This window comes from Lampris incognitus, chromosome 3 (assembly GCF_029633865.1).
Source record: "Lampris incognitus isolate fLamInc1 chromosome 3, fLamInc1.hap2, whole genome shotgun sequence".
Lineage (NCBI taxonomy): Eukaryota > Metazoa > Chordata > Actinopteri > Lampriformes > Lampridae > Lampris > Lampris incognitus.
This window is the reverse complement of record NC_079213.1, coordinates 45,925,464-45,997,552: the sequence shown is the minus strand read 5'-3', so window position 1 is coordinate 45,997,552 and position 72,089 is coordinate 45,925,464. Positions and strand designations below refer to the sequence as shown.

Genomic DNA, 72,089 nt, shown 5'->3' with positions numbered 1-72,089 from the left:
TCCATTTGACACCACACACTCTTCCCTTTGACAGCACACACTATTCCCTTTGACAACACACTCTTGCCTTTGACAACACACACTCTTGCCTTTGACAACGCACACTCTTCCCTTTGACACCACACACTCTTCCCTGAAACAACACACACTCTTCCATTTGACAACGCACACTCTTCCCTTTGACAACACACACTCTTCCCTTTGATAACGCACACTCTTCCCCTTGACAAGGCACACTCTTACGTTTTACAACACACACTATTTCATTTGACAACGCACACTCTTCCCTTTGACAACATACACTCTTCCCTTTGACAACACACACTCTTGCCTTTGACAACACGCCCTCTTCCCTTTGAAAACACACACTCTTGCCTTTGACAACACACACTCTTCCCTTTGACAAGACGCCCTCTTCCCTTTGATAATGCACACTTCCCTTTGGAAATGCACACTCTTCCCTTTGATAACACACACTCTTCCATTTGCCACCACACAATCTTCGCTTTTACAACACCCACTCTTGCCTTTGACAACACACACTCTTCCCTTTGACAACATACACTCTTCCCTTTGACAACACACACTCTTGCCTTTGACAACACGCCCTCTTCCCTTTGAAAACACACACTCTTGCCTTTGACAACACACACTCTTCCCTTTGACAGCACACACTCTTCCCTTTGACAACACACACTCTTGCCTTTGACAACACGCCCTCTTCCCTTTGAAAACACACACTCTTGCCTTTGACAACACACACTCTTCCCTTTGACAGCACACACTATTCCCTTTGATAAAGCACACTGTTCAATTTGACAACGCACACTCTTCCCTTTGACGGCACAGTCTTCCCTTTGACAACAAACACTCTTGCCTTTGACAACACACTCTTCCCTTTGACAACACACACTCTTGCCTTTGTCAACACTCACTCTTTCCTTTGACAACACACACTTCCATTTGAAACCACACATTATTCCCTTGTACAAAACCAACTCTTGCCTTTGACAACATACCCTCTTCCCTTTTACAGCACACACTCTTCCAATTGACACCACAAACTCTTCCCTTATACAACACACACTCTTGCCTTTGACAACACACACTCTTCCCTTTGACAGCACACACTATTCCCTTTGACAACGCACACATTTTTCCTTTGGACAACACACTCTTCCCATTCACAGCACACATTCTTCCCTTTGACAACACTCATGCTTTTTGTTGACAACACTCACTTTTCCCTTTGACAACACACTCTTCCCTTTGACAGCACACACTCTTCACTTCAACAACACACTCTCTTCGCTTTGACAACACACACTATTTCGTTTGACAGCACACAGTCTTTCCTTTGACAGCACACTCTTTGCTTTGACAACACACCCTCTTCCCTTATACAACACACACTCTTGCCTTTGACAACACACACTCTTCCCTTTGACAGCACACACTATTCCCTTTGACAACACACTCTTCCCTTTGACAACACACTCTTGACTTTGACAATGCACACTCTTCCCTTTGACAACGCATACCCTTCCCTTTTAAAACACACACTCTTCCCTTTGACTGAACAAACTCATCCCTTTGACAGCACACTCTTCCCTTTAACAACGCACACATTTTTCCTTTGGACAACACATTCTTCCCATTCACACCACACACTCTTCCCTTTTACAACACTCATGCTTTTCTTTGACAACACTCACTCTTCCCTTTGTCAACACAAACTCTTGCTTTTGACAACACACTCTTGCCTTTGACAGCACACACTCTTCCCTTTGACAACACACACTCTTGCCTTTGACAACGCACACTCTTCCCTTTGACAACACACACTCTTCCCTTTGATAACACACTCTTGCCTTTGACAAGGCACACTCTTTCGTTTTACAACACACACTATTTCATTTGACAACGCACACTCTTCCCTTTGACAACATACACTCTTCCCTTTGACAACACACACTCTTGCCTTTGACAACACGCCCTCTTCCCTTTGAAAACAAACACTCTTGCCTTTGACAACACACACTATTCCCTTTGACAAAACGCCCTCTTCCCTTTGATAATGCACACTTCCCTTTGACAACGCATACTCTTCCCTTTTAAAACACACACTCTTCCCTTTGACTGAACAAACTTTCCCTTTGACAGCACACTCTTCCCTTTGACAACGCACACATTTTTCCTTTGGACAACACACTCTTCCCATTCACACCACACACTCTTCCCTTTTACAACACTCATGCTTTTCTTTGACAACACTCACTCTTCCCTTTGTCAACACACACTCTTCCATTTGACAGCACACGCTCTTCAATTCAAAAACACACACTCTTCCCTTTGACAACACAAACTCTTGCTTTTGACAACACACTCTTGCCTTTGACAGCACACACTCTTCCCTTTGACAACGCACACTCTTCCTTTTAACAACACCGTCTTCCCTTTGACAGCACGCACTCTTAGCTACGACAACCCACACTCTTCCCTTTGTAAACACACACGCTTCCCTTTGACAACCCACAATCTTCCCTTTGACAACACACACTCTTGCCTTTGATAACACACACTCTTTCCTTTGACAGCACACACACTTCCATTTGAAACCGCACATTATTCCCTTGTACAAAACCAACTCTTGCCTTTGACAACATACCCTCTTCCCTTTTACAGCACACACTCTTCCAATTGACACCACAAACTCTTCCCTTATACAACACACACTCTTGCCTTTGACAACACACACTCTTCCCTTTGACAGCACACACTATTCCCTTTGACAACGCACACATTTTTCCTTTGGACAACACACTCTTCCCATTCACAGCACACATTCTTCCCTTTGACAACACTCATGCTTTTCGTTGACAACACTCACTTTTCCCTTTGACAACACACTCTTGCCTTTGACAGCCCACACTCTTCACTTCAACAACACACACTCTTCCCTTTGACAATGCACACTCTTCCCTTTAACAACACCGTCTTCCCACTGACAGCACGCACGCTTCCTTTCGACAACACATTCTCTTCGCTTTGACAACACATACTATTTCGTTTGACAGCACACAGTCTTTCCTTTGACAGCACACTCTTTGCTTTGAGAACACACCCTCTTCCCTTATACAACACACACTCTTGCCTTTGACAACACACACTCTTCCCTTTGACAGCACACACTATTCCCTTTGACAACACACTCTTCCCTTTGACAACACACTCTTGACTTTGACAATGCACACTCTTCCCTTTGACAACGCATACTCTTCCCTTTTAAAACACACACTCTTCCCTTTGACTGAACAAACTCTTCCCTTGACAGCACACTCTTCCCTTTGACAACGCACACATTTTTCCTTTGGACAACACACTCTTCCCATTCACACCACACACTCTTCCCTTTTAAAACACTCATGCTTTTCTTTGACAACACTCACTCTTCCCTTTGACAGCACACGCTCTTCAATTCAAAAACACACACTCTTCCCTTTGACAACAGAAACTCTTGCTTTTCACAACACACTCTTGCCTTTGACAGCACACACTCTTCCCTTTGACAACGCACACTCTTCCCTTTAACAACACCGTCTTCCCATTGACAGCACGCACTCTTAGCTACGACAACCCACACTCTTCCCTTTGTAAACACACACGCTTCCCTTTGACAACCCACAATCTTCCCTTTGACAACACACACTCTTGCCTTTGATAACACACACTCTTTCCTTTGACAGCACACACTCTTCCCTTTGAAAATGCACACTCTTCCCTTTGACAAGGCACACTCTTACGTTTTACAACACACACTATTCCATTTGACAAAGCACACTCTTCCCTTTGACAACACACACTCTTGCCTTTGACAACACACACTCTTCCGTTTGACAGCACACACTCTTCCCTTTGACAACACACACTTCCGTTTGAAACCACACATTCTTCCCTTTTACAAAACCAACTCTTGCCTTTGACAATGCACACTCTTCCCTTTAACAACACCGTCTCCCCATTGACAGCACGCACGCTTCCTTTCGACAACACACTCTCTTCGCTTTGACAACACACAGTATTTCGTTTGACAGCACACAGTCTTTCCTTTGACAGCACAATCTTTGCTTTGACAACACACCCTCTTCCGTTTTACAACACCCACTCTTCCATTTGACACCACACACTCTTCCCTTTGACAGCACACACTATTCCCTTTGACAACACACTCTTGCCTTTGACAACACACACTCTTGCCTTTGACAACGCACACTCTTCCCTTTGACACCACACACTCTTCCCTGAAACAACACACACTCTTCCATTTGACAACGCACACTCTTCCCTTTGACAACACACACTCCTCCCTTTGATAACGCACACTCTTCCCCTTAACAAGGCACACTCTTACGTTTTACAACACACACTATTTCATTTGACAACGCACACTCTTCCCTTTGACAACATACACTCTTCCCTTTGACAACACACACTCTTGCCTTCGACAACACGCCCTCTTCCCTTTGAAAACACACACTCTTGCCTTTGACAACACACACTCTTCCCTTTGACAGCACACACTCTTCCCTTTGATAAAGCACACTGTTCAATTTGACAACGCACACTCTTCCCTTTGACGGCACAGTCTTCCCTTTGACAACAAACACTCTTGCCTTTGACAACACACTCTTCCCTTTGACAACACACACTCTTGCCTTTGTCAACACTCACTCTTTCCTTTGACAACACACACTTCCATTTGAAACCACACATTATTCCCTTGTACAAAACCAACTCTTGCCTTTGACAACATACCCTCTTCCCTTTTACAGCACACACTCTTCCAATTGACACCACAAACTCTTCCCTTATACAACACACACTCTTGCCTTTGACAACACACACTCTTCCCTTTGACAGCACACACTCTTCACTTCAACAACACACACTCTTCCCTTTGACAATGCACACTCTTCCCTTTAACAACACCGTCTTCCCACTGACAGCACGCACGCTTCCTTTCGACAACACACTCTCTTCGCTTTGACAACACACACTATTTCGTTTGACAGCACACAGTCTTTCCTTTGACAGCACACTCTTTGCTTTGACAACACACCCTCTTCCCTTATACAACACACACTCTTGCCTTTGACAACACACACTCTTCCCTTTGACAGCACACACTATTCCCTTTGACAACACACTCTTCCCTTTGACAACACACTCTTGACTTTGACAATGCACACTCTTCCCTTTGACAACGCATACCCTTCCCTTTTAAAACACACACTCTTCCCTTTGACTGAACAAACTTTTCCATTTGACAGCACACTCTTCCCTTTAACAACGCACACATTTTTCCTTTGGACAACACACTCTTCCCATTCACACCACACACTCTTCCCTTTTACAACACTCATGCTTTTCTTTGACAACACTCACTCTTCCCTTTGTCAACACAAACTCTTGCTTTTGACAACACACTCTTGCCTTTGACAGCACACACTCTTCCCTTTGACAACACACACTCTTGCCTTTGACAACGCACACTCTTCCCTTTGACAACACACACTCTTCCCTTTGATAACACACTCTTGCCTTTGACAAGGCACACTCTTTCGTTTTACAACACACACTATTTCATTTGACAACGCACACTCTTCCCTTTGACAACATACACTCTTCCCTTTGACAACACACACTCTTGCCTTTGACAACACGCCCGCTTCCCTTTGAAAACACACACTCTTGCCTTTGACAACACACACTATTCCCTTTGACAAAACGCCCTCTTCCCTTTGATAATGCACACTTCCCTTTGACAACGCATACTCTTCCCTTTTAAAACACACACTCTTCCCTTTGACTGAACAAACTCTTCCCTTTGACAGCACACTCTTCCCTTTGACAACGCACACATTTTTCCTTTGGACAACACACTTTATCCCATTCACACCACACACTCTTCCCTTTTACAACACTCATGCTTTTCTTTGACAACACTCACTCTTCCCTTTGTCAACACACACTCTTCCCTTTGACAGCACACGCTCTTCAATTCAAAAACACACACTCTTCCCTTTGACAACACAAACTCTTGCTTTTGACAACACACTCTTGCCTTTGACAGCACACACTCTTCCCTTTGACAACGCACACTCTTCCCTTTAACAACACCGTCTTCCCATTGACAGCACGCACTCCTAGCTACGACAACCCACACTCTTCCCTTTGTAAACACACACGCTTCCCTTTGACAACCCACAATCTTCCCTTTGACAACACACACTCTTGCCTTTGATAACACACACTCTTTCCTTTGACAGCACACACTCTTCCCTTTGAAAATGCACACTCTTCCCTTTGACAAGGCACACTCTTACGTTTTACAACACACACTATTCCATTTGACAAAGCACACTCTTCCCTTTGACAACACACACTCTTGCCTTTGACAACACACACTCTTCCGTTTGACAGCACACACTCTTCCCTTTGACAACACACACTTCCGTTTGAAACCACACATTCTTCCCTTTTACAAAACCAACTCTTGCCTTTGACAACACACCCTCTTCCCTTTTACAACACCCACTCTTCCAATTGACACCACACACTCTTCCCTTATACAACACACACTCTTCCCTTTGACAATGCACACTCTTCCCTTTAACAACACCGTCTCCCCATTGACAGCACGCACGCTTCCTTTCGACAACACACTCTCTTCGCTTTGACAACACACAGTATTTCGTTTGACAGCACACAGTCTTTCCTTTGACAGCACACTCTTTGCTTTGACAACACACCCTCTTCCGTTTTACAACACCCACTCTTCCATTTGACACCACACACTCTTCCCTTTGACAGCGCACACTATTCCCTTTGACAACACACTCTTGCCTTTGACAACACACACTCTTGCCTTTGACAACGCACACTCTTCCCTTTGACACCACACACTCTTCCCTGAAACAACACACACTCTTCCATTTGACAACGCACACTCTTCCCTTTGACAACACACACTCCTCCCTTTGATAACGCACACTCTTCCCCTTAACAAGGCACACTCTTACGTTTTACAACACACACTATTTCATTTGACAACGCTCACTCTTCCCTTTGACAACATACACTCTTCCCTTTGACAACACACACTCTTGCCTTCGACAACACGCCCTCTTCCCTTTGAAAACACACACTCTTGCCTTTGACAACACACACTCTTCCCTTTGACAGCACACACTCTTCCCTTTGATAAAGCACACTGTTCAATTTGACAACGCACACTCTTCCCTTTGACGGCACAGTCTTCCCTTTGACAACAAACACTCTTGCCTTTGACAACACACTCTTCCCTTTGACAACACACACTCTTGCCTTTGTCAACACTCACTCTTTCCTTTGACAACACACACTTCCATTTGAAACCACACATTATTCCCTTGTACAAAACCAACTCTTGCCTTTGACAACATACCCTCTTCCCTTTTACAGCACACACTCTTCCAATTGACACCACAAACTCTTCCCTTATACAACACACACTCTTGCCTTTGACAACACACACTCTTCAATTTGACAGCACACACTATTCCCTTTGACAACGCACACATTTTTCCTTTGGACAACACACTCTTCCCATTCACAGCACACATTCTTCCCTTTGACAACACTCATGCTTTTTGTTGACAACACTCACTTTTCCCTTTGACAACACACTCTTCCCTTTGACAGCACACACTCTTCACTTCAACAACACACACTCTTCCCTTTGACAATGCACACTCTTCCCTTTAACAACACCGTCTTCCCACTGACAGCACGCACGCTTCCTTTCGACAACACACTCTCTTCGCTTTGACAACACACACTATTTCGTTTGACAGCACACAGTCTTTCCTTTGACAGCACACTCTTTGCTTTGACAACACACCCTCTTCCCTTATACAACACACACTCTTGCCTTTGACAACACACACTCTTCCCTTTGACAGCACACACTATTCCCTTTGACAACACACTCTTCCCTTTGACAACACACTCTTGACTTTGACAATGCACACTCTTCCCTTTGACAACGCATACCCTTCCCTTTTAAAACACACACTCTTCCCTTTGACTGAACAAACTCTTACCTTTGACAGCACACTCTTCCCTTTAACAACGCACACATTTTTCCTTTGGACAACACACTCTTCCCATTCACACCACACACTCTTCCCTTTTACAACACTCATGCTTTTCTTTGACAACACTCACTCTTCCCTTTGTCAACACAAACTCTTGCTTTTGACAACACACTCTTGCCTTTGACAGCACACACTCTTCCCTTTGACAACACACACTCTTGCCTTTGACAACGCACACTCTTCCCTTTGACAACACACACTCTTCCCTTTGATAACACACTCTTGCCTTTGACAAGGCACACTCTTTCGTTTTACAACACACACTATTTCATTTGACAACGCACACTCTTCCCTTTGACAACATACACTCTTCCCTTTGACAACACACACTCTTGCCTTTGACAACACGCCCGCTTCCCTTTGAAAACACACACTCTTGCCTTTGACAACACACACTATTCCCTTTGACAAAACGCCCTCTTCCCTTTGATAATGCACACTTCCCTTTGACAACGCATACTCTTCCCTTTTAAAACACACACTCTTCCCTTTGACTGAACAAACTCTTCCCTTTGACAGCACACTCTTCCCTTTGACAACGCACACATTTTTCCTTTGGACAACACACTCTTCCCATTCACACCACACACTCTTCCCTTTTACAACACTCATGCTTTTCTTTGACAACACTCACTCTTCCCTTTGTCAACACACACTCTTCCCTTTGACAGCACACGCTCTTCAATTCAAAAACACACACTCTTCCCTTTGACAACACAAACTCTTGCTTTTGACAACACACTCTTGCCTTTGACAGCACACACTCTTCCCTTTGACAACGCACACTCTTCCCTTTAACAACACCGTCTTCCCATTGACAGCACGCACTCTTAGCTACGACAACCCACACTCTTCCCTTTGTAAACACACACGCTTCCCTTTGACAACCCACAATCTTCCCTTTGACAACACACACTCTTGCCTTTGATAACACACACTCTTTCCTTTGACAGCACACACACTTCCATTTGAAACCACACATTATTCCCTTGTACAAAACCAACTCTTGCCTTTGACAACATACCCTCTTCCCTTTTACAGCACACACTCTTCCAATTGACACCACAAACTGTTCCCTTATGCAACACACACTCTTGCCTTTGACAACACACACTCTTCCCTTTGACAGCACACACTATTCCCTTTGACAACGCACACATTTTTCCTTTGGACAACACACTCTTCCCATTCACAGCACACATTCTTCCCTTTGACAACACTCATGCTTTTCGTTGACAACACTCACTTTTCCCTTTGACAACACACTCTTCCCTTTGACAGTCCACACTCTTCACTTCAACAACACACACTCTTCCCTTTGACAATGCACACTCTTCCCTTTAACAACACCGTCTTCCCACTGACAGCACGCACGCTTCCTTTCGACAACACACTCTCTTCGCTTTGACAACACATACTATTTCGTTTGACAGCACACAGTCTTTCCTTTGACAGCACACTCTTTGCTTTGACAACACACCCTCTTCCCTTATACAACACACACTCTTGCCTTTGACAACACACACTCTTCCCTTTGACAGCACACACTATTCCCTTTGACAACACAAACTTCCCTTTGACAACACACTCTTGACTTTGACAATGCACACTCTTCCCTTTGACAACGCATACTCTTCCCTTTTAAAACACACACTCTTCCCTTTGACTGAACAAACTCTTCCCTTTGACAGCACACTCTTCCCTTTGACAACGCACACATTTTTCCTTTGGACAACACACTCTTCCCATTCACACCACACACTCTTCCCTTTTAAAACACTCATGCTTTTCTTTGACAACACTCACTCTTCCCTTTGACAGCACACGCTCTTCAATTCAAAAACACACACTCTTCCCTTTGACAACACAAATTCTTGCTTTTGACAACACACTCTTGCCTTTGACAGCACACACTCTTCCCTTTGACAACGCACACTCTTCCCTTTAACAACACCGTCTTCCCATTGACAGCACGCACTCTTAGCTACGACAACCCACACTCTTCCCTTTGTAAACACACACGCTTCCCTTTGACAACCCACAATCTTCCCTTTGACAACACACACTCTTGCCTTTGATAACACACACTCTTTCCTTTGACAGCACACACTCTTCCCTTTGAAAATGCACACTCTGCCCTTTGACAAGGCACACTCTTACGTTTTACAACACACAGTATTCCATTTGACAAAGCACACTCTTCCCTTTGACAACACACACTCTTGCCTTTGACAACACACACTCTTCCGTTTGACAGCACACACTCTTCCCTTTGACAACACACACTTCCGTTTGAAACCACACATTCTTCCCTTTTACAAAACCAACTCTTGCCTTTGACAACACACCCTCTTCCCTTTTACAACACCCACTCTTCCAATTGACACCACACACTCTTCCCTTATACAACACACACTCTTCCCTTTGACAATGCACACTCTTCCCTTTAACAACACCGTCTCCCCATTGACAGCACGCACGCTCCTTTCGACAACACACTCTCTTCGCTTTGACAACACACAGTATTTCGTTTGACAGCACACAGTCTTTCCTTTGACAGCACACTCTTTGCTTTGACAACACACCCTCTTCCGTTTTACAACACCCACTCTTCCGTTTGACACCACACACTCATCCCTTTGACAGCACACACTATTCCCTTTGACAACACACTCTTGCCTTTGACAACACACACTCCTCCCTTTGATAACGCACACTCTTCCCCGTAACAAGGCACACTCTTACGTTTTACAACACACACTATTTCATTTGACAACGCACACTCTTCCCTTTGACAACATACACTCTTCCCTTTGACAACACACACTCTTGCCTTCGACAACACGCCCTCTTCCCTTTGAAAACACACACTCTTGCCTTTGACAACACACACTCTTCCCTTTGACAGCACACACTCTTCCCTTTGATAAAGCACACTGTTCAATTTGACAACGCACACTCTTCCCTTTGACGGCACAGTCTTCCCTTTGACAACAAACACTCTTGCCTTTGACAACACACTCTTCCCTTTGTCAACACACACTCTTGCCCTTGTCAACACTCACTCTTTCCTTTGACAACACACACTTCCATTTGAAACCACACATTATTCCCTTGTAAAAAACCAACTCTTGCCTTTGACAACATACCCTCTTCCCTTTTACAGCACACACTCTTCCAATTGACACCACAAACTCTTCCCTTATACAACACACACTCTTGCCTTTGACAACACACACTCTTCCCTTTGACAGCACACACTATTCCCTTTGACAACGCACACATTTTTCCTTTGGACAACACACTCTTCCCATTCACAGCACACATTCTTCCCTTTGACAACACTCATGCTTTTTGTTGACAACACTCACTTTTCCCTTTGACAACACACTCTTCCCTTTGACAGCACACACTCTTCACTTCAACAACACACACTCTTCCCTTTGACAATGCACACTCTTCCCTTTAACAACACCGTCTTCCCACTGACAGCACACACACTTCCTTTCGACAACACACTCTCTTCGCTTTGAAAACACACACTATTTCGTTTGACAGCACACAGTCTTTCCTTTGACAGCACACTCTTTGCTTTGACAACACACCCTCTTCCCTTATACAGCACACACTCTTGCCTTTGACAACACACACTCTTCCCTTTGACAGCACACACTATTCCCTTTGACAACACACTCTTCCCTTTGACAACACACTCTTGACTTTGACAATGCACACTCTTCCCTTTGACAACGCATACCCTTCCCTTTTAAAACACACACTCTTCCCTTTGACTGAACAAACTCTTCCCTTTGACAGCACACTCTTCCCTTTAACAACGCACACATTTTTCCTTTGGACAACACACTCTTCCCATTCACACCACACACTCTTCCCTTTTACAACACTCATGCTTTTCTTTGACAACACTCACTCTTCCCTTTGTCAACACAAACTTGCTTTTGACAACACACTCTTGCCTTTGACAGCACACACTCTTCCCTTTGACAACACACACTCTTGCCTTTGACAACGCACACTCTTCCCTTTGACAACACACACTCTTCCCTTTGATAACACACTCTTGCCTTTGACAAGGCACACTCTTTCGTTTTACAACACACACTATTTCATTTGACAACGCACACTCTTCCCTTTGACAACATACACTCTTCCCTTTGACAACACACACTCTTGCCTTTGACAACACGCCCTCTTCCCTTTGAAAACACACACTCTTGCCTTTGACAACACACACTATTCCCTTTGACAACACACTCTTGACTTTGACAATGCACACTCTTCCCTTTGACAACGCATACTCTTCCCTTTTAAAACACACACTCTTCCCTTTGACTGAACAAACTCTTCCCTTTGACAGCACACTCTTCCCTTTGACAACGCACACATTTTTCCTTTGGACAACACACTCTTCCCATTCACACCACACACTCTTCCCTTTTACAACACTCATGCTTTTCTTTGACAACACTCACTCTTCCCTTTGTCAACACACACTCTTCCCTTTGACAGCACACGCTCTTCAATTCAAAAACACACACTCTTCCCTTTGACATCACACAAACTCTTGCTTTTGACAACACACTCTTGCCTTTGACAGCACACACTCTTCCCTTTGACAACGCACACTCTTCCCTTTAACAACACCGTCTTCCCATTGACAGCATGCACTCTTAGCTACGACAACCCACACTCTTCCCTTTGTTAACACACACGCTTCCCTTTGACAACCCACAATCTTCCCTTTGACAACACACACTCTTGCCTTTGATAACACACACTCTTTCCTTTGACAGCACACACTCTTCCCTTTGAAAATGCACACTCTTCCCTTTGATAAGGCACACTCTTACGTTTTACAACACACACTATTCCATTTGACAAAGCACACTCTTCCCTTTGACAACACACACTCTTGCCTTTGACAACACACACTCTTCCGTTTGACAGCACACACTCTTCCCTTTGATAAAGCACAATGTTCAATTTGACAACGCACACTCTTCCCTTTGACAGCACACTCTTCCCTTTGACAACGCACACATTTTTCCTTTGGACAACACACTCTTTCCATTCACACCACACACTCTTCCCTTTTACAGCACACTCTTCCCTTTGAAAACACACACTCTTCGATTTGATAGCACACACTTTTCCCTTTGACAGCATCAACCCTTCCCTTTTACAACGCACACTCTTCCCTTTGACTGAACACACTCTTCCCTTTGACAGCACACTCTTCCCTTTGACAACGCACACATTTTTCCTTTGGACAACACACTCTTCCCATTCACAGCACACATTCTTCCCTTTGACAAGACTCATGCTTTTCTTTGACAACACTCACTTTTCCTTTTGACAACACACTCTTCCCATTGACAGCACACACTCTTCCCTTCAACAACACACACTCTTCCCTTTGACAATGCACACTCTTCCCTTTAGCAACACCATCTTCCCATTGACAGCACGCACGCTTCCTTTCGACAACAAACTCTCTTCGCTTTGACAACACACACTATTTCGTTTCACAGCACACAGTCTTTCCTTTGACAGCACACTCTTTGCTTTGACAACACACCCTCTTCCCTTATACAACTCCCGCTCTTCCATTTGACACCACACACGCTTCCCTTTTACAAAACCCACTCTTGCCTTTGACAACACACCCTCTTCCCTTATACAACTCCCGCTCTTGCTTATGACAACACACCCTCTTCTCTTTTAGAACACCCACTCTTCCGTTTGACACCACAGACTATTCCCTTATACAACACACACTCTTGCCTTTGACAACGCACACTCTCCCCTTTGACAGCACACACTATTCCCTTTGACAACACACTCTTGACTTTGACAACGCACACCCTTCCCTTTTACAACACCCACTCTTCCATTTGACACCACACACTCTTCCCTGAAACAACACACACTCTTGCCTTTGACAACGCACACTCTTCCCTTTGACAACACACACTCTTCCCTTTGATAACGCACACTCTTCCCTTTTACAAGGCACACTCTTTCGTTTTACAACACACATTATTTCATTTGACAACGCACACTCTTCCCTTTGACAACATACACTCTTCCCTTTGACAACACACACTCTTGCCTTTGACAACACGCCCTCTTCCCTTTGAAAACACACACTCTGGCCTTTGACAACACACACTATTCCCTTTGACAAAACGCCCTCTTCCCTTTGATAATGCACACTTCCCTTTGGAAATGCACACTCTTCCATTTGATAACACACACTCTTCCATTTGCCACCACACAATCTTCGCTTTTACAACATCCACTCTTGCCTTCGACAACACACACTCTTCCGTTTGACAGCACACACTCTTCCCTTTGATAAAGCACACTGTACAATTTGACAATGCACACTCTTCCCTTTGACGGCACAGTCTTCCCTTTGATAACACACACTCTTGCCTTTGACAACACACTCTTCCCTTTGACAACACACACTCTTGCCTTTGACGACACACACTCTTTCCTTTGACAACACACACTCTTCCCATTTGAAACCACACATTCTTCCCTTTTACAAAACCAACTCTTGCCTTTGACAAAACACCCTCTTCCCTTTTACAACACACATTCTTCCAATTGACACCACACACTCTTCCCTTTGACAGCACACTCTCTTCGCTTTGACAACACACACTATTTCGTTTGACAGCACACAGTCTTTCCTTTGACAGCACACTCTTTGCTTTGACAACACACCCTCTTCCGTTTTACAACACCTGCTCTTCCATTTGACACCACACACTCTTCCCTTTGACAGCACACACTATTCCCTTTGACAACACACTCTTGCCTTTGACAACACACACTCTTGCCTTTGACACCTCACACTCTTCCCTGAAACAACACACACTCTTCCCTTTGACAACGCACACTCTTCCCTTTGACAACACACACTCTTCCCTTTGATAACGCACACTCTTTCCTTTGACAAGGCACACTCTTACGTTTTACAACACACACTATTTCATTTGACAACGCACACTCTTCCCTTTGACAACATACACTCTTCCCTTTGACAACACACACTCTTGCCTTTGACAACACACCCTCTTCCCTTTGAAAACACACACTCTTGCCTTTCACAACACACACTCTTCCCTTGGACAAGACGCCCTCTTCCCTTTGATAATGCACACTTCCCTTTGGAAATGCACACTCTTCCCTTTGATAACACACACTCTTCCATTTGCCACCACACAATCTTCGCTTTTACAACACCCACTCTTGCCTTTGACAACACACACTCTTCCGTTTGACAACACACACTCTTCCCTTTGATAAAGCACACTGTTCAATTTGACAACGCACACTCTTCCCTTTGACGGCACAGTCTTCCCTTTGACAACACACACTCTTGCCTTTGACGACACACCCTCTTCCCTTTTACAACACCCACTCTTCGAATTGACACTACACACTCTTCCCTTATAGAACACACACTCATGCCTTTGACAACACACACTCTTCCCTGTCACAGCACACACTATTCCCTTTGACAACACACTCTTTCCTTTGACAGCACACACTCTTCCCTTTAAAAGTGCACACTCTTCCCTTTGACAAGGCACACTCTTACGTTTTACAACACACACTATTCCATTTGACAAAGCACACTTTTCCCTTTGACAACACTCACTCTTGCCTTTGACAACACGCCCTCTTCGCTTTGACAACACACATTCTTGCCCTTGACAGCACACACTCTTGCTTTTCACAACACACCCTCTCCCCTGTGACAACACACCCTCTTGCCTTTGACAACACACCCTCTTCCTTTTGACAACGCACACTCTTAGCTATGGCAACCCACACTCTTCAATTTGAAAACACACACTTTTCCCTTTGACTGAACACACTCTTCTCTTTGACACCACACACTCTTCCCTGAAACAACACACACTCTTGCCTTTGACAACGCACACTCTTCCCTTTGACAACACACACTCTTCCCTTTGATAACGCAAACTCTTCCCTTTGACAAGGCACACTCTTACGTTTTACAACACACACTATTTCATTTGACAACGCACACTCTTCCCTTTGACAACATAGACTCTTCCCTTTGACAACACACACTCTTGCCTTTGACAACACACACTATTCCCTTTGACAAGACGCCCTCTTCCCTTTGATAATGCACACTTACCTTTGGAAATGCACACTCTTCCCTTGGATAACACAAACTCTTCCATTTGCCACCACACAATCTTCGCTTTTACAACACCCACTCTTGCCTTCGACAACACACACTCTTCCGTTTGACAGCACACACTCTTCCCTTTGATAAAGCACACTGTTCAATTTGACAACGCACACTCTTCCCTTTGACGGCACAGTCTTCCCTTTGACAACACACACTCTTGCCTTTGACGACACACCCTCTTCCCTTTTACAACACCCACTGTTCGAATTGACACCACACACTCTTCCCTTATACAACACACACTCTTGCCTTTGACAACACACACTCTTCCCTGTCACAGCACACACTCTTCCCTTTGATAAAGCACTCTCTTCCCTTTGACAAGGCACACTCTTACGTTTTGCAACACACACTATTTCATTTGACAACGCACACTCTTTCCTTTGACAACATACACTCTTCCCTTTGACAACACACACTCTTACCTTTGACAACACACACTATTCCCTTTGACAAGACGCCCTCTTCCCTTTGACAACACACTCTTGACTTTGACAACGCACACATTTTTCCTTTGGACAACAAACTCTTCCCATTCACACCACACACTCTTCCCTTTGACAACAATCATGCTTTTCTTTGACAACACTCACTCTCCCCATTGACAACACACACTCTTCCCTTCGACAGCACACACTCTTCCCTTCAAAAACACACACTCTTCCCTTTTACAAAACCAACTCTTGCCTTTGACAACACACCCTCTTCCCTTTTACAACACCCACTCTTCCAATTGACACCACACACTCTTCCCTTATACAACACACACTCTTCCCTTTGACAATGCACACTCTTCCCTTTAACAACACCGTCTCCCCATTGACAGCACGCACGCTTCCTTTCGACAACACACTCTCTTCGCTTTGACAACACACAGTATTTCGTTTGACAGCACACAGTCTTTCCTTTGACAGCAAAATCTTTGCTTTGACAACACACCCTCTTCCGTTTTACAACACCCACTCTTCCATTTGACACCACACACTCTTCCCTTTGACAGCACACACTATTCCCTTTGACAACACACTCTTGCCTTTGACAACACACACTCTTGCCTTTGACAACGCGCACTCTTCCCTTTGACACCACACACTCTTCCCTGAAACAACACACACTCTTCCATTTGACAACGCACACTCTTCCCTTTGACAACACACACTCCTCCCTTTGATAATGCACACTCTTCCCCTTAACAAGGCACACTCTTACGTTTTACAACACACACTATTTCATTTGACAACGCACACTCTTCCCTTTGACAACATACACTCTTCCCTTTGACAACACACACTCTTGCCTTTGACAACACGCCCTCTTCCCTTTGAAAACACACACTCTTGCCTTTGACAACACACACTCTTCCCTTTGACAGCACACACTCTTCCCTTTGATAAAGCACACTGTTCAATTTGACAACGCACACTCTTCCCTTTGACGGCACAGTCTTCCCTTTGACAACAAACACTCTTGCCTTTGACAACACACTCTTCCCTTTGACAACACACACTCTTGCCTTTGTCAACACTCACTCTTTCCTTTGACAACACACACTTCCATTTGAAACCACACATTATTCCCTTGTACAAAACCAACTCTTGCCTTTGACAACATACCCTCTTCCCTTTTACAGCACACACTCTTCCAATTGACACCACAAACTCTTCCCTTATACAACACACACTCTTGCCTTTGACAACACACACTCTTCCCTTTGACAGCACACACTATTCCCTTTGACAACGCACACATTTTTCCTTTGGACAACACACTCTTCCCATTCACAGCACACATTCTTCCCTTTGAAAACACTCATGCTTTTTGTTGACAACACTCACTTTTCCCTTTGACAACACACTCTTCCCTTTGACAGCACACACTCTTCACTTCAACAACACACACTCTTCCCTTTGACAATGCACACTCTTCCCTTTAACAACACCGTCTTCCTACTGACAGCACGCACGCTTCCTTTCGACAACACACTCTCTTCGCTTTGACAACACACACTATTTCGTTTGACAGCACACAGTCTTTCCTTTGACAGCACACTCTTTGCTTTGACAACACACCCTCTTCCCTTATACAACACACACTCTTGCCTTTGACAACACACACTCTTCCCTTTGACAGCACACACTATTCCCTTTGACAACACACTCTTCCCTTTGACAACACACTCTTGACTTTGACAATGCACACTCTTCCCTTTGACAACGCATACCCTTCCCTTTTAAAACACACACTCTTCCCTTTGACTGAACAAACTCTTCCCTTTGACAGCACACTCTTCCCTTTAACAACGCACACATTTTTCCTTTGGACAACACACTCTTCCCATTCACACCACACACTCTTCCCTTTTACAACACTCATGCTTTTCTTTGACAACACTCACTCTTCCCTTTGTCAACACAAACTCTTGCTTTTGACAACACACTCTTGCCTTTGACAGCACACACTCTTCCCTTTGACAACACACACTCTTGCCTTTGACAACGCACACTCTTCCCTTTGACAACACACACTCTTCCCTTTGATAACACACTCTTGCCTTTGACAAGGCACACTCTTTCGTTTTACAACACACACTATTTCATTTGACAACGCACACTCTTCCCTTTGACAACATACACTCTTCCCTTTGACAACACACACTCTTGCCTTTGACAACACGCCCTCTTCCCTTTGAAAACACACACTCTTGCCTTTGACAACACACACTATTCCCTTTGACAACACACTCTTGACTTTGACAATGCACACTTCCCTTTGACAACGCATACCCTTCCCTTTTAAAACACACACTCTTCCCTTTGACTGAACAAACTCTTCCCTTTGACAGCACACTCTTCCCTTTGACAACGCACACATTTTTCCTTTGGACAACACACTCTTCCCATTCACACCACACACTCTTCCCTTTTACAACACTCATGCTTTTCTTTGACAACACTCACTCTTCCCTTTGTCAACACACACTCTTCCCTTTGACAGCACACGCTCTTCAATTCAAAAACACACACTCTTCCCTTTGACAACACAAACTCTTGCTTTTGACAACACACTCTTGCCTTTGACAGCACACACTCTTCCCTTTGACAACGCACACTCTTCCCTTTAACAACACCGTCTTCCCATTGACAGCACGCACTCTTAGCTACGACAACCCACACTCTTCCCTTTGTAAACACACACGCTTCCCTTTGATAACCCACAATCTTCCCTTTGACAACACACACTCTTGCCTTTGATAACACACACTCTTTCCTTTGACAGCACACACTCTTCCCTTTGAAAATGCACACTCTTCCCTTTGATAAGGCACACTCTTACGTTTTACAACACACACTATTCCATTTTACAAAGCACACTCTTCCCTTTGACAACACACACTCTTGCCTTTGACAACACACACTCTTCCGTTTGACAGCACACACTCTTCCCTTTGATAAAGCACAATGTTCAATTTGACAACGCACACTCTTCCCTTTGACAGCACACTCTTCCCTTTGACAACGCACACATTTTTCCTTTGGACAACACACTCTTTCCATTCACACCACACACTCTTCCCTTTTACAACACACTCTTCCCTTTGAAAACACACACTCTTCGATTTGATAGCACACACTTTTCCCTTTGACAGCATCAACCCTTCCCTTTTACAACGCACACTCTTCCCTTTGACTGAACACACTCTTCCCTTTGACAGCACACTCTTCCCTTTGACAACGCACACATTTTTCCTTTGGACAACACACTCTTCCCATTCACAGCACACATTCTTCCCTTTGACAAGACTCATGCTTTTCTTTGACAACACTCACTTTTCCTTTTGACAACACACTCTTCCCTTTGACAGCACACACTCTTCCCTTCAACAACACACACTCTTCCCTTTGACAATGCACACTCTTCCCTTTAGCAACACCATCTTCCCATTGACAGCACGCACGCTTCCTTTCGACAACAAACTCTCTTCGCTTTGACAACACACACTATTTCGTTTCACAGCACACAGTCTTTCCTTTGACAGCACACTCTTTCCTTTGACAACACACCCTCTTCCCTTATACAACTCCCGCTCTTCCATTTGACACCACACACGCTTCCCTTTTACAAAACCCACTCTTGCCTTTGACAACACACCCTCTTCCCTTATACAACTCCCGCTCTTGCTTATGACAACACACCCTCTTCTCTTTTAGAACACCCACTCTTCCGTTTGACACCACAGACTATTCCCTTATACAACACACACTCTTGCCTTTGACAACGCACACTCTCCCCTTTGACAGCACACACTATTCCCTTTGACAACACACTCTTGACTTTGACAACGCACACCCTTCCCTTTTACAACACCCACTCTTCCATTTGACACCACACACTCTTCCCTGAAACAACACACACTCTTGCCTTTGACAACGCACACTCTTCCCTTTGACAACACACACTCTTCCCTTTGATAACGCACACTCTTCCCTTTTACAAGGCACACTCTTTCGTTTTACAACACACATTATTTCATTTGACAACGCACACTCTTCCCTTTGACAACATACACTCTTCCCTTTGACAACACACACTCTTGCCTTTGACAACACGCCCTCTTCCCTTTGAAAACACACACTCTGGCCTTTGACAACACACACTATTCCCTTTGACAAAACGCCCTCTTCCCTTTGATAATGCACACTTCCCTTTGGAAATGCACACTCTTCCATTTGATAACACACACTCTTCCATTTGCCACCACACAATCTTCGCTTTTACAACATCCACTCTTGCCTTCGACAACACACACTCTTCCGTTTGACAGCACACACTCTTCCCTTTGATAAAGCACACTGTACAATTTGACAATGCACACTCTTCCCTTTGACGGCACAGTCTTCCCTTTGATAACACACACTCTTGCCTTTGACAACACACTCTTCCCTTTGACAACACACACTCTTGCCTTTGACGACACACACTCTTTCCTTTGACAACACACACTCTTCCCATTTGAAACCACACATTCTTCCCTTTTACAAAACCAACTCTAGCCTTTGACAAAACACCCTCTTCCCTTTTACAACACACATTCTTCCAATTGACACCACACACTCTTCCCTTTGACAGCACACTCTCTTCGCTTTGACAACACACACTATTTCGTTTGACAGCACACAGTCTTTCCTTTGACAGCACACTCTTTGCTTTGACAACACACCCTCTTCCGTTTTACAACATCTGCTCTTCCATTTGACACCACACACTCTTCCCTTTGACAGCACACACTATTCCCTTTGACAACACACTCTTGCCTTTGACAACACACACTCTTGCATTTGACACCACACACTCTTCCCTGAAACAACACACACTCTTCCCTTTGACAACGCACACTCTTCCCTTTGACAACACACACTCTTCCATTTGATAACGCACACTCTTTCCTTTGACAAGGCACACTCTTACGTTTTACAACACACACTATTTCATTTGACAACGCACACTCTTCCCTTTGACAACATACACTCTTCCCTTTGACAACACACACTCTTGCCTTTGACAACACACCCTCTTCCCTTTGAAAACACACACTCTTGCCTTTCACAACACACACTCTTCCCTTGGACAAGACGCCCTCTTCCCTTTGATAATGCACACTTCCCTTTGGAAATGCACACTCTTCCCTTTGATAACACACACTCTTCCATTTGCCACCACACAATCTTCGCTTTTACAACACCCACTCTTGCCTTTGACAACACACACTCTTCCGTTTGACAACACACACTCTTCCCTTTGATAAAGCACACTGTTCAATTTGACAACGCACACTCTTCCCTTTGACGGCACAGTCTTCCCTTTGACAACACACACTCTTGCCTTTGACGACACACCCTCTTCCCTTTTACAACACCCACTCTTCGAATTGACACTACACACTCTTCCCTTATAGAACACACACTCATGCCTTTGACAACACACACTCTTCCCTGTCACAGCACACACTATTCCCTTTGACAACACACTCTTTCCTTTGACAGCACACACTCTTCCCTTTAAAAGTGCACACTCTTCCCTTTGACAAGGCACACTCTTACGTTTTACAACACACACTATTCCATTTGACAAAGCACACTTTTCCCTTTGACAACACTCACTCTTGCCTTTGACAACACGCCCTCTTCGCTTTGACAACACATTCTTGCCCTTGACAGCACACACTCTTGCCTTTCACAACACACACTCTCCCCTGTGACAACACACCCTCTTGCCTTTGACAACACACCATCTTCCTTTTGACAACACACACTCTTAGCTATGGCAACCCACACTCTTCAATTTGAAAACACACACTTTTCCCTTTGACTGAACACACTCTTCTCTTTGACACCACACACTCTTCCCTGAAACAACACACACTCTTGCCTTTGACAACGCACACTCTTCCCTTTGACAACACACACTCTTCCCTTTGATAACGCAAACTCTTCCCTTTGACAAGGCACACTCTTACGTTTTACAACACACACTATTTCATTTGACAACGCACACTCTTCCCTTTGACAACATAGACTCTTCCCTTTGACAACACACACTCTTGCCTTTGACAACACACACTATTCCCTTTGACAAGACGCCCTCTTCCCTTTGATAATGCACACTTACCTTTGGAAATGCACACTCTTCCCTTGGATAACACACACTCTTCCATTTGCCACCACACAATCTTCGCTTTTACAACACCCACTCTTGCCTTCGACAACACACACTCTTCCGTTTGACAGCACACACTCTTCCCTTTGATAAAGCACACTGTTCAATTTGACAACGCACACTCTTCCCTTTGACGGCACAGTCTTCCCTTTGACAACAAGCGCTCTTGCCTTTGACGACACACCCTCTTCCCTTTTACAACACCCACTGTTCGAATTGACACCACACACTCTTCCCTTATACAACACACACTCTTGCCTTTGACAACACACACTCTTCCCTGTCACAGCACACACTCTTCCCTTTGATAAAGCACTCTCTTCCCTTTGACAAGGCACACTCTTACGTTTTGCAACACACACTATTTCATTTGACAACGCACACTCTTTCCTTTGACAACATACACTCTTCCCTTTGACAACACACACTCTTGCCTTTGACAACACACACTATTCCCTTTGACAAGACGCCCTCTTCCCTTTGACAACACACTCTTGACTTTGACAACGCACACATTTTTCCTTTGGACAACAAACTCTTCCCATTCACACCACACACTCTTCCCTTTGACAACAATGATGCTTTTCTTTGACAACACTCACTCTTCCCATTGAAATCACACACTCTTCCCTTTGACAGCACACACTCTTCCCTTCAAAAACACACACTCTTCCCTTTGACAACACACTCTTCCCTTTGACAACATACACTCTTGCCTTTGACAACACACACTCTTTCCTTTGACAACACACACTCTTCCCTTTGGCAACGCACACTCTTCCCTTTGACAACACACACTTCCATTTGAAACCGCACATTCTTCCCTTTTACAAAACCAACTCTTGCCTTTGACAACACACCCTCTTCCCTTTTACAACACCCACTCTTCCAATTGACACCACACACTCTTCCCTTATACAACACACAGTCTTGCCTTTGACAACACACACTCTTCCCTTTGACAGCACACACTATTCCCTTTTGACAACACACTCTTCCCTTTGAAAACACACACTCTTCCCTTTGATAGCACACACTTTTCCCTTTGACAGCACCACCCCTCCCTTTTACAACGCACACTCTTCCCTTTGACAACACGCACTCTTCCGTTTGAAAGCACACACTCTTCCCTTTGATAAAGCATACTGTTCACTTTGACAACCCACAGTCTTCCCTTTGACTGCACAGTCTTCCCGTTGACAACACACACTCTTGCCATTGACAACACACTCTTCCCTTTGACAACGCGCACGCTTCCCTTTGACAACCCACCCTCTTCCCTTTGACAATGCACACTCTTAGCTATGGCAACCCACACTCTTCACTTTGAAAACACACACTCTTCCCTTTGAAAACACACACTTTTCCCTTTGACTGAACCCACTCTTCCCTTTGATAATGCACACTTCCGTTTGGAAATGCACACTCTTCCCTTTGATAACACACACTCTTCTATTTGCCACCACACAATCTTTGATTTTACAACACCCACTCTTGCCTTTGACAACACAATCTCTTCCGTTTGACAGCACACACTCTTCCCTTTGATAAAGCACACTGATCAATTTGACAACGCACACTCTTCCCTTTGACGGCACAGTCTTCCCTTTGACAACAAACACTCTTTGCTTTGACAACACAAACTTCCATTTGACACCACACATTCTTCCCTTTTACAAAACCCACTCTTGCCTTTGACAACATACCCTCTTCCCTTTTACAGCACACACTCTTCCAATTGACACCACAAACTCTTCCCTTATACAACACACACTCTTGCCTTTGACAACACACACTCTTCCCTTTGACAGCACACACTATTCCCTTTGACAACGCACACATTTTTCCTTTGGACAACACACTCTTCCCATTCACAGCACACATTCTTCCCTTTGACAACACTCATGCTTTTTGTTGACAACACTCACTTTTCCCTTTGACAACACACTCTTCCCTTTGACAGCACACACTCTTCACTTCAGCAACACACACTCTTCCCTTTGACAATGCACACTCTTCCCTTTAACAACACCGTCTTCCCACTGACAGCACGCACGCTTCCTTTCGACAACACACTCTCTTCGCTTTGACAACACACACTATTTCGTTTGACAGCACACAGTCTTTCCTTTGACAGCACACTCTTTGCTTTGACAACACACCCTCTTCCCTTATACAACACACACTCTTGTCTTTGACAACACACCCTTCCCTTTGACAGCACACACTATTCCCTTTGACAACACACTCTTCCCTTTGACAACACACTCTTGACTTTGACAATGCACACTTCCCTTTGACAACGCATACCCTTCCCTTTTAAAACACACACTCTTCCCTTTGACTGAACAAACTCTTCCCTTTGACAGCACACTCTTCCCTTTAACAACGCACACATTTTTCCTTTGGACAACACACTCTTCCCATTCACACCACACACACTTCCCTTTTACAACACTCGTGCTTGTCTTTGACAACACTCACTCTTCCCTTTGTCAACACAAACTCTTGCTTTTGACAACACACTCTTGCCTTTGACAGCACACACTCTTCCCTTTGACAACACACTCTTCCCTTTGACTGAACCCACTCTTCCCTTTGATAATGCACACTTCCCTTTGGAAATGCACACTCTTCCCTTTGATAACACACACTCTTCTATTTGCCACCACACAATCTTTGATTTTACAACACCCACTCTTGCCTTTGACAACACAATCTCTTCCGTTTGACAGCACACACTCTTCCCTTTGATAAAGCACACTGATCAATTTGACAACGCACACTCTTCCCTTTGACGGCACAGTCTTCCCTTTGACAACCCACACTCTTCCCTTTGACAACACAAACTTCCATTTGACACCACACATTCTTCCCTTTTACAAAACCCACTCTTGCCTTTGACAACACACCCTCTTTCCTTTGACAACACACTCTTCCCTTTGACAGCACACACTATTCCCTTTGACAACGCATACTCTTCCCTTTGACAACACACATTCTTCCCTTTGACAACACTCATGCTTTTCTTTGACAACACTCACTTTTCCCTTTGACAACACACTCTTCCCTTTGACAGCACACACTCTTCCCTTCGAAAATGCACACTCTTCCGTTTGACAAGGCACACTCTTACGTTTTACAACACACACTATTCCATTTGACAAAGCACAGCCTTCCCTTTGACAACACCCACTCTTCGAATTGACACCACACACTCTTCCCTTATACAACACACACTCTTGCCTTTGACAACACACACTCTTCCCTGTCACAGCACACACTATTCCCTTTGACAACACACACTCTTTCCTTTGACAGCACACACTCTTCCCTTTAAAAATGCACACTCTTCCCTTTGACAAGGCACACTCTTACGTTTTACAACACACACTATTCCATTTGACAACACTCACTCTTGCCTTTGACAGCACGCCCTCTTCCCTTTGACAACACACATTCTTGCCCTTGACAGCACACACTCTTGCCTTTCACAACACACCCTCTTCCCTGTTTCAACACACCCTCTTCCCTTTGACAACACACCCTCTTCCCTTTGACAACGCACACTCTTAGCTATGGCAACCCACACTCTTCAATTTGAAAACACACACTTTTCCCTTTGACTGAACACACTCTTCCCTTTGACAGCACACACTCTTCCCTTTGACAACACACACTCTTGCCTTTGACAACACACACTCTTTCCTTTGACAACACACACTCTTCCCTTTGGCAACTTACACTCTTCCCTTTGACAACACACACTCTTCCCTTTGACAACACACACCTCCGTTTGAAACCACACATTCTTCCCTTTTAATAAACCAACTCTTGCCTTTGACAACACACCCTCTTCCCTTATACAACACACACTCTTCCCTTTGACAATGCACACTCTTCCCTTTAACAACACCGTCTCCCCATTGACAGCACGCACGCTTCCTTTCGACAACACACTCTCTTCGCTTTGACAACACAAAGTATTTCGTTTGACAGCACACAGTCTTTCCTTTGACAGCACACTCTTTGCTTTGACAACACACCCTCTTCCGTTTTACAACACCCACTCTTCCATTTGACACCACACACTCTTCCCTTTGACAGCACACACTATTCCCTTTGACAACACACTCTTGCCTTTGACAACACACACTCTTGCCTTTGACAACGCACACTCTTCCCTTTGACAACACACACTCTTCCCTTTGACAACACACACTCTTGCCTTTGACACCACACACTCTTCCCTGAAACAACACACACTCTTCCATTTGACAACGCACACTCTTCCCTTTGACAACACACACTCTTCCCTTTGATAACGCACACTCTTGCCTTTGACAACACGCCCTCTTCCCTTTGAAAACACACACTCTTACGTTTTACAACACACACTATTTCATTTGACAACGCACACTCTTCCCTTTGACAACATACACTCTTCCCTTTGACAACACACACTCTTGCCTTTGACAACACGCCCTCTTCCCTTTGAAAACACACACTCTTGCCTTTGACAACACACACTCTTCCCTTTGACAGCACACACTCTTCCCTTTGATAAAGCACACTGTTCAATTTGACAACGCACACTCTTCCCTTTGACGGCACAGTCTTCCCTTTGACAACAAACACTCTTGCCTTTGACAACACACTCTTCCCTTTGACAACACACACTCTTGCCTTTGTCAACACTCACTCTTTCCTTTGACAACACACACTTCCATTTGAAACCACACATTATTCCCTTGTACAAAACCAACTCTTGCCTTTGACAACATACCCTCTTCCCTTTTACAGCACACACTCTTCCAATTGACACCACAAACTCTTCCCTTATACAACACACACTCTTGCCTTTGACAACACACACTCTTCCCTTTGACAGCACACACTATTCCCTTTGACAACGCACACATTTTTCCTTTGGACAACACACTCTTCCCATTCACAGCACACATTCTTCCCTTTGACAACACTCATGCTTTTTGTTGACAACACTCACTTTTCCCTTTGACAACACACTCTTCCCTTTGACAGCACACACTCTTCACTTCAGCAACACACACTCTTCCCTTTGACAATGCACACTCTTCCCTTTAACAACACCGTCTTCCCACTGACAGCACGCACGCTTCCTTTCGACAACACACTCTCTTCGCTTTGACAACACACACTATTTCGTTTGACAGCACACAGTCTTTCCTTTGACAGCACACTCTTTGCTTTGACAACACACCCTCTTCCCTTATACAACACACACTCTTGTCTTTGACAACACACCCTTCCCTTTGACAGCACACACTATTCCCTTTGACAACACACTCTTCCCTTTGACAACACACTCTTGACTTTGACAATGCACACTTCCCTTTGACAACGCATACCCTTCCCTTTTAAAACACACACTCTTCCCTTTGACTGAACAAACTCTTCCCTTTGACAGCACACTCTTCCCTTTAACAACGCACACATTTTTCCTTTGGACAACACACTCTTCCCATTCACACCACACACACTTCCCTTTTACAACACTCATGCTTTTCTTTGACAACACTCACTCTTCCCTTTGTCAACACAAACTCTTGCTTTTGACAACACACTCTTGCCTTTGACAGCACACACTCTTGCCTTTGACAACGCACACTCTTCCCTTTGACAACACACACTCTTCCCTTTGATAACACACTCTTGCCTTTGACAAGGCACACTCTTTCGTTTTACAACACACACTATTTCATTTGACAACGCACACTCTTCCCTTTGACAACATACACTCTTGCCTTTGACAACACACACTCTTGCCTTTGACAACACGCCCTCTTCCCTTTGAAAACACACACTCTTGCCTTTGACAACACACACTATTCCCTTTGACAAAACGCCCTCTTCCCTTTGATAATGCACACTTCCCTTTGGAAATGCACACTCTTCCATTTGATAACACACACTCTTCCATTTGCCACCACACAATCTTCGCTTTTACAACACCCACTCTTGCCTTCGACAACACACACTCTTCCGTTTGACAGCACACACTCTTCCCTTTGATAAAGCACACTGTACAATTTGACAACGCACACTCTTCCCTTTGAGGGCACAGTCTTCCCTTTGATAACACACACTCTTGCCTTTGACAACACACTCTTCCCTTTTACAACACCCACTCTTCGAATTGACACCACACACTCTTCCCTTATACAACACACACTCATGCCTTTGACAACACACACTCTTCCCTGTCACAGCACACACTATTCCCTTTGACAACACACTCTTTCCTTTGACAAGGCACACTCTTACGTTTTACAACATACACTATTCCATTTGACAAAGCACACAGTCTTCCCTTTGACAACACTCACTCTTGCCTTTGACAACACGCCCTCTTCACTTTGACAACACACATTCTTGCACTTGACAGCACACACTCTTGCCTTTCACAACACACCCTCTTCCCTGTGACAACAAACCCTCTTCCCTTTGACAACGCACTCTCTTAGCTATGGCAACCCACACTCTTCAATTTGAAAACACACACTCTTGCCTTTGACAACACACACTCTTCCCTTTGACAAGACGCCCTCTTCCCTTTGATAATGCACACTCTTCCCTTTGATAACACACAATCTTCTATTTGCCACCACACAATCTTTGTTTTTACAACACCCACTCTTGCCTTTGACAACACAAGCTCTTCCGTTTGACAGCACACACTCTTCCCTTTGATAAAACACACTGTCCAATTTGACAACGCACACTCTTCCCTTTGACGGCACAGTCTTCCCTTTGACAACACACACACTTGCCTTTGACAACACACTCTTCCCTTTGACAACCCACACTCTTCCCTTTGACAACACACACTCTTGCCTTTGATAAACACTCTCTTTCCTTTGACAACACACACTCTTCCCTTTGGCAACTTACACTCTTCCCTTTGACAACACACACTCTTCCCTTTGACAACACACACTTCCGTTTGAGACCACACATTCTTCCCTTTTACAAAACCAACTCTTGCCTTTGACAACACACCCTCTTCCCTTTTACAACACCCACTCTTCCAATTGACACCACACACTCTTCCCTTATACAACACACACTCTTCCCTTTGACAATGCACACTCTTCCCTTTAACAACACCGTCTTCCCATTGACAGCACGCACGCTTCCTTTCGACAACACACTCTCTTCGCTTTGACAACACACAGTATTTCGTTTGACAGCACACAGTCTTTCCTTTGACAGCACACTCTTTGCTTTGACAACACACCCTGTTCCGTTTTACAACACCCACTCTTCCATTTGACACCACACACTCTTCCCTTTGACAGCACACACTATTCCCTTTGACAACACACTCTTGCCTTTGACAACACACACTCTTGCCTTTGACAACGCACACTCTTCCCTTTGACACCACACACTCTTCCCTGAAACAACACACACTCTTCCATTTGACAATGCACACTCTTCCCTTTGACAACACACACTCTTCCCTTTGATAACGCACACTCTTCCCCTTGAAAAGGCACACTCTTACGTTTTACAACACACACTATTTCATTTGACAACGCACACTCTTCCCTTTGACAACATACACTCTTCCCTTTGACAACACACACTCTTGCCTTTGACAACACACCCTCTTCCCTTTGAAAACACACACTCTTGCCTTTCACAACACACACTCTTCCCTTGGACAAGACGCCCTCTTCCCTTTGATAATGCACACTTCCCTTTGGAAATGCACACTCTTCCCTTTGATAACACACACTCTTCCATTTGCCACCACACAATCTTCGCTTTTACAACACCCACTCTTGCCTTTGACAACACACACTCTTCTGTTTGACAACACACACTCTTCCCTTTGATAAAGCACACTGTTCAATTTGACAACGCACACTCTTCCCTTTGACGGCACAGTCTTCCCTTTGACGACACACACTCTTGCCTTTGACGACACACCCTCTTCCCTTTTACAACACCCACTCTTCGAATTGACACTACACACTCTTCCCTTATAGAACACACACTCATGCCTTTGACAACACACACTCTTCCCTGTCACAGCACACACTATTCCCTTTGACAACACACTCTTTCCTTTGACAGCACACACTCTACCCTTTAAAAGTGCACACTTTTCCCTTTGACAACACTCACTCTTGCCTTTGACAACACGCCCTCTTCGCTTTGACAACACACATTCTTGCCCTTGACAGCACACACTCTTGCCTTTCATAACACACCCTCTCCCCTGTGACAACACACCCTCTTGCCTTTGACAACACACCCTCTTCCTTTTGACAACGCACACTCTTAGCTATGGCAACCCACACTCTTCAATTTGAAAACACACACTTTTCCCTTTGATTGAACACACTCTTCTCTTTGACACCACACACTCTTCCCTGAAACAACACACACTCTTGCCTTTGACAACGCACACTCTTCCCTTTGACAACACACACTCTTCCCTTTGATAACGCAAACTCTTCCCTTTGACAAGGCACACTCTTACGTTTTACAACACACACTATTTCATTTGACAACGCACACTCTTCCCTTTGACAACATAGAATCTTCCCTTTGACAACACACACTCTTGCCTTTGACAACACACACTATTCCCTTTGACAAGACGCCCTCTTCCCTTTGATAATGCACACCTCCCTTTGGAAATGCAAACTCTTCCCTTTGATAACACACACTCTTCCATTTGCCACCACACAATCTTCGCTTTTACAACACCCACTCTTGCCTTCGACAACACACACTCTTCCGTTTGACAGCACACACTCTTCCCTTTGATAAAGCACACTGTTCAATTTGACAACGCACACTCTTCCCTTTGACAGGACAGTCTTCCCTTTGACAACACACACTCTTGCCTTTGACGACACACCCTCTTCCCTTTTACAACACCCACTGTTCGAATTGACACCACACACTCTTCCCTTATACAACACACACTCTTGCCTTTGACAACACACACTCTTCCCTGTCACAGCACACACTCTTCCCTTTGATAACGCACACTCTTCCCTTTGACAAGGCACACTCTTACGTTTTGCAACACACACTATTTCATTTGACAACGCACACTCTTTCCTTTGACAACATACACTCTTCCCTTTGACAACACACACTCTTGCCTTTGACAACACACACTATTCCCTTTGACAAGACGCCCTCTTCCCTTTGATAATGCACACTTCCCTTTGGAAATGCACACTCTTCCCTTTGACAACGCATACTCTTCCCTTTTAAAACACACACTCTTCCCTTTGACTGAACAAACTCTTCCCTTTGACAGCACACTCTTCCCTTTGACAACGCACACATTTTTCCTTTGGACAACACACTCTTCCCATTCACACCACACACTCTTCCCTTTTACAACACTCATGCTTTTCTTTGACAACACTCACTCTTCCCTTTGTCAACACACACTCTTCCCTTTGACAGCACACGCTCTTCAATTCAAAAACACACACTCTTCCCTTTGACAACATAAACTCTTGCTTTTGACAACACACTCTTGCCTTTGACAGCACACACTCTTCCCTTTGACAACGCACACTCTTCCCTTTAACAACACCGTCTTCCTATTGACAGGACGCACTCTTAGCTACGACAACCCACACTCTTCCCTTTGTAAACACACACGCTTCCCTTTGACAACCCACAATCTTCCCTTTGACAACACACACTCTTGCCTTTGATAACACACACTCTTTCCTTTGACAGCACACACTCTTCCCTTTGAAAATGCACACTCTTACCTTTGACAAGGCACACTCTTACGTTTTACAACACACACTATTCCATTTGACAAAGCACACTCTTCCCTTTGACAACACACACTCTTGCCTTTGACAACACACACTCTTCCGTTTGACAGCACACACTCTTCCCTTTGATAAAGCACAATGTTCAATTTGACAACGCACACTCTTCCCTTTGACAGCACACTCTTCCCTTTGACAACGCACACATTTTTCCTTTGGACAACACACTCTTTCCATTCACACCACACACTCTTCCCTTTTACAACACACTCTTCCCTTTGAAAACACACACTCTTCGATTTGATAGCACACACTTTTCCCTTTGACAGCATCAACCCTTCCCTTTTACAACGCACACTCTTCCCTTTGACTGAACACACTCTTCCCTTTGACAGCACACTCTTCCCTTTGACAACGCACACATTTTTCCTTTGGACAACACACTCTTCCCATTCACAGCACACATTCTTCCCTTTGACAACACTCATGCTTTTCTTTGAAAACACTCACTTTTCCTTTTGACAACACACTCTTCCCTTTGACAGCACACACTCTTCCCTTCAACAACACACACTCTTCCCTTTGACAATGCACACTCTTCCCTTTAGCAACACCATCTTCCCATTGACAGCACGCACGCTTCCTTTCGACAACAAACTCTCTTCGCTTTGACAACACACACTATTTCGTTTCACAGCACACAGTCTTTCCTTTGACAGCACACTCTTTCCTTTGACAACACACCCTCTTCCCTTATACAACTCCCGCTCTTCCATTTGACACCACACACGCTTCCCTTTTACAAAACCCACTCTTGCCTTTGACAACACACCCTCTTCCCTTATACAACTCCCGCTCTTGCTTATGACAACACACCCTCTTCTCTTTTAGAACACCCACTCTTCCGTTTGACACCACAGACTATTCCCTTATACAACACACACTCTTGCCTTTGACAACGCACACTCTCCCCTTTGACAGCACACACTATTCCCTTTGACAACACACTCTTGACTTTGACAACGCACACCCTTCCCTTTTACAACACCCACTCTTCCATTTGACACCACACACTCTTCCCTGAAACAACACACACTCTTGCCTTTGACAACGCACACTCTTCCCTTTGACAACACACACTCTTCCCTTTGATAACGCACACTCTTCCCTTTGACAAGGCACACTCTTTCGTTTTACAACACACATTATTTCATTTGACAATGCACACTCTTCCCTTTGACAACATACACTCTTCCCTTTGACAACACACACTCTTGCCTTGGACAACACGCCCTCTTCCCTTTGAAAACACACACTCTTGCCTTTGACAACACACACTATTCCCTTTGAAAAAACGCCCTCTTCCCTTTGATAATGCACACTTCCCTTTGGAAATGCAGACTCTTCGTTTTGATAACACACACTCTTCCATTTGCCACCACACAATCTTCGCTTTTACAACACCCACTATTGCCTTCGACAACACACACTCTTCCGTTTGACAGCACACACTCTTCCCTTTGATAGAGCACACTGTACAATTTGACAACGCACACTCTTCCCTTTGACGGCACAGTCTTCCCTTTGATAACACACACTCTTGCCTTTGACAACACACTCTTCCCTTTGACAACACACACTCTTGCCTTTGACGAAACACACTCTTTCCTTTGACAACACACACTCTTCCCATTTGAAACCACACATTCTTCCCTTTTACAAAACCAACTCTTGCCTTTGACAAAACACCCTCTTCCCTTTTACAACACCCACTCTTCGAATTGACACTACACACTCTTCCCTTATAGAACACACACTCATGCCTTTGACAACACACACTCTTCCCTGTCACAGCACACACTATTCCCTTTGACAACACACTCTTTCCTTTGACAGCACACACTCTTCCCTTTAAAAGTGCACACTCTTCCCTTTGACAAGGCACACTCTTACGTTTTACAACACACACTATTCCATTTGACAAAGCACACTTTTCCCTTTGACAACACTCACTCTTGCCTTTGACAACACGCCCTCTTCGCTTTGACAACACACATTCTTGCCCTTGACAGCACACACTCTTGCCTTTCACAACACACCCTCTCCCCTGTGACAACACACCCTATTGCCTTTGACAACACACCCTCTTCCTTTTGACAACGCACACTCTTAGCTATGGCAACCCACACTCTTCAATTTGAAAACACACACTTTTCCCTTTGACTGAACACACTCCTCTCTTTGACACCACACACTCTTCCCTGAAACAACACAGACTCTTGCCTTTGACAACGCACACTCTTCCCTTTGACAACACACACTCTTCCCTTTGATAACGCAAACTCTTCCCTTTGACAAGGCACACTCTTACGTTTTACAACACACACTATTTCATTTGACAACGCACACTCTTCCCTTTGACAACATAGACTCTTCCCTTTGACAACACACACTCTTGCCTTTGACAACACACACTATTCCCTGTGACAAGACGCCCTCTTCCCTTTGATAATGCACACTTCCCTTTGGAAATGCAAACTCTTCCCTTTGATAACACACACTCTTCCATTTGCCACCACACAATCTTCGCTTTTACAACACCCACTCTTGCATTCGACAACACACACTCTTCCGTTTGACAGCACACACTCTTCCCTTTGATAAAGCACACTGTTCAATTTGACAACGCACACTCTTCCCTTTGACGGCACAGTCTTCCCTTTGACAACACACACTCTTGCCTTTGACGACACACCCTCTTCCCTTTTACAACACCCACTGTTCGAATTGACACCACACACTCTTCCCTTATACAACACACACTCTTGCCTTTGACAACACACACTCTTCCCTGTCACAGCACACACTCTTCCCTTTGATAACGCACACTCTTCCCTTTGACAAGGCACACTCTTACGTTTTGCAACACACACTATTTCATTTGACAACGCACACTCTTTCCTTTGACAACATACACTCTTCCCTTTGACAACACACACACTTGCCTTTGACAACACACACTATTCCCTTTGACAAGACGCCCTCTTCCCTTTGATAATGCACACTTCCCTTTGGAAATGCACACTCTTCCCTTTGATAACACACACTCTTCCATTTGCCACCAAACAATCTTCGCTTTTACAACACCCACTCTTGCCTTCGACAACACACACTCTTCCGTTTGACAGCACACACTCTTCCCTTTGATAAAGCACACTGTTCAATTTGACAACGCACACTCTTCCCTTTGACGGCACAGTCTTCCCTTTGACAACACACACTCTTGCCTTTGACGACACACCCTCTTCCCTTTTACAACACCCACTGTTCGAATTGACACCACACTCTTCCCTTATACAACACACACTCTTGCCTTTGACAACACACACTCTTCCCTGTCACAGCACAAACTCTCCCCTTTGATAACGCACACTCTTCCCTTTGACAAGGCACACTCTTACGTTTTACAACACACACTATTTCATTTGACAACGCACACTCTTCCCTTTGACAACATACACTCTTCCCTTTGACAACACACACTATTCCCTTTGACAAGACGCCCTCTTCCCTTTGATAATGAACACTTCCCTTTGGAAATGCAAACTCTTCCCTTTGATAACACACACTCTTCCATTTGCCACCACACAATCTTCGCTTTTACAACACCCACTCTTGCATTCGACAACACACACTCTTCCGTTTGACAGCACACACTCTTCCCTTTGATAAAGCACACTGTTCAATTTGACAACGCACACTCTTCCCTTTGACGGCACAGTCTTCCCTTTGACAACACACACTCTTGCCTTTGACGACACACCCTCTTCCCTTTTACAACACCCACTGTTCGAATTGACACCACACACGCTTCCCTTATACAACACACACTCTTGCCTTTGACAACACACACTCTTCCTTGTCACAGCACACACTCTTCCCTTTGATAACGCACACTCTTCCATTTGCCACCACACAATCTTCGCTTTTACAACACCCACTCTTGCATTCGACAACACACACTCTTCCGTTTGACAGCACACACTCTTCCCTTTGATAAAGCACACTGTTCAATTTGACAACGCACACTCTTCCCTTTGACGGCACAGTCTTCCCTTTGACAACACACACTCTTGCCTTTGACGACACACCCTCTTCCCTTTTACAACACCCACTGTTCGAATTGACACCACACACTCTTCCCTTATACAACACACACTCTTGCCTTTGACAACACACACTCTTCCCTGTCACAGCACACACTCTTCCCTTTGATAACGCACACTCTTCCCTTTGACAAGGCACACTCTTACGTTTTGCAACACACACTATTTCATTTGACAACGCACACTCTTTCCTTTGACAACATACACTCTTCCCTTTGACAACACACACACTTGCCTTTGACAACACACACTATTCCCTTTGACAAGACGCCCTCTTCCCTTTGATAATGCACACTTCCCTTTGGAAATGCACACTCTTCCCTTTGATAACACACACTCTTCCATTTGCCACCAAACAATCTTCGCTTTTACAACACCCACTCTTGCCTTCGACAACACACACTCTTCCGTTTGACAGCACACACTCTTCCCTTTGATAAAGCACACTGTTCAATTTGACAACGCACACTCTTCCCTTTGACGGCACAGTCTTCCCTTTGACAACACACACTCTTGCCTTTGACGACACACCCTCTTCCCTTTTACAACACCCACTGTTCGAATTGACACCACACTCTTCCCTTATACAACACACACTCTTGCCTTTGACAACACACACTCTTCCCTGTCACAGCACAAACTCTCCCCTTTGATAACGCACACTCTTCCCTTTGACAAGGCACACTCTTACGTTTTACAACACACACTATTTCATTTGACAACGCACACTCTTCCCTTTGACAACATACACTCTTCCCTTTGACAACACACACTATTCCCTTTGACAAGACGCCCTCTTCCCTTTGATAATGAACACTTCCCTTTGGAAATGCAAACTCTTCCCTTTGATAACACACACTCTTCCATTTGCCACCACACAATCTTCGCTTTTACAACACCCACTCTTGCATTCGACAACACACACTCTTCCGTTTGACAGCACACACTCTTCCCTTTGATAAAGCACACTGTTCAATTTGACAACGCACACTCTTCCCTTTGACGGCACAGTCTTCCCTTTGACAACACACACTCTTGCCTTTGACGACACACCCTCTTCCCTTTTACAACACCCACTGTTCGAATTGACACCACACACGCTTCCCTTATACAACACACACTCTTGCCTTTGACAACACACACTCTTCCTTGTCACAGCACACACTCTTCCCTTTGATAACGCACACTCTTCCCTTTGACAAGGCACACTCTTACGTTTTAGAACACACACTATTTCATTTGACAACGCACACTCTTTCCTTTGACAACATACACTCTTCCCTTTGACAACACACACTCTTGCCTTTGACAACACACACTATTCCCTTTGACAAGACGCCCTCTTCCCTTTGATAATGCTCACTTCCCTTTGGAAATGCACACTCTTCCCTTTGATAACACACACTCTTCCATTTGCCACCAAACAATCTTCGCTTTTACAACACCCACTCTTGCCTTCGACAACACACACTCTTCCGTTTGACAGCACACACTCTTCCCTTTGATAAAGCACACTGTTCAATTTGACAACGCACACTCTTCCCTTTGACGGCACAGTCTTCCCTTTGACAACACACACACTTGCCTTTGACAACACACTCTTCCCTTTGACAACCCACACTCTTCCCTTTGACAACACACACTCTTCCCTTTGGCAACTTACACTCTTCCCTTTGACAACACACACTTACGTTTGAAACCACACATTCTTCCCTTTTACAAAAACAACTCTTTCCTTTGACAACACACCCTCTTCCCTTTTACAACACCCACTCTTCAAATTGACACCACACACTCTTCCCTTATACAACACACTCTTCCCTTTGACAATGCACACTCTTCCCTTTAACAACACCGTCTTCCCATTGACAGCACGCACGCTTCCTTTTGACAACACACTCTCTTCGCTTTGACAGCACACACTATTCCCTTTGACAACACACTCTTGCCTTTGACAACACACACTTTTGCCTTTGACAACGCACACTCTTCCCTTTGACACCCTACACTCTTCCCTGAAACAACACACACTCTTGCCTTTGACAACGCACACTCTTCCCTTTGACAACACACAGTCTTCCTTTTGGCAGCACACACTCTTGCCTTTGACAACACACACTCTCGCCGTTGACATCGCTCACTCTTCCCTTCGACAACACAGTCTTCCCTTTCACAGCACACACACTTCCCTTTGACAACACACATGCTTGCCTTTGACAACACACACACTCTTCCCTTTGACAACGCACACTATTTTCTTTGACAACACACTCTTCCCTTTGACAATGCACAAGCTTTCCTTTGACAACCCACACTCTTCTCTTTGACAACACACACTCTTCCCTTGACAACACACACTCTTCCCTTTGACAAGACGCACTCTTCCCTTTGACAGCACACACTCTTCCCTTTGATAATGCACACTCTTCCCTTTGACAATGCACTCTCTTCCCTTTGACAACGCACACTCTTACCTTTTACAACACACACTCTTCCCTTTGACAACACACTCTTCCCTTTGGCAGCACACTCTTCCCTTTGACAACGCACACCATTCCCTTTTACAACACACACTCTTCCCTTTGACAGCGCACACTCTTCACTTTGACAACGCACACTCTTCCTTTTGAAAACAAATACTCTTACCTTTGACAACACACACTCTTCCCTTGACAACACACACTCTTCCCTTTGACAAGACGCACTCTTCCCTTTGACAGCACACACTCTTCCCTTTGATAATGCACACTCTTCCCTTTGACAATGCACTCTCTTCCCTTTGACAACGCACACTCTTACCTTTTACAACACACACTCTTCCCTTTGACAACACACTCTTCCCTTTGGCAGCACACTCTTCCCTTTGACAACGCACACCATTCCCTTTTACAACACACACTCTTCCCTTTGACAGCGCACACTCTTCACTTTGACAACGCACACTCTTCCTTTTGAAAACAAATACTCTTACCTTTGACAACACACACTCTTCCCTTTGAAAACACACACTCTTCCCTTTGATAGTACACACTCTCCCCTTTGACAACACACCCTCTTCTCTTTGACAACACACATTCTTCCCTTTGACAGCACACACTCTTCCCCTTGACAGCACACACTGTCCCCTTTTACAACGCACACTATTCCCTTTGACAAAGCACACTCTTGCCTTTGACAACACGCACTCTTCCGTTTGACAGCACACACTCTTCCCTTTGATAAAGCACACTCTTCACTTTGAAAACGCACACTCTTCCCTTTGACAACGCAAACTCTTCCCTTTGACAACACACACTCTTGCCTTTGACAACACACTCTTGCCTTTGACAACGCACACGCTTCCCTTTGACAAGCCACACTCTTCCCTTTGACAACACACAATCTTGCCTTTGACAACACACACTCTTCCCTTGGACAACACAGACTCTTCCCATTGACAACACACACTCTTCCCTTTGACAACTCACACTCTTCCGTTTGACAACACGCACTCTTCCCTTTGACAGCACACACTCTTCCCTTTGATAGTGCACACTCTTCCCTTTGACAATGCACATTTTTCCTTTTGACAACACACACTCTTACCTTTTACAACACACTCTTCCCTTTGACAACCTACTCTTCCCTTTGGTAGGACACACTCTTCCCTTTGACAACGCACACTCTTCCCTTTGAAAACGCACACTCTTCCCTTTGACAGCACACACTCTTCCCTTTGACAGCACAAACTCTCCCCTTTTACAATGTACCCTCTTCCCTTTGACAACACACCCTCCTCCCTTTGACAACACACCCTCTTCCCTTTGACAACACACCCTCTTCCCTTTGATAAAGCGCACTGTTCCCTTTGTCAACGCAAACTCTTCACTTTGACAACACACACTCTTGCCTTTGACAAAACGCTCTTGCCTTTGGCAAAGCACACGCTTCCCTTTGACAACCCACACTCTCCCGTTTGACAACACACACTCTTGCCTTTGACAACACACACTCTTCCCTTTGAAAGCACACACTCTTCCCTTTGATAACACACACTCTTCCCTTTGACAATGCACACTCTTACCTTTTACAACACACACTTCCCTTAGACAACGCACACTCTTCCCTTTGACAGCACACAGTCTTTCCTTTGACAGCACACATTCTTCCCTTTGACAACACACACTCTTCCCTTTGACAACGCACACTCTTCCCTTTGGCAATGCACACTCTTCTCTTTCATAATGCACACTTCCCTTTGGCAATGCACACTCTTCCCTTTGACAACACACACTCTTCCATTTGACACCACACACTCTTGCCTTTGACAACACACCCTTTTCCCTTTGACAACACACACTCTTCCCTTTGACAACATACCCTCTTCCCTTTGACAACACACACTCTTCCCTTTGACAACGCACACTCTTCCCTTTGGCAATGCACACTCTTCTCTTTCATAATGCACACTTCCCTTTGGCAATGCACACTCTTCCCTTTGACAACACACACTCTTCCATTTGACACCACACACTCTTGCCTTTGACAACACACCCTTTTCCCTTTGACAACACACACTCTTCCCTTTGACAACATACCCTCTTCCCTTTGACAACACACACTCTTCCCTTTGACAACACACACTCTTCCCTTTGACAACATACCCTCTTGCCTTTGACAACACACCCTCTTCCCTTCGACAACACACACTCTTCCCTTTGACAACACACACTCTTCCCTTTGATAACACACACTCTTCCCTATGGCAGCGCACACTCTTCCCTTTGGCATCAGTTGTTGTGACCTTTTTATGTAGGTGTAGTCCAGTTAACAGAAAAAGGCCAATTTAGCTTGCCTTAAATGTGTAAGCCAGCTTTGCTGTGGTCTCTTTGGTCCCTTGGAGTTACACTTATGTCTGTGTGGCTGTTTTACTGTGTGCATTTATTTATATATTAATTGTTTAAATACTACTCGTCTTTTACTTTGTGTCTAATTTAAAGGGACATTGATGTCAGTGATCCTCAACAGACGTACGTTGAAACCACTGTTTTAGTGGTATAACAAAACAAATAATGAAATTGCATTGTATATTTGGTTTTTCTGTATATTTGTTTATATGTATATTTGGTTTGCAGATGACATTGTGGTGTGTAGTGAGAGTAAGGTGCAGGTGGAGGAGTGCCTGGAGAGGTGGAGGTATGCACTTGAGAGAAGAGGAATTAAAGTCAGTAGGAGCAAGATGGAACACATATGTGTGAATGAGAGGGAGGACAGTAGAATGGTCAGGATGCAAGGAGTGGAGGTGACAAAGGTATATGAGTTTAAATACTTGGGGTCAACTGTCCAAAGTAACGGGGAGTGCAGTAGAGAGGTGAAGAAGAGAGTGCAGGCAGGCAGGCAGACAGGGTGGAGTGGGTGGAGAAGAGTGTCAGGACAGAAGGATATCAGCAAGAGTTAAAGGGAAGGTTAACAAGATGGTCGTGAGACCAGCTACGTTATATGGTTTAGAGACAGTGGCACTGACGAAAAGACAGCAGGAGGCGGAGCTGGAGGTGGCAGAGTTGAAGATGCTAAGGTTTTCACTGCGATTAACGAAGAAGGGCAAGATTAGGAACGATTATATTAGACAGACCGCTCAAGTTGGACGGTTATAAATTTGGGGGTGTTTGGTTCTTATCAGACCAAATGAGATTTCATGTGCTTCCCCTTTGATGCACCCTTGCTTCCTTCTCTCAGCGCCACACCAGGTCACCCAGCACATGTACACAGGCAGATGATCCTTAAGTGTTCTTCCTCCGTACTCTTGCAGCTCTAACCTTTCCTTTTGTGTCTCCTCAGACCTGCGGCGGATGACAGCAGGTTTCATGGGTATGGCCGTAGCAATCATCCTCTTTGGCTGGATCACTGGCCTGCTTGGATGTTGCTGGGACCGAGGCCTCATGCAGTATGTGGCCGGCCTGCTCTTCCTCATGGGAGGTAAGTCACGATGATCTACAGACATACATGCATATATATATATATATATATATATATATATATATATATATATATATATATATATATATATATATATATATCACCTGTCAGATGAAAAACATGCATGCCATTTGTCTTTTTTCCACATCCAGGATGCACTGGTTGGATTTTTATAGAGCAGCTGCTGAAGAGGTTGAGGGAATGTAATTAGTGAGACTGGTGATTTAGATTTGGGCGTGAATGTAGTATGGTGCACACACACTGTTTTCTTTTGTGCACTAATCTCTTCTTCTCACATTAACCCAGTTACTCGGGGTGGACAGACAAAGGGCACTGGGCCAACACACCCTCAATTAAGATGGTCCTCAGATTAATTCCATGATCGTCGGTTGTACAACAAGGAGGCAATTAAAAAGTCAATTATGTTGTTTAGGTGTTAGAAATCTCAGGGTGATCTCATAGTGGCCAGATCCTTGCAAATTAGTTTGTTTAAAGAAAAAAAACTGGAAAAGACTGCTGCATAGCATGGCGTTGTGCAAATGGCTGGCTCACTGATCTTGGTAGCGGGCTAGTTAGCAGGCCCGTTGGCCTGTGAAGCTAGCTTTGCCGGGTTTGTTGATATCTGAAAGGTGTTTTTTTTCTGTTTTTTTTTTTCCATTGATACTTGAAGGTAATCTTTTGTGTGTGTTTTTTTTCTCTCTTTTCTCTTTACACTTCCAATCCATGTTGGCGAGTTTACAGCTGACTTCCTATTATAAGTATGCAGAAATGCACTACTTCGCTAACATTGCTTTCTCCTTGCAGCGCCACTGTTACATTTGATAGAAGCCGTCTTGCATGTCAATAGTTGGCTGCTTGTATAGTTCACTTGCAGTTTTGCCACGTAAACCATTCTATTGACTTGACCTCGGGTTTTTTTTTTTTGGGGGACTAATGTTGGTTCTCCGTGGACTCTATTGGCGATCAATTTTTGCACATTTGGTTTATTTTGGGTAAGTGGTCACAAGTCTCAGGTAGCGAAGAATAAGAGGTATTATGTTTTACTCTACTTTTTTGTATTCAGCGTTTAGCTTGCGTCTCATTTGGGGAGATGCTTCGGCAAGGGAGGTTTGGGGGGAAGGAGCACTTTCCTCTCTGCTTGTATGTAGCTTTAATGTGTCTTGTGTTTTGTATCTCAAACGCGTACTACCGTGGTTGAGAAAGTTCTTTAGTGTTGTATCTTCCTTAGAGTATTGCCCAACTGCGCGGTTTACAACATGAATCAGTCGGGAGACTGACAGCCAGTAGTTTTATTAACAACTGTCATGTCACTCCTCAAGTCCCCGTAATATCAGTCCCCTGGTCCGCCCATAGGTGGCAGCAACGGACCAAGTATAATCACAATATATAACGTCTCCTTCCCACTTAATGTGACATCACTAACATCAGAACACCTGTAAACAAATAAGCCACTATCATGACATGTAAACACTATGTTGTCCATGGTAACTAAAATTTCTCAAACCCCTGGAATCAAAACTGTTCAATTATACAAATAACAATAAGAATTAACAGTTCCCCTTACTCCCAATGACAAACAATTCCTTCTTTTTTTTTTCTTTTTACTAAGGAAATGAGGTGGACTACTCAGACCCTGCCATAACCCTGGGGCTTATTCTGCCCCATTCTTCTGGGTGTGGCTACTATAAATCCAGGTGTTTAGGAAACCGCCGTTCTCTCTGGGGATACTGGCGGTGCTAACCGCAACAGGGACAGACGTCGGTGTGGAGCATGACGATAGTTCTATGTCTGAAACTGCTGAAGAGGTGGGCCCAGAAGAAGCAGGTTCTGTGTGACCCGGTGTTTTGTGGGTGAGTGTGGGTTGTTGTGCTCGTATGGCTCAGCACAGACCACTGGTGGTGGTGATGTAGTGTTCCCAGACGCTATTGCTGCAGCAAGCAGTTAGTCTGTGTGTCTCCTCCAGACGATGTCCTCAGTGGTCCGGACTGTATAGGACACTGTCCTGTCTGTGCCAGGACAGTGGCTGGCACCCATTTCAGTCCGGTGTTATAGTTGCGTGCCAGTGCACTGTCACCTGGGAAGAAGATCCTTTCTTTTGCTTTATGTTGGCGTTGTTGAACCCGAGTTTGTTGTTTCAGGTGAACAGTCTCTCTGGTCATTGGTGGTTTTAGGAGGTCGAGTTTGGTGCGGATCTGTCTCTTCATGAACAGTACCGCAGAAGCAGCTCTTGTGGTTGCGTGGGGAACATTTCTGTAAGACAGCAGGAAGTTGTTCAGCCTCTGGTGGAGAGAGCCTTGGCCATGAGAAGCCTTCAGAGCGTGTTTCATGCTCTGAACAAATCTCTTGCCTTAAGTACAAAATGCCAGCCTGCTGTGGCTCACCATGGTCAACCGGCAGGAGCAGCCTAGAGAGGCTGTCAGCATTTGCATGCAGCTCTGACCTGTGGTATTTGATGTCGTAGTCATGGGCGGACAACAACAAGGCCCATCTCTGCATCCAGCTGGCTACCAAGGATGCAATACCAGTATGTCCAAAGGAATTGAATCAAGTGCAACTAAATGGGAGACTGCACAGCTGCGGAAGATTGGATTCGTTGACCGGTTGATTAGGTGATGAGGAGCACCTGGCGGATACCTGAATGTAGAGTCAGAGTGAGGGTTAAATACAGGAGGCAACAAAAAAACTATACGGCCACGGGTGTGTCCGTAACACACCCACCCATAAAAACAAGCCCCTACAGGCTTTTTAACAAAATAACCCCACAAGAACCAAAACAAACTGACAATGTGCTACATAACAGTAACATGTGACCAAACAAAAAGGTGGAACACCTCAGCCAAAACAAAGGGTCACCACAAGTAGCTACGCTACATCCAAAATGTGACCCAAAAATGGCCAGCACTTTCCCACCAACACATGGTCACCTACCAAGTGTCCTCAACCACAACAAGTTGGACAACACAAAGTAACACACACCGCCTCGGTCACCGTGGCGACCCACGCCAAATGACGTAGCTGCGTTCGACCCGCAGGTGAACCAGCCACAACTCGTGACCAAACAGTCACAACACAAGGTGTGCCAGCATGGACCAGCTGGTGGTGGAAGCAGAGAGCGCAACGCGCCCCGCACTCACAGGTCTAAAGGTCTACCGTCCGCAACTCCCCTCCAGTCTCTCTCTGCCACAAATCCCGCCCCCCCAAATCTCCCACTGGAGACTTGACTCAGCCTGCCTCTCAGGCGGGCGTCAGCACCCACGTCGAGTGCAACACAGGGGACCAGGGATCGAGCCACATCAGCCTGGCCGGCAGCTCCGCCCTAGCATCGGACCTCGTCCACTTCGGCACGAAGCTCTGCCACCAGGACCATTAGGTCCAACACCATGGCAGAGGATAAAAGGAAGTAGACCAGCAGCCACAGTCGTACCCACCACCAAACCAAGAACACACCAACACCACCTGTTAACACAATAATGAACACTGTGCTTACAACCCAACACCAAACGTTAACACAGCACACTACAGGAAATGTCAACTAGCCAGACCAAAGCCGCCAATATCCCGGACGAGCCCCCATTTGTTACATTCCCCGTTAAAGGTCCAGGGGAAGTAAAGAAAATAAAAAAGTGTCCCGGGGGAATAAGAAAGGTGGGAGGTGGAACCAGGTGTAAAAACAGATTTATTACCAAAACAAATTTGTAGTCAAACTATCGAATAAACAGACAACTAAAGATGCTGGCGCTTAACTAACCAGGCTTTAACAAAACAAACTCAGATCCAACCAAACCGAATGAAACAAGAACACTAATAGGTTTCACCCTCCTTCTCAAGGAGTATAGACACAAGCACTTGCTCTCTGGTTGACAACAATGGCCCACTGGCCGTCTCTCTCCACTCACTGCTGCCAACAATGGCCCACTGCCCCTGTTGGGTGTCTCTCTCCAAGTTATATACCCAGCTGATGAGGAATTGGGGTCAACTGGGCTTAATCAGCAGTTCCACAGGAGGCGGGGCATTACCTGGAGAGGGAAAATTAGACACGCGGCACTAGGGCCATAACAAGTGGCATAACAACCAAAACCTATGATCGGTTTCATACGCAAATTACCATGACCATTAACTTGAGTTTACAATGGCCATGTGTACTGTTCACAGAGGATTGGGGAATAGTTGCAAATTTGCAATCAGAGCATTTTAAGATGGTGACAGACTTTTACCTCCCCTCAGTTCAGGGATGGTCGTACCCTCTTCACATAGATGGCCTCCTTGACTCCCCGTTCAAACCAGCGTTCCTCCCTATCAAGGATGTGCACATCCTCATCCTTGAACGAGTGGCCACTGGTCTGTAGATGGTGTAGACTGTGGAGTCCTGGTCTGTAGGTGGTGCAGACTGTGGAGTCCTGGTCTGTAGATGGTGTAGACCGTGTAGATGGTGTAGACTGTGGAGTCCTGGTCTGTAGATGGTGTAGACTGTGGAGTCCTGACCTGACATGTTAGCTCTCCTGTGTTGTGTCATCCTCTTGGCCAGCGTCTGTTTAGTTTCCCTGATGTACAAGTCACAGCAACCCTCCTGGCACCTAACAGCTACACTATATTGCTCTGTTTGTGCCGGGGGACCTGAACGTTGGGGCGGACCAACTTCTGGTGCAGTGTGTTTTGAGGTTTGAAAGCAACTGAGAGGCGGTGTTTGGAAAATACGCGTCTCAACTGTTCCGACATTCTCGCCACATACGGAATCACCACTGGTTTATGCTTAGACAGCTGTTGTCCTTCTCCTCTCTGATTGGCTGGTACACTGTTTGGAATCTTCCTGGCTTTGACAAGCGTCCAGTTAGGATAACCACACTTAACCAGGGCCTGTTTAATGTGGGATTTCTCCCCTTCCCCAGCCGCTGTGTCGGTGGGGACGTTGTCAGCTTGGTGGTCCAGCGTCCTGATGACTCCTAGTTTGTGTTCCAGTGGATGATGAGAGTGAAACCTTAAATACTGATCAGTTTACGGTAAAGATCAACAATCAAATGTCCCCCATGTTATATTCTTCGGTAGAATAACCATACGACGTATTGCTTAATAAACTTTACTAAAAGAATTGCAAGGCAGACCGTTAGCTTCCAACATGCTCCGACAGGTTCTCAGCACCAACTCACTACAACATTCAAAGAGTCAACCTAACCTACTGTTACTAGTGACCTAAGAATACAGCGCCCTCTAGCGGTTGGCAGTATAGAACTCAATTTAATATAGGGTAACTAGATTACTGAACACAACATCCCCCCTTTACTTAAAATAATTGCTCGTCTTTGCATAGCACTGTATCAATAACAATAACATCTACTTGTATTATTTCTTTACGTTATCACAATGTGGAAGCTTTAGCAACAAAAATGCTTATTAGTTTTTTCACAATAACCAGATAATCACAATATTTTTCATTCACAGTAAGAACATGTTTTTGTTTTTTTTTCTATGACGTCTCATAGTCCCCAAGCCAGGCTGGTGGCTTGTGCTCTCTAACGGGACGGTTGTTGTGGTTACACCGCCCCGAGCTGCCTCCCCGGCACGTTCAAGCCACTCCCCCAGCTCGGACGTGCCGGAAACATCCGAGCGCTCGGCTCGCGCTCTGAGGAAACGAGTTCTGCACTGCACCAGGTGTTTGCCATCATCCATCAGGCACACCTGTGGCAATCAGGCAGCCTTCTACAAGAAGCCTCTCAGAACACCACTCCGTGCTTCGACGTACTAAATCCTGTGGTAAAGTTCTGACAAGCCCTCCAGCGTTCCTTGCATTCTGTTTATTCCCCAGTGTCTTATCTTCGTGTCTCTGTTTCCTCCCAAGACTCTCCCTCCGCGATTTCCACGGCTCCCCGCGCCTCCCTCGTCCCCAGCGACCTTCACGTTTCTCCCCGGACCTCTCCTGTCTCTCTATCTGGACCCCTCCTTTCGGACTCGACTTCCCGTATCTCGAACCTGGACTTTCTCGGACAACCTCTCTTGGATCACGGACTGGACTTTCTCGCCAGGTGCACGCACATTTTTTCCAACTCCTCCTGGTCATTTACATACCGCACCACACATGGGCTAAAAACACTCACACATAGTTATACACGCAAACCACGGGACACCACACATAGTTTATTCACACATCCCACTAACAGAACGCCTTTTTTTCACCATACATTTCCCTCCCACAATAAAACCTCCCTTTGTAGCTTTTGAAGTCATCTCGTGTCTGTCTGTCTTGGGTTTCGCCACACGGGTCAGGTTCTGGTGCGCGAGCATAACAGAACGTCGGAGCCATTATGGACCCAGGCAAACCCAAGGAGCGGACGGTCCCTGTGACGCCCCAGAACCCCGTCCCCCTAGAGGTAGTAGTAAGAAGTCATAGTTGCCAACTTGCCTCTCTCAGCTCAGAGCTTACTACTGCCTTCACCCGTGTCACCGGAGAGATCAGCGATCTTCAGTCCGGCTCCCAGGCCGCGACGAGCGCGTTAGATGCCCTCACCGCGCAGATCGCTGCACTCTCCACAGCGGTCTCCAGGATGAGCGACCACCCTGCCCTGGCCTCGGTCTCTGCCCCCAGCTCGGCCTCCGGTTTCCCCGTTTCTGGTCCCGACGTCCCCCCTCCTCCGAGTCAACCCCCGGTGCGAGCCTAACCTCCCCTGCCCCAAGGCCTTCGGTGGGGAGTTCGAGCTGTGCAGGGGTTTCCTTGGTCAGCGTGAGCTCCTGTTCAAACACCAACCAGCTAGGTATAGGACAGGAGAGACCAAGGTAGCCCTTGTCATGTCCCTCCTCACCGGCAAAGCCCTCAGCTGGGCCATAGCGGCGGTAGGCCATACCGAGCAGCTCGCCTCGGACTATGGTGCCTTCCGCCGCGAGTTCAATCTGGTGTTCGACCACCCAGCTGACGGGCAGGACGCTGCCGGCCGCCTCCATTCCATCCAACAGGGAGCCAGGTCGGTGGCAGATTATTCCTTGGAGGTAAGGATACTCGCGGCAGACAGTGGGTGGGATGACACTGCGCTCAAGAGCGCGTACAGGAGGGGGCTGAGCGAGCCCATCAAAGATCTCATCGTTCGGGACCGCCCTGCCTCCTTCAACGAGCTCGTCGCCCTCCAGATGGACGAACGGCTGCGGGAGCGGCGCCAGGAACGCGCCCCGCGCGCTGGCCTCTCCCATAGACCAACCCCCGTCCGTCCTACCGGTGCCTTCCCTGGGTCAGCGTCCCGTGGGCTCTCTCCACCCTCACACTCCCCCTCGCAACCCTGGGTGGCTTCTGGATCCAGGCCGGAGGAGGAGCCCATGCAGTTGGGTCGGTCACGGCTCCCGCAGGAGGTTAGGGAGCAGAGGATGCATGGCCACCTCTGCCTCTACTGCGGGAGGTCGGGCCACTATATCAAGGCCTGCCCGACTCGCCCCAAAAGACCCGGCTCACTAGTGAGGGGTGTCCTAGTGAGCCTGACGACCCTTCCTCAGCCCAAGAAGGAGCACAACCACCTTTTTCCGGTCACTCTCACCTGGGGTAACCACTCACTGTCTGTTGGTGCACTCCTGGATTCGGGGGCGGACGAGTGTTTGATGGACATCTCGCTGGCCCGGCAGGCCGGCATTCCACTCGTCCCCCTAGACACACCCCTCACAGCCCAAGCCCTAGATGGTCGTTCACTTGGTAAAATCACACACAGCACTGCTTCCCTCACCCTCACTCTTTCGGGTAATCACGTGGAAGCTATCCGTTTCTTGGTTTTGCACGCCCCCACAGCGCCCCTGGTGTTAGGAAGACCGTGGTTGGAACGGCACGATCCCTACATCTCTTGGTCTACTGGGCGGATTTTGGGTTGGAGCGTTGCGTGTCATGCCAACTGCCTTCGCTCCGCCCACTCCCCGTCCAGCGGCCTCAGACCCGTGCCTCCTCTCACGGATCTCACTGGTGTTCCTTCCATTTATCACGATTTAGCCCCTGTATTTTGTAAAGAGAGTGCACTTTCCCTCCCCCCTCACCGTCCCTATGATTGTGCCATAGATCTCTTTCCCGGGGCCGCCCTTCCCACCGGTCGGTTGTATAACCTCTCCGTCCCAGAGAAGGACGCTATGTGCAATTATATCAGAGTCCCTGGCCTCAGGAATCATAAGGCCCTCGTCTTCCCCGGTGGCGGCGGGCTTCTTTTTGTGGCAAAGGAGGGCAGCCTGAGGCCTTGCATAGATTATCGAATGTTAAATAATATCACGGTGAAAAATAAATATCCACTCCCCCTTATGAGTCCCACGTTCGAGCCACTCACTCACGCCACGGTGTTCACGAAGCTGGACCTGCGCAGCGCGTACCACCTGGTGCGCATCCGGGAAGGGGATGAATGGAAGACGGCCTTCAACACCCACCTAGGGCATTTCAAGTACCTCGTTATGCCCTTCGGTCTCACCAACGCCCCGGCCGTCTTACCAGCATTGGTCAACGACGTGCTCCGGGACATGCTGAACACGTTCGCGGTGGTGTACCTGGATGACATCCTCGTATTCTCCAGGACTGAGGAGGAACACCACCAGCATGTCCGCCTGGTCCTCCAACGGCTGCTGGAGAACAGGCTCTTCGTGAAAGCCGAGAAGTGCGTGTTCCACTCCGCCTCCGTGGAGTTCCTTGGCCACATCGTGGAGAAGGGGCTCGTCCGCACTGACCCCAGGAAGACCCGAGCGGTGGAGGAGTGGGCACGGCCCACCAACAGGACGCAACTCCGGCGCTTCCTGGGGTTTGCAAACTTCTACCGGCGCTTCATCAGGGGGTTCAGCCGTGTGGCCGCCCCCCTCACTGCACTCACCTCCAACCTCCGCCCCTTCTCCTGGACCTCGGAGGCGGAAGCCGCCTTCTTGGCCCTGAAGAGGCTGTTCACAACGGCTCCGGTGTTCGCCCACCCGGACCCGTGCAGGCAGTTCATCGTGGAGGTGGACGCATCGGACACGGGCATCGGAGCCGTCCTCTCCCAGCGGTCGGAGGAGGACCAGAAGATCCACCCGTGCGCCTTCTTCTCCCGGCGTTTCAGTCCTGCGGAGAATTATGACAACGGCAACAGGGAGTTGCTGGCCGTCCACGCCGCCCTAGAGGAGTGGAGACACTGGCTGGAGGGAGCAGGGCAGCCGTTCATCGTATGGTCCGATCACAAGAACCTGACCTACGTACGGACGGCTAAGAGGCTCAACCCCAGGCAGGCGCGCTGGGCTCTCTTCTTCAGCCGGTTCGACTTCACCCTCACCTACCGCCCGGGCACCAAGAACGTCAGGGCAGACGCCCTCTCCCGTCTGTTTCCCGAGGGGTCCCCTGACGCCCCAGACACCATCCTTCCCCCGGCCCGGGTGGTGGGTGTCGTCACCTGGGCCATCGAATCAGTGGTGAGAAGGGCCCAGCGCGCCCAGCCCGACCCAGGCAATGGACCCCGGAACCGGCTATTTGTGCCTCCCTCTGTCCGGCCCCAGGTGCTGGAGTGGGGCCACTCCAGCCATCTTGCCTGCCACCCCGGTGTCTACCGAACGGCGGCCTTCATCCGCAGGGGTTTCTGGTGGCCCACCATGGAGGCAGGCACCAGAGAGTTCGTGGCAGCCTGCGCCCGCAGCAAGGCTCTCCATCGCCCTCCAGCAGGTCTCCTGCGCCCCCTTCCTGTCCCCGGCCGACCTTGGTCCCACATTGCCTTGGACTTTGCAACTGGCCTCCCCGTGTCCCAAGGCAATGACACCATTCTGACCATTGTCGACCGGTTTTCCAAGGCCGTCCATTTTGTTGCCCTCACCAAACTCCCCTCTGCAGCCGAGATGGCGGACCTTCTCGTCTCCCACGTCGTCCGACCTCATGGGATTCCCCTGGACATTGTCTCTGACCGTGGTCCCCAGTTCACTTCGAAGGTATGGCAGGCCTTCTGTAAGGGGATTGGGGCCACGGTCAGCCTCTCCTCCGGGTATCACCCCCAGACCAATGGGCAGGCAGAGCGGGCCAATCAAGCCCTGGAGGCGGCTTTGCGTTGCGTTACCACCAGCAACCCCGTCTCCTGGAGCAAGTACCTGCCCTGGGTGGAGTACTCGCTCAACTCCATGGAGAGTTCGGCTACCGGTTTGTCCCCCTTCGAGTGTTCCCTGGGCTATCAACCCCCTCTGTTCCCCCATCAGGAGTTGGAGGTGGCAGTCCCGTCCACGAGGGCCCATCTCCGCCGATGTCGGCGCGTTTGGAAGACCGCCCGGGCCGTTATGTTGCGAGCTACAGAGCGGGCCCGGCGCAGCGCCAACCGGCGGAGAGTGCCGGCCCCAGCTTATCGACCTGGCCAGAGGGTATGGCTCCTGGCCCGGGACCTGCCCCTCCCTACCCTCAACCGGAAGCTGGCTCCCCGCTACGTCGGTCCCTACACCATCGACCGCATCGTCAACCCTTCAGCGGTGCGTCTCCATCTCCCTACCTCACTCAAGATCCATCCCGTCTTCCATGTCTCGCGCCTCAAACCGGTAGCCACCAGCCCCCTGTCTCCCCCTGTCCAAGCTCCTCCACCCCCCAGGGTCCTCGACGGTGGTGACATGGTCTGGGATGTCGACCAGCTGCTCGCCGTACGCCGCCGGGGGCGTGGGTACCAATACATGGTGGACTGGGTTGGCTATGGGCCCGAGGACCGCAGCTGGGTTCCCCGGTCCTACCTGGCCGACCCCGCACTCCTGGAGGAGTTCTATCGGGCCCACCCCAACGCCATCGGACGGTCTCCCGTAGGAGGGGGGGGGGGTCCTGTTGTGGTTACACCGCCCCGAGCTGCCTCCCCGGCACGTTCAAGCCACTCCCCCAGCTCGGACGTGCCGGAAACATCCGAGCGCTCGGCTCGCGCTCTGAGGAGACGAGCGCTGCACTGCACCAGGTGTTTGCCATCATCCATCAGGCACACCTGTGGCAATCAGGCAGCCTTCTACAAGAAGCCTCCCAGAACACCACTCCGTGCTTCGACGTACTGAACCCTGCGGTAAAGTTCTGACAAGCCCTCCAGCGTTCCTTGCATTCTGTTTATTCCCCAGTGTCTTATCTTCGTGTCTCTGTTTCCTCCCAAGACTCTCCCTCCGCGATTTCCGCGTCTCCCTCGTCCCCAGCGACCTTCACGTTTCTCCCCGGACCTCTCCTGCGATCTCCCCCCTTGTCCCTCTATCTGGACCCCTCCTTTCGGACCCGACTTCCCGTATCTCGGACCTGGACTTTCTCGGACAACCCCTCTTGGATCACGGACTGGACTTTCTCGCCAGGTGCACGCACATTTTTTCCAACACCTCCTGGTCATTTACATACCGCACCACACATTGGCTAAAAACACTCACACATAGTTATACACGCAACCCACGGGACACCACACATAGTTTATTCACACATCCCACTAACAGAACGCCTTTTTTTCACCATACATTTCCCTCCCACAATAAAACCTCCCTTTGTAGCTTTTGAAGTCATCTCGTGTCTGTCTGTCTTGGGTTTCGCCACACGGGTCAGGTTCTGGTGCGCGAGCATAACAACGGTTACCCGTCCCTTGGGACAGTCCAGGCTCCACAGATGTTTCAGCACCAGTCTTTGGTTGCTCTGAGGAGTCAGGCAGTCCCAGGGGTACCGCGGTCAAATGGGAAGCATGCCATGCTTTACCATCATCCAGGATGTAAGTGCTAGGACCCACTTTCCTTTTTATCAGGATGGGTGCAGAGAACCTCTGATGCCCTTTCATCACGTGCACAGGTTTCCGCACACGCACTCTGTCCCTTTCTCTGAATGAAGGCGTGTGAGCACCCCGTCTTCTGTCACAGTACTCTTTCATGTGAGATTGGCGAAGCGACACCCGGCCACGCGCCTCAGTATCCTGCGCTGTCACACCCGGGGGAGAGAGAACGTTGAGCTTAGTTCTCATCTTGCGACCATGCAGGAGTTCAAACGGAGATGCGCCGGTCGTGGCGTGCGGTGCAGCTCGATAGGCTTGGAGGAAATCCATGGTTGCAGCTTTCCAGGGTTGATGCTGAATGATTGCAGCTTGGATACAACCTTTGAGAACTTGGTTAAATCTCTCGATTGCACCGTTAGCAGCTGGATGGTATACAGAGGCGCGTATGAGTGATCCCTCTGCCCTGGAGGAATGTGGAGAACGCAGCAGATGTAAATTGCGGTCGATTATCAGTGACCAGGGACTCTGGGTTGCCATAGCGACTGAAGACACTGCTGAGGAATCCCACAACTGTTTCCATGGTGACAGATGAAGCGAAAGCAACTTCGGGCCACTTTGAGTAGTAGTCGGCCAAAGTGATTGCGAACTTATAGTCCCATGATGCAGTTTCAAACGGTCCTACAATGTCCACGCCCAGCTTACTCCAGGGGCCTTCAGGCAGAGGTACCGGTTGCAATGGTGCCTTGGTCACTTTTGCTGACTTGTCTGAACTTTGACACAGTGAGCATGTAGGCATCTCTGAGCGTACCAGTGCATCAATACCAGGAAACCAGTACAGCTCATGCAAGCGTTGCTTCGTTCGCACAATACCCTGGTGGCCGTCGTGAGCCAGGGCAATGAGTGTGCAGCGCAAGGAGACAGGCACAACCAAGCGTGACCCTCGAAACACTAAGTTGTCCTTCACACACAGTTCCTGCCTGATCTTGTAGTATGGTTGCAGCACTGGATTCACCGTTTTAACAGACGGCGGCCACTGCTGGTTGACTTGCTCACGCAGAGATGCATGTTCAGGGCAGGAGAAGGAAGCATCTTCAAACTTCCCCGCAGACACTGAGACAGGGGCCGTCGACAACAAGGCCACTAACTCAGGTTCTGTGTCCTCGACCAGAGGGGAGGCAGCAGGTAGAGGTAACGTGAGAGGCAGTCGGCTGTACGGTTTAATGATCCAGCCCGATACACGACATCATAGGTGAAACAGAGGAGACGTGCAGACCATCGTGCAACGCGCATCCCTGCTCGATCAGCACCTTTTGTAGAGAGGAGTGTAGTGAGGGCCTGATGATCAGTGCGCAGTGTGAACTTCCTGCCCCACAGATATGTCCTCCATTTCTCCACTGCCCAGACGCACGCAAGAGCCTCTTTCTCTACAGTGGAGTATTTCCTCTCTGTTGAAGTCAGTGAACGTGACGCAAACGCCACTGTGCGTTCTGTGTGGTCTGGATGCATCTGGGTGAACACAGCTCCCAGTCCGTAGTCAGAGGCGTCAGTCGAAGTTATGGTTGGGAAGTCCGGATTGAATAGAGCAAGCGCCAGACTGTCCACCAGCAGCTGTTTCACAGTCAGGAAGCATTTCTGAGCTTCTTTAGTCCACTCGAATATGCCCTCTTGTCGCAGACAAGCACGGAGAGGCTCTACCTCTGTAGCATAGTTGGGTATAAACTTTGCATACCACGAGAGCATACCTAGGAAGGAGCAGAAGCTGCCCGCATCTTTGGGAGCCGGGGCCTGAGTAATGGCCTGCAAGTGCTCTGTGTCAGACTCGATGCCTTTTTCTGTCACCAGGTGTCCCAGGAACTTCAGACTGGCTTGGCGGAAGTGGCATTTCTTTTCGTTCAGCCGCAGGCCTGCTCCTTCCAGCCGTTGTAGGACCGTTTCCAGAGCTGTCTCGTGCTCCTGTGCTGTGTGCCCGCAGCAGATGACGTCATCCAGGTAGTTCTGAACATTAGGCACACCCTTCAACACTGTCTCCATCAACTTTTGAAAGGCTGAAGGGGCTGAAGCCAGGCCATAGGGAACTCTGCAGAACCGAAACAGCCCATCATGTGTGATGAAAGCTGTTAAATCCCGACTTTAGGGATGCAGTGGCACTTGGTGATATGCACTCTCCAAATCAATAGTTGAGAACACAGTAGAACCTGTCAGTGTAGAGAGTAGTTCCTCCATGTGAGGAAGGGGGTGAAGTAATACTTGGGGTAGTATTGGTCGAGGATCAATGACCACACCGGGTTATAGAACTCAGGTTTAATCGTGGCTCAGTAGGCAGAAGTAATAACCATACATGGTAATCGTGTAACCATAATAACAGTCCGGGTAGTACATAACACCTAGTGTAGTTCCAGTGTATATACATGGCGTTATATCACTACATCCCCCCTGTTTAGCTTTCAATTTTTACAGTATCAAAATACAAACATATTCAGAGCCCTCCTTTTGTGTGTGATTGTCTCTACTCATAGTCCTTGTAGTGAGCTGGTTTGGAAACAGCTCTTCCATATCTTGTGCGTACTGTCTTGTGTGTTTCACAGGTTTGGCTGGAAGACGTTCCAGCTGCATGAGTGTCCCGTTGAGGTTCTGTGAAGCGGGTTCTTGCGCTCCTCAGTGCATGGGGGTGGTGAATTTCCCGCAGGTGGCTCCTGCCACGTCTGAGTTTGTTCCCATTTGATGTTTGCACAATGTAGCTCCTTGGCTCATCGCACTTTTGTACGACAGTGGCTGGATACCAAGTCCCTTTTTCCTTGTTTAGGACAGATACGTGCTGTCCGGGACCGAGTGGAGGTAGTTCTCTGCCGCTGCTGCGGTCATGATGTTCCTTCATGTTTGCTGTTCTCTGCTCCAGGTGGAGTCGGTTTTCCTCCTTGCCTGGGTCCCCTCGACTCGGCAGCAGGGTGGTGACTGGCCTTCCGAAGATCAGTTCTGCTGGTGATGGTAGTTTACTGTCGATGGGTGTTGCTCTGACCTGTAGTAAGGCAACTTGTATGTTACCTCCTTGTCTCATGGTTTTCTTCACAATGGATTTGATGTGTCGCACATGCCTCTCAATGAATCCATTGCTTTTTGGATAGTGGGGTGAGCTTGTAACGTGCCTGATTCCCCAGTCAGCCGTGAATTTCTGGAACGCGTGCCCTGTGTACCGGGGGCCATTATCTGTAAGTATCTCGTTAGGCCTTCCAAAAAGAGACATGTACATTTCCATTTTTTGTGCAACTGCCCGGCTGGACACAGGCATGGGCATTTCATCCACTAGAGGGAACTTAGAATATCTGTCCACAATCAGTAAATACTGATGTCCATCGATCTTGAATAGATCAGAAGCTAGGGATTGCCATGGTTTTGACGGTGTGTTGTGTGGGTTGAGAGGTTGCTTTGGATTTGCATCCTGATGTTCCATGCATACGCTACATGACCTGCAGACTCTTTCGATATCATCGTTCATTCTGATCCAGTAGACACTTTCTCTCGCCAGTCGCCATGTCTTTTCGATGCCCTGGTGTCCTACATGCAGCTGTTTGAGTATAGAATCAGTCATGGAGTCTGGGATGAGCACCTGTCTGCCTTTGAATATGACTCCTGCTTCAACTGCGAGCTCATCTCTGAATGACCAGTACTCCCGTAGTTGTCTTGGTAGAGCTTTGATGTTGTCTGGCCATCCCTGGTGGATCAACTCTTTCAGTGCATTGAGTCTGGGGTCGCTGGTGGTTTCCGTGTGGAGTGCGTCCTGTTTCTCGGGAGAGAAGTTTATCATTGCAACAGTGAGCATCTCTGGATCCTCGACTTCTGCCTCCATTCCGTCAATGCGCTCGTCCAGCTCGATGTTGCTGTTGTTCTCAGGGTTGGGTAGTCGGCTGAGTGTGTCTGCCAGGACCATCTGGTTTCCTGGTCGATACGTGACCTCGTAGTTGTATCCTTGTGTTTTTATCAGCGTTCGCTGAAGCCATGGCGGGGCGGCATGCAGTGGCTTTGTGCATATGGTAACGAGGGGTTTGTGGTCTGTAACTATAATGAATGACTTCCCATACAGGTAGGTATGGTATCGCTGCATTCCATAGACTATGGCCAGCATTTCTCGCTCTATGTTGCTGTACCTGGATTGGCAGTCGTCCAGTGTCTTTGAGCCAAAAGCTATGGGTCTTTTGTTCTGCACGAATCCCACGCCCAGTCCTTTCTGTGATGCATCGACCTCAAGTGTCAGAGGTGTGCTTGGATCATAGTACTTCAGGCAGTCATGTTCGTTGATAACTGATTTCAGGTCCTCAAAGCTCTTTTGGTGGTCAGTGTCCCATATCCAAGGCACGTCACTTTTCAGCAGCACCCTCAGTGTGTGTGCTTTGTCTGTGAACTTTGGGATGTAGAGTGACATGTAGGTCAGCATCCCCAAGAATCTGCTCAGTTCATCTTTGTTCTGGGGTGTCGGCATTTTCTGGTTGTCCCTGATTTTGGCTGGGTCAGGTTTGATACCTTTGTCTGTGTACAGGTTGCCAAAGAATGAGATGCTTGTCTGTTTGATTGTGCACTTGTCACTGTTGAACACAATACCTGTCTTGGCTGCTCTCTCCATCAGGTTGGTCAGGTTCCTGTCATGCTCCTCTTCGCTTGCTCCGTAGACTGCGATATCGTCGGCTATGCTGACGACACCGTCGAGCCCCTCCAGGATTTGGTCCATCTTTGCCTGGAAGAGATCTTGAGAGACACTGAGACCAAATGGCAAACGTTTCCAGCAGTATCTACCAAATGGAGTTCGGAATGTGGTTAGCAGTTGTGACTCTTCCTCTAGGTGTATTGACCAATATCCAGCTTTTGCGTCAAGTTTGCTGAATATTTTTGCATTTGCAAACTTCGGGTTCAGTTCCTCCACAGTAGGAATCTTGTGTGGGCATCTCCTAAGGCTGGCATTAAGCTTTTGGGGGTCTAAGCATATGCGAAGGGAACCGTCTTTCTTTGTGCTGTATGCCAGACTCGAGCACCAGTCTGTGTGCTGTTCTACTTTTCTTAACACATCTTGTTCGACTAGGTTATTCAGTTCATCTTTCAGTTTGTCTTTGATGTGAATGCTGCACTTACGTGGTGGGTCTATGAATGGTTCAGCATCCTTTTTCAGGAAGAGCTTGGCCTTTCCACTGAAGTTGCCAATTTTGTCAAACTGGTCTGGGTATGCTCTCTTTAGGTCTGCACTGTTAGATATGGTCATTTTGGGTTTTGTCTGTCTTGTGTTGACTTTTTTCTGGTTTGCATGTCCTTTCTCGGTCACTGCATCTACATTGACAGTCATTAGGTTTAACAGTTCACATGTTGGCAGCCCAACTATGGCTGGCCCTGGTACGTCTACAACATAGAACTTTGCATTGATCCATTTGGATTCTTTGTACTGGCATGGAATGTCAATGGTGCCTAGGCAGGGGATGGCGTGACCACTGTATGCAGATAGCCTCCTGTTGGTTTTTTTCAGTCGTTTCTGGGTGCATGCATTTTCACCGTACATCTGCTTGAAGGTACGCAATGGGAGTGTTTTGCCTGATGCACCTGTGTCTATCTTCAGACGTAGTGTGTATCCACGACCAGGTAGGTCAGGTGGTGTCACCTTCAGGACTGTGTACGCCTCCTCTCTGGCCGGCTTGCTGTCTATGCTATGCATGCACTTTTCACTGATAGTTATGGAGTGGAACTGTTTCTGGTAAGTACTTTCGTTCTCACTGTCTGTTTCACTGCCACTCTCTACAGCATGTATGCGAGTCCTGCTCTGTTGCTTTTTGTCTATATAGCTTTTGCGCTTGTGCTGTTTGTCTTGTGGTGTGTGGGACTTACTTCCCCCACTCCTGCTCTGGCTGGAGTGTTCCTGGCGCTCTCGTTTGGCCTTCCTGCAGCACCGCTCCCAGTGACCTTTTGCACCACACGCATTGCATTCATCATCATATGCAGGACATCGACGTGGTTTGTGGCTTGTCCCACAGTTACGACATATGCGGTCTCTGTCCACAGCGTGGATTCTCTCATTGTGTGACAGGCTAAGTTTGTCTAACTGTTCATTGCCTGCTGTCAGGGCTTCATATTTTCGTCCCTCGGCCAGAACCTCTGCTAAGGAATATCCTTTTGGTTTGCTATATAGATCATTCCTCAGGGCATCATGGGGAGTGCTCGCAATAATAAGCTCAATCATACGCTCGTTAAGCTCTTCGTCTGAAAACTGACATTTCTGTGCTAGTGTTCTGGCTCTGGTCACAAAATCATCAATATTCTCATCTGGTTTCTGTCTGTGTTGCATCAGTTGCAGTCTATGGATTCTGAAATTTACGTTCAACTTCAGCTGTTTTTCAAAGAAGTCCCATAGTTTGGCAGGCTTTTTCTTTTCATCATCGGTGAGACCACTGGTGTTCAGTCTTTTTAATCCTTCATCTCCGATTCCACGACATATTTTCCTAGCTTGTTTAGCTGCGCCGTTTATTTCTTCATCTTCTAAATACAGAGTCATTTTCTGTTTATATAGTGAAATTGCCTCACCCAGGTCCGGGTCTGACCAATTCATCGTCGGTAGATGCGATGCCATGACGTCTCCTGTTGCTAGCTAGCCAGTTAGCTTTGCGGCTAGCTCAGCTCCGGCGCACTCTTGCTTGAATGATGACAGAAATTATCCACGGACAATTTTATCAGTCTATCTTCATTCTTCATAGAGAGTACTTTACCGCTGCCACCATGAAGTAATACTTGGGGTAGTATTGGTCGAGGATCAATGACCACACAGGGTTATAGAACTCAGTTTAATAGTGGCTCAGTAGGCAGAAGTAATAACCATACATGGTAGTGGTGTAACCATAATAACAGTCCGGGTAGTACATAACACCTAGTGTAGTTCCAGTGTATATACATGGCGTTATATCACTACAGGGGGTAGCTATCCAATCCCTTTGTTGGGTTCTCGAAGGTCCACACACATCCGAATCCCTCCTGTTTTCTTCTGTGTGACCACGATAGGTGAGATCCACGGCGAAGCATCGATGCGCTCTATCACACCAGCTGAGAGGAGACGATTCAGCTCCGCTGACACATCAGCTCGCCCGGAGAAAGGAAGGCGTCTCAGTTTCTGACGCACTGGCACAGCGTCCGGTGACACCGTCACTTTGTGCATGAAACCTTTTGCACAGCCTACGGTTGCAGGTGAGGCTGGCTGGGTGGTGAGACATCCCACTGACACTGCAGCGGCGGGCAGAGCTGGAGGTGCTGCGGATGGCGGATATACCGCGTTACCTTCGATGCGCAGGCAGAGAGCGGATATGAGGTCTCTCCCCATAAGTGCAGTCCCTGAGTCCACTACATAGAAGCTGACTGGCCCTTTTATGCCATCCATGTGAACGGTCTGTAACCCACATAAAGTAGCCAACATGCAGTGTTAGGTTATTTCCTAGTTTTATATATGATTTAATTTAGTTTCCTTGCCATTTTCAGCTATGCATTTTCCCTGCATATTAAACTTGCCCAGTAGATGGCAATAGTAACGCTGCAGATAGTAGAAACTGTTACAGTGGTTACAGCAAAGAAGAAGAATGAAAATCGTGCTCAGCAGAGCTGGAGCAAAAAGGAATTCAACTACAAGAGACAAAGTGAAAATATGAGATTTAAGAGCTAGTTAATGAGTTCTCTTTCAAGAATGCACTTCAGCCTCTCGCACCCCACACTGGCTGGAGAGTGGGCAAGGTGCTGAGGCCGGTCGATAGGAGATCCTATGAGGTCCAGCTGCACACGGGTGGTGTCATCAGGAGAAATCGCAGACACCTCAGGCATGCACCAGGGGCAATCTTCACTGCCACTATGGACATGGAGATCAGCAGCCCCAGTCAGCCAGAGAGTGTTGAACCCGGACATTCAGAGAGTGTTCCTTCTCGCAGTGTCTTAGCAGGAAACAAAACCAAGGATACTGGTGACAGGGCCAACCCTGTTACCACCAGATCAGGCCGCTCTGTTGTGCAGCCGCAGCGATACAAAGACTTTGTGACCTCACATAGATGAATGGATCTGTAGCACTAATGGACTTTGGGGGGGGCATGAATGAAAAAGAAAAAAAAGTGAATCACAAATGTTGTGCAAATGTATTAAAGGTTCTAAAAAAAAAGAAGAAACTGAAAAGAGAAAAGATGTAACAATAGGAACTATTGTTAGGAACCATTGTTTAGTTCCTTGTTTACACAGGGGTCGTTTAGGTTGTTGCACCTGGAATAACGGACCGAGCATGATGCATAACCTTACGTGCCGAAGTTATTATTAAAGTTTATAGTGTAGAGCCGAAGTAACGGAGAAGACCGTAGGTTCACACTTTAGCCGTGTAGGCAACTTTCTTTAATCCACGGTAAATCAGCGAGACAAACAAAACCCACAGCTCGACTGAGCGGAGGTGGCAAGAATAACCAGAAAACTGGCTGGACAACCATAACTTAACCCTGCGTTAACCTGCCAGGGCAACCATGACTTAACCCTTAGTTCCTGGGTTGAATTCTGTCCCCAATACGTGTCCACCACATGAGCCCCCCCAGAATTCGCCCTAGTAATCGAAGTTAGGCAGGTGCGGGGGGACGACCGGCCGTCCGCGGTGGCTTCGGGTAACAGGCGCCGGAGTGTCTCTGGGAGGCATTGACGCGGGCCTGTGGAGGTCGGCCCGAGGAGCAGAAGAGGCAGCACGGGCCTCCACGGGGGGAAGAGGCGGAGCCGGGGGACGACCGCGATGAGGAGGTTGGGCTAACTCCAACGGCTGCGTCAAGTCCAGGTGTGCGGGTTTAACTCGGTCCACTGAAACATGCTCGGCCGTGCCCCCAAAATCCACCACCAGGTGCTTAGTTCCCCGTTCCAGGACGCGGAAGGGGCCGTCATAAGGGGGTTGCAGAGGGGGGCGGTGTGCGTCGTGACGGATGAACACGTAGTCCGCTGACTGCAGACCTGGGGGCACCTGGGACACCGGAGCGCCGTGTTGGGCGGTAGGGACAGGTGTGAAAGCTCTGACCCCGTCCAGCAAGGAGGCTCGTTGGTCCACAGCTGACCAGGGACGCGTTGCATTGGGCATGAAATCGCCTGGGACTCGCAGCGGCGTGCCGTACACCAGCTCCGCAGAGGAGGCTTGTAGGTCTTCCTTCGGGGCGGTCCGCAGGCCCAGCATGACCCATGGGAGCTTGTCAACCCAGTTGCAGTCCTTGAGAGTAGCCCGAAGCGCAGCCTTCATGGACCGGTGGAAACGCTCACATAGGCCGTTCGCCTGAGGGTGGTAGGCGGTAGTGCGATGAAGCTTGACGCCCAGAGCCTCACCCACAGCATTCCATAGCTCTGAGGTAAACTGTGGCCCACGGTCAGATGAAAGGTCGGAAGGCGTACCGAAACGTGAGACCCACGACCCAATAAAAGCCCGGGCCACATCAGCAGACGTCGTGGATGCCAGGGGAACAGCTTCAGGCCAGCGCATAGTCCTGTCCACCACAGTGAAGAGGTAGGTGGACCCATGGGAGGGGGGTAGGGGACCAACCAGGTCGACGTGGACATGGTCAAATCGTCTCTCCGGCACTGCGAAGCGTTCCAGGGGCGCCTTAATGTGGCGGTGTATCTTAGCCCGCTGACAGGCAACACACGAGTCGGCCCACGCTTTCACGTCTCTCTTAAGTCCCTCCCACACAAACTTAGCAGAGGTCAGGCGCACGGATGGCTTACCGCCTGGATGAGAGAGGCCGTGCACAGCTTCAAATACGGGGCGTCTCCAGCTGTGCGGGACGATGGGCCTGGGCTGTCCTGTGGAGACGTCACACAGGAGGGTGACACCTGTGTCGCTGAAAGGAACGTCCTGCAGGCGGAGCCCCGTGTCGGAGGCCCGGAGACGGAGGATGCTCGGGTCCGTGGCCTGGTCAGCAGCCATCTGTGCATAGTCAAGGCCTAGGTGGACCGCTCCAATCACTGCCCTAGACAGGCAGTCAGCTACCTGGTTAGACTTACCAGCGACGTGCTGGATGTCGGTAGTGAATTCCGAAATGTAGGAGAGTTGTCGCTGCTGGCGAGCGGACCATGGCTCGGCCGTCTTGGACATGGCAAACGCGAGGGGCTTGTGGTCCACGTACGCAGTAAACTCGCGGCCCTCTAGCAGGAAACGGAAATGCCGGACGGCGAGCCAGAGACCGAGGAGTTCCCTGTCAAAAGTACTATACTTGCGCTCTCGGGGTGTAAGCTGGCGACTGAAAAAGGCCAAAGGCTGCCAAGCCCCCCCCACCCACTGTTCGTGAACCGCACCAACAGCATAGTCCGATGCATCCGTGGTTATGGAAATAGGCGCTGTAGGTGAAGGATGCGCTAGCAGGGTAGCCTGGGAGAGCGCAGCTTTAGTCTCGGTGAACGCACGGTCCCGCTCTGCTGTCCAGTCGACTGCCTGGTTGGGGGACATGCCTTTCAGCGCCTCGTACAGTGGCCGGATGATAAAGGCGGCTCGAGGAATGAAGCGGTGGTAGAATGTCACCATCCCGATGAACTCCCTGAGCGCACGAGCTGTTTGGGGGCGCGGAAAGGCCGCCACCGCTTCCACCTTTGAGGGCAGGGGGACTGCCCTGTCCCCAGTGATGCGGTGCCCGAGGAAATCAATGGCTGTCAGCCCGAACCGGCACTTCGCCGGGTTGACGATCAGCCCATGCTGGCTGAGGCGTGTGAAGAGGGCATGAAGATGGGACAGGTGTTCTTCCTCGGAGGCGCTGGCGATGAGTATGTCGTCCAAATAGACGAAGATGAAAGGAAGGCCACGGAGCACTGAATCCATCAGCCGCTGAAAGGACTGGGCCGCGTTTTTGAGTCCAAATGGCATTCGTAGGAATTCAAATAGGCCGAATGGGGTTGTCACCGCTGTCTTGGGGATGTCTGAGGGGTGCACGGGAACTTGATGATAACCACGGACCAGGTCGACTTTTGAGAAGACGCATTTGCCAGACAGGTTTGCAGAAAAGTCCTGGATATGCGGGACAGGATAGCGGTCAGGCGTGGTGGCGTCATTTAGTCGGCGGTAGTCCCCGCATGGGCGCCAACCTCCATCAGGCTTAGCGACGATGTGGAGTGGGGACGCCCACGGGCTGTCAGAGCGGCGGATGATCCCCATGCGTTCCAGGTGCTCGAACTCAGACTTGGCAATGGCGAGTTTGGCGGGGTCGAGACGCCTGGCTCTGGCGTAGACCGGGGGCCCCTTCGTAGCAATGTGATGCTCCACCCCATGCTTAGCGGTGGGTGCAGAGAAGGTAGGCTGGGTGAGGTCAGGGAACTCAGCGAGGAGGCGGGTGAACTTGTCTGCCTCTGAGAGAGAGTTGGCTAGACCTGCATAGGCCGCTTCCCTCTGCGTACATGCGAAGGAGGAGAAGGTTAAGGCATCGACCAGACGGCTGTTCTGAATGTCCACTAGCAAACCGTAAGCGCACAAAAAATCAGCTCCGAGGAGGGGAAGCGTTACATTGGCCATGACGAACTCCCACGTGAAACGTTGTCCACCAAAACACAGTTCTACAGACCGCACGCCGTAGGTGTGGATAGGGCTGCCGTCAGCCGTCGCCAACTGGGGGCCCCGCTCCCCGCCCATGATGTCGACGTCAGTAGCAGGGAGCACGCTTCTCTGTGCGCCCGTGTCACAAAGAAATCGCCGACCGGAGATGGTGTCGAGGATGAAGAGTAGCCTGCTCGTATCGCCAACACTCATGGCCACTACTGAGTGTTGGCCCTCTCGTTTCCCGTCGGCCTGTAGTTGCAGGGGGAACGGCACCGTTTAGCTTTCGCACCAAATCGAGCGTGGTACATACAGAGTCCAGAGGGCTTGTAGCGGTCTGATGCTGTGGCGCCACCGTCGGGCCACGCCCGCGATGTCGGCGGGGGGCCAGTGAAGGTAGGAGCCAGCACCCCGGCATGGGAGGAACGTTGTGTAGCGACGAAGAATCGGTCAGCCTCCTTTGCCAGCTCACGGGGATCAGTGATGGTGGAGTTAGCGAGCGCAGTCTGGACGTGGGGCGGCATGTTGCGCAGAAACAGCTCCATAAACAGGAAACATGGCTTTTCTTGACCCAGTAGGTTTAACATCCTGCTCATTAGCTCCGATGGTTTGCCATCTCCCAAGCCCTGAATTGCGAAGAGGCGACGTGCTCTCTCCGTTGCTGACAGTTCAAAAGTTTCAAGGAGGAGATGTTTAAGTGCGGCGTATTTACCATCGGCCGGTGGGTTGGTTATGAAACCGCTTATCCTGGAAGCCGTAGCGCACCCCAGCGCTGCCACTACGTAGTAGTACCTGGTCTCGTCTGCTGTTATGTCTCTGAGCGCGAACTGCGCCTCAGCCTGCGCGAACCATGTAGCCGCGGAAGACTCCCAAAACTCCGGCAGTTTAATTGCAACGGCGTTCGTAGCCATAATGTGTGTGGTTTCAGAAAACTTATCCGAAAACCGACGTCGGGGTCACCAGTGTAGAGCCGAAGTAACGGAGAAGACCGTAGGTTCACACTTTAGCCGTGTAGGCAACTTTCTTTAATCCACGGTAAATCAGCGAGACAAACAAAACCCACAGCTCGACTGAGCGGAGGTGGCAAGAATAACCAGAAAACTGGCTGGACAACCATAACTTAACCCTGCGTTAACCTGCCAGGGCAACCATGACTTAACCCTTAGTTCCTGGGTTGAATTCTGTCCCCAATACGTGTCCACCACAATAGCCCCGTGGGGTTGAAACGAGTTGTAACGTCTCATTTGTAGAAGGAAACAACACACTTTAACAATGTGCGTTGCTAGCATAGTCAATGTATTCCATATGTTGATCATGCAAGGTTCTGGTTGAGAGACTTTACTGTATTCTATTCTTTTTGTTAGCTCGACCATTTCCTTGGTAATGAGTAAATGTCTTGATAAATGTGTATAAGTTAAACAAAACCCAATCGGAGGTGAACTTTAGTCTAATGAACTGAAGTGCGACGCAGAGCCATGGTGAACCTGTATTACTGGGTTGTAAGCTAGCGTCTGAGCTCGCATGAGTAAATAAATGATGATTGAAAGTAAAGTTCCGAGTCACTATGCGTTCATGAATACGGATTATCGAGTGATACTAATTCCAGATCTGCTAATGTTTATTTTCTAAAGAGTAATTGAGTATTGACCTGCTATGCAGGTTGTTTTTTTGTTTATGCGAGAAATTGAGACGATCCAGTGGACCGCTAGCCATTGGACAGACGAGTGCGCAGCCGCGGAACAGAGGGCGGAAGTGCAGCATCTCACGGCCAACACGGACTGTTCCAACTCCACGCTGTCTCCATGTCGTCACACAGATAAGCGCTTGAGATCTCGCCACACTTTAAAAGCATACTACCCGGGTAGATGGACTTTGGGTTTTATTTTATCAGAGCTCTGAATAGGTAATTTTATTTTATATTGTTGGGCTACACACGCATTTTGATTTACTACACTGAAAATACCTTTACAAATGGTTAACATTGATTTATACAACTGAAAATACCTTTACAGATGGTTCATTTTGATTTACTACAACTGAAGGGACATTGTAAAAGAAAGTGAGAAATCACAAACAGTGTGTTGAATAGTTCATGTTTATTAAATGCCGGCTAAACTTAAACTAAAAGAAGTGTTTTGGATTTTCATTGAGTCACTCCTCCTCGAAAAGGTCCTTAGATCCGGGGCATTGGAATATTGTAAAATCTAGTCACGTGTCCTGCCTTACAGGTCGCTTCCATGCAGCCCAGCACGTTGATTGATAGGGGTCCGTGAGTATGTCACTAGACGGACTGAGGATTTTTGTAGAGGAGCTTCTTTGAAGTGCTCCTCGTAGATGCATCGAGGTAAAACAGACACTGAAGCACCCGTATCCACCGTTAGTTTCACTGTCTTCACCACGTTCGCTGTTTGAATGTCCACTGAACACTGTATCTTATCAGGGGTGTCTGTTCCTTCCACAAGCAGGAGTGTATATTCAGGCATGTCAACCTCCTTCACTGAATGAGTCTGCTGAGACTACTTACACGCACGGGCAAATTGTCCTTTTTTATTGCAACCTCTGCATGTTGCTTTTGCAGCTGGACATTCCTGTGAGTTAGCAAGGTGTTTCTCTGAACCACACCGGTAGCAGGTACGTGAGGAGGAGGCTGTAGCAGATTTCTGAGCAGACTTTGCATATGCACACTTGTGTGGCTTTCCCTGGCCGCGTGTAGTTTTCTGGGTCTGCATAACTTGCACTGGTATTTGCTGCTGACCTGCCATAGACTTAGCTTGTAGGGTAGCTGCTTCACATTGATTAGCTATGGTAATAGCATCGGCTAATGTCAGGCTTGTCTTTAGCAATAACCTCTCTCTAATGCGAGGGTTAGCTACATGCTCCACGAGCTGATCTCGAATCACGTCATCAGTGTTTGGAAATTCACACGTTGCAGCCAGTTATCTTAATGCAGCGATGTATTGCACTATGGATTCTTGTGCTCCCTGCACTCTTTTTCTGAAAGCATGCCGCTCCACAACTATGTTCACCGTCGGCGTAAAATTGCCCTGTAATGCTGTAATGGTGGATGCTAAATCCTGACCTGTGTCCGGCAATGTATGGAAGATCCGCTGTCCTTCGGAGCCCAAACAATGCAGAAGTAGTGCTCTTTTCCTTGCCTCAGGCCACGCGTTTCCACTTGCATTGATCACGAGAAGGTGATTCTCGAACATCTTCACCCACGTGTTGAAAAGTGTCGCCGGTTCTCCCGGGCACGTCAAAAAAAGATCTGGAAACGGTGCATTGGCCATCTTGTCCGTTTTAAAGTATGCAGGTCCGTCTCGTCGCCAATTTGTTCTATTCTTTGGTAGAATAACCACACGACGTATTGCTTAATAAACTTTACTAAAAGAATTGCAAGGCAGACCGTTAGCTTCCAACATACTCGGACAGGTTCTCAGCAGCAACTCACAACAACATTCAAAGAGTCAACCTAACCTACTGTTACTAGTGACCTACGAATACAGCGCCCTCTAGCGGTTGGCAGTATAAAACTCTGCAATATAGGGTAACTAGATTACTGAACACAACACCCCATCACCAACTGCAATTTGACAGTGTAAGAAGACTACCTTGTCATGTTCCACATCCTCCCTGGTGAACGTGATGTGGTGTCCACAGAGTTAATGTGGTTGGTGAAATGTGGTAAGTCCTGAGATTTAATTTTAACCCAGGTGTCGTCCACAAATCTGAACCAATGTCTAGGTGGTGTCCCTGGATAGGAAATCAGAGCCTCTTTTCCACTTCCTCCATATTCGAGTTCGCCACTACAGGTGAGACTGGGGGACCCATAGCACACCCATGCCTCTGCCTATAGTACTGCCCCCTGTATGTGAAGTACATGGACTGAAGACACAGCTTCAGGAGCAGACACACTTGGTCTTTGTTAATGGTGGTCCTATTACTAAGGGTGGGGTCGTTTGGTAATTTCATATGGACCACCTCCACTGCTTCATCAACAGGAACACACGTGAAGAGAGACGTAACATCATAAGAGACCACTGTTTCATCCCCCTTCATAATGATGTCCCTCACCTTGTCCACAACATCCACAGTGTTCTGAATGTGATGTTGATTACTGCCTACCAACGGGTTCAGAATAGATGCCAGAAACTTAGAGAGGTTAGAGGTCACTGATCACTAATGGCACATCCTGTTTATGTATCCTAGGTAAACCATACAGACTAGGTGTAGCTTCCCCAGGGTATAATCTATGGTACTAAATTCTGTCCAATTCTGTCCTGTTCTAACTATTTCAGACCATCTGTCACAGGGGTGGGTAATCTTATCCAGAAAGGGCCAGTGTGGGTGAAAGTTTGTGGTCCAACCAAGCAGTCACACACCTGTGTCTGCTAATCAGGTTCCTCAGCAAAGACTCTACTGGTTGATTAGTGGGATCGTGTGTGTAACTGCTTGGCTGGAACAAAAACCTGCACCCACACTGGCCCTTTCTGGATAAGATTGCCTACCCCTAATATCACCTTTTTCTTTTCAGAACTGCCTGGATCTCGTTTCAGGGGCTCATTTATGTCGCTAAGCAATGTCATAACTTTCTCATGATCGTCTGTCTGTTTTAATACAACAGTGCGTCTGCCTTTGTCTGCCAGTCGTCCCCTCTATGTGAAGAGGGAACGACCATCCCTGAACTGGAGGGGCCCCAGGAGTACATCTGTCACCATGTTACAATACTGTGATTGCAACTATTCCCCAGTCCTCTGTGAATAGCACACTTGGCCATTGTAACTCTAAGTAATGGTCACGCAGTTAGCATATGAAACCAATCTTTTTTTTCAGTCGTTATGCCACTGTATTTTTTTTCTACTTTTATCAATCCCTGTGAGGTGATTCTTTCTCTGCATTTAATCCGTCCTGGATTTGTAGCTAAGAGCAGTGGGCCGCCGCTCTGCAGTGTTTATAAGGGTGGGGAGACCTGCAGTCAGGTGAGACTGAAGAGGTCACTTAGATGATAAACGTGTCTAAATGAATTGATTGGATGCTGTGTGTAAGTCTTCAAAAATGTCTTTACGTATACTTTAGTAAAGCGGATCTTGTGAACAACTGAAACACTCATCAATGTATTTTGCTTTTTATTTTCAGGAACTTTCTGTATCATTTCGCTCTGCACCTGTCCCGTTACCCACGCTACTTGTACGGTCTCCCTGATGACATTGGCCACGGATATGGATGGTCCATGTTCTGTGCCTGGGGAGGTCTGGGCCTTACCCTCATCGCTGGCTTCTTCTGCACTTTGGCCCCATCTGTTCAGCCCATTCCCCGATCAACTTGCCCCAAGTCCCGGCAGGAAAATGGCACTATATGCTGAAGGGGTTCGGCTGCCGTTCCTTCCCAGCGCCAAGCAGCCGAGCTGGCAGCCAGAAGAGCTGAGACCAATCTATGAGAAATCAGCAACAGATGAACTGTTCCATGTGTTTGTAAATCACTTCGTCTATACTGTCTCCTGGCTACACAACATGTTGTGTGTGTGTGTGTGTGTGTGTGTGTGTGTGTGTGTGTGTGTGTGTGTGTGTGTGTGTGTGTGTGTGCATGTGCGCACGTGCGCATGTTTAAAAATGGATGTCTTAATGATCTGCTATGTTGAAAATAATATCAGAGAGAAATCATGTGAATTGTTGAAGTTGTACTTGTGCTGCCGTGGAGCTGATGCTGAGATGTGATGATGATGCTGAGATGTGATGATAATGCTGAGATGTGATGATGATGCTGAGATGTGATGATGATGCTGAGATGGATGTGCCATGACGAGGTGGAACTCCAGCAG

At 47.4% G+C, this 72,089-nt stretch overlaps 1 protein-coding gene across 1 annotated transcript; it reads left to right on the top strand.

The window, feature by feature from the left end:
* The first annotated feature begins 42,131 nt into the window (after nucleotides 1-42,131).
* On the top strand, nucleotides 42,132-71,633 carry tmem178bb (transmembrane protein 178Bb). The gene is given in 4 exon segments (XM_056276734.1): nucleotides 42,132-42,153; nucleotides 42,962-43,099; nucleotides 71,408-71,437; nucleotides 71,440-71,633. Coding segments are annotated over 4 exon segments (384 nt in total).
* Nucleotides 71,634-72,089: the final 456 nt, after the last annotated feature.